The 52,518-nt window shown below is 51.2% G+C and overlaps 2 protein-coding genes across 3 annotated transcripts in view; both read right to left on the reverse strand.

The window, feature by feature from the left end:
• The window catches only part of LOC308519421 (cytochrome P450 4F6-like), a 16,008-nt gene extending 3,069 nt beyond the window's left edge, over positions 1-12,939 (reverse strand). Inside the window, exons 1-9 of one of the 2 annotated variants that reach the window (XM_081091407.1) lie at positions 12,898-12,918; positions 12,271-12,502; positions 7,302-7,446; positions 5,630-5,683; positions 5,410-5,537; positions 3,734-3,855; positions 2,777-3,047; positions 2,374-2,440; positions 2,050-2,179 (exon numbers count right to left, since the gene is read on the reverse strand). In XM_081091407.1, the coding sequence (XP_080947533.1) occupies positions 2,050-2,179; positions 2,374-2,440; positions 2,777-3,047; positions 3,734-3,855; positions 5,410-5,537; positions 5,630-5,683; positions 7,302-7,446; positions 12,271-12,468 (1,115 nt within the window). In that variant the 5' untranslated portion in view covers positions 12,469-12,502; positions 12,898-12,918. Of the gene's footprint in view, positions 1-2,049; positions 2,180-2,373; positions 2,441-2,776; positions 3,048-3,733; positions 3,856-5,409; positions 5,538-5,629; positions 5,684-7,301; positions 7,447-12,270; positions 12,503-12,897 lie in introns of both variants that reach the window. The other variant, XM_081091406.1, reaches the window with a different exon arrangement.
• Positions 12,940-20,397: 7,458 nt separating this feature from the next.
• On the reverse strand, positions 20,398-39,849 carry CYP4F22 (cytochrome P450 family 4 subfamily F member 22; the record flags this gene model as incomplete). Its single annotated transcript, XM_081091409.1, has 12 exons — positions 20,398-20,575; positions 20,918-21,000; positions 21,660-21,724; positions 22,525-22,658; positions 24,954-25,083; positions 25,194-25,260; positions 26,290-26,557; positions 31,457-31,578; positions 31,779-31,906; positions 32,023-32,076; positions 35,874-36,018; positions 39,628-39,849. The coding sequence occupies 12 exons, from the start codon at positions 39,847-39,849 to the stop codon at positions 20,398-20,400; spliced, it is 1,596 nt and encodes a 531-aa protein (XP_080947535.1).
• Between the last annotated feature and the right edge of the window lie 12,669 nt (positions 39,850-52,518).

Genomic DNA, 52,518 nt, shown 5'->3' on the forward strand with positions numbered 1-52,518 from the left:
TGAAGTTGGGGGAAAAAAACACTTCTCCATCTCACAGGACTGCTGTGCTGAGCAAAGCCTTGAAGTTGAGGATACTGCCTCAAAAATGTTTATCCCATCTAATATCTCCTTTCTATCCTTCAGCTCTTGGCCTAGAATCTGACCCCGGGCCCCCAGGGCCCAGCTCGTCCCCTCCAGTATGCCCTGTAGTTGCAGAGAGATATTTCTAAGGCCCACATCTGACCTGTCCCTCCACTGCTCAAACATCTCCCATGGTTCCCCATTGCCCTCCGTTAGTCATGGCTCTCCCTTCAAGAAAGAGTCTACTTTACAACTGCAAGGAGAACAGCTAGCTGACAGCCTCAAGCTATAGAGTCTCTAGGCCCTGCTGCAGCATTCACACCAAGGCCACATGTACCTGGGCAGCCCCTAGCCAATGACTGAGCAGGTGGCTACTGCTGCCTGACCAATGTGAGACTCTAATGGCAGCATCCCTGCCCACTTTTACCTTTTATCCAATACTAGAGGCCCAATGCACGAAGATTTGTGTAAGAATGGGCCTTCTTTCCCCTGGCTGCCGGCACCACCTTTGCTCCAACCGGAGCCACCTTTCCACTTTGCTCCAGATGGGAGCCACCTTTCCACCTTCCCACACTGCCCAGTGGCCTGGAGCAGCTGGGGCGGTGTGGAACACCTGCATCATTGTCATGGCGACAACACAAGCGTCCCGCCCGACCCCCGGCTGCTCAGGGCCTGCGTATGCAAATTAGCCTGCCATCTTTGTTGGGTTAATTTGAATACTTACTCCTGATTGGCTGGTGGGCATCGTGAAGGTGAGGTCAATTTGCATCTTTCTCTTTTTTAATATATATATTTTAAAATATATTTTATTGATTTTTTTACAGAGAGAAAGGGAGAGGGATAGAGAGAGAGAAACATCAATGGGAGAGAAACATCGATTAGCTGCCTCCTGCACACCCCCCACTGGGGATGTGCCCGCAACCAAGGCACATGCCCCTGACCAGAATTGAACCCAGGACCCTTCAGTCTGCAGGCCGACGCTCTATCCACTGAGCCAAACTGGCTAGGGCATCTTTCTCTTTTATTAGTTTAGATTGACTTCCCAAAGAATTGAAGTAACGCCCTTGGACACCCTTAACATAGTTTCCAAAGCACTCCAAGGGGGTTCCATCACCAGTTCAGCCTCATCAGGAGTCCCTCTATGTCACAAGGATCCAGCCACCTCCCCGCCCAACTACCCCCCCCCACCCCCCCCCACCCCCCCGCCAATATGACAGGCTCACTCCTGCATGCTTCTGCTTCTGACCTGGCTTTTGCACAAGCTGCCCCCCTGGCCAGGAGCCCTAGTCACTCAAGGTGGTGAGTTCATCTTTGTTGTTGCAAACCCAGTTTCAACTCCTTTTTCTCCAGCCCCAGCCTTGTCCAGGGAGGACTCAGATGAGACTAGACACTGAGTTGGGAAAGGACAGGCAGTGTGGACCTGTTTACTGAATGAAAACATGGGTGATGTTTACCCCTAAAGATTTCTTGGGAATCCCTGGGATAGACGATTAGGTGGGGATTCAAGAAAAGAGCAAAAATTAAGGGGAGTTGAGGTCTTGCAACTTCAGGCAGAAATGCAAGGGAAGGGAGGAGAAGTTCATTTACTGATCACCTGCTGGGTGGCATCTGTTTTACACACTGTTGCAATTCTCCAAGCAGCCCTGCGGGGGCGACATTCACACACACACACACACACACACACACACACACACACACTACAGAGGCGGGAAAGTAGCATTCAGAAAAGGAAACTGATTTTATTAAAGTCACAAAGCAAGTTAGTGGGGCAAGAAATGTGGACACTCAGATCTTTCTGTCCCCAAAGCCTGTAACCTTTGTCCTGCTATCCAGGCTGGGTACCAGACCCTGCCTCTGGATTCTGCTTCCATTCCCACTAAATGGGAGGACGCAATGACTGAAATAACCAAAAGATCTTCCCTCTTCCCCACTTTGGGGGCAGAGCCAATGAGAGGGGCTCAGGAAGAGGCCAGGAGGACCTGCACTCACCATTCAATCTCTTGAGGCTCACGGTCCCCCAGGAGTTGCTGCACCTCCTGCCGGCAGCGCTCCTGGTATTCTGGGTGCCTTGCGAGGTTGTACAGGACCCAGGAGAGGCCGCTGGCTGTGGTGTCATGGCCTGGGAGGCAGTCAGACAGGCTTGGGTCTTTGGGCTACTGCAGCACCAGAGGGTGGGCCGTGCCCTCCTATTAAGGCCCTCAGGGAGGGGGGGGGGCGAGGATCGGGCAGGATGGGGTGAACTAGAGCCCACCTGCCAAGTCCCTGGGATGGAGAGACCCCACCCCCTCTGGAATCCCACACTAGGACCCTTACCCTCAAACATGAAGGTATCAGCCTCAGCTCGGATGTCCTCATCTGACAGTCCCTTCCCATTTTCATCCTTGAGAAAGGGCAAGATGCTTCAAATCACACCGGCTCTGAGGATGCATGTCTGACCTGAAATAGTCCCTGAAGCTCCATCATCTACGCAGGATCCTTCCCTCTTCATCTCCAGAGCACACCCCATGCGTTTTCTCTCTGGTCTCCTGCCTCCTGTTTACTCCTTCCAGACAGCCTTCTACAGTAATGTTTACAACTTATCTCTAACCCATTCCTCCCTCCCTCAAGCACCTTCTATGGCTCCCCAGTGCCCTCTGCTTCAAGTCCAGGTTCTTCCATCTGACACTTGAAATCAATGTCCATTCTACCTCTTGAATCAGATCCCAGAGAAGCCCACCTTGGCCAGCAGGAGCACATCAATGAAGTCCAAAGTCTTGGTCTTAGCCTTGGCTTTGAGAAAGGCATGAGAACCCTGACTAACGAGGATGCGCCGCCGCTCCTGGATGACGGCGTCTGTGAACTTGTGCACCAGTTCACAAGCCCTGCGGAAGCGCCACCCGTCGGGGGTGAGGTAGTACAGGAAATCCAGGTGCAAGAATATCTGCTGGGCCCGCTTTGTCACCAGGGCACTGAGCTCCAAGATGGCAGCAATATATTCGCTGGGATACCTGCAGGACCAGGACAGACAAACCAGCTCCTTAACACACATGAAACCCTGGGAGGCCCTCCCAGCCAGACCCCAACACCACGTTCAATCTAGAAAAGGACACCCCCCCAAACATGCTTCTATCTCTATGAGCTGCCTCATGTCCTAGACCCCAAGACAAAACTTAGGAATCATGCTCATCTCCTCTCTCCCTGTGCAATATCTGGCCCTGCCCATTCTGGTTTCTCTCAAATATGCCCCATTTTCTCCACCAAGCTCAGTTCTCCTGTTCATGGTCTCCTTGCATCCTGTGTCTACAGAGCAGTCCATCATCTCTAGACTCAGATGTCTAAGCTCAGCTTTGACCACAACTTTCATCTGTTCAAACACCTCCCATGGCTCTCTGGCTATCTCAGGATAAAGTTCTATCTATTTGCCTAGCTTTTGAATGTCATTAAGATCCAGCCCCTGCCACGCTCTCCAACCTCATTTCCAAGATGTCTCCTCACTGCTTCACACACTCCTGGCCTTTATCAAATGGTTCTACCTACCTGAAGGGATTGCTCTTTTTCTTTCCCCAACCTTATCCTTCAATGTCCAGCCCTGACCCACCTCCTCCAGGAAGGCCCTTATGATTGCCCTGGTCAGTATCTCCTCTCCATCTACTCCCTTGGGGCCATGGCTCATGCTCCCAGGGAAGAGACTCACTCTTGGCAGTTGCTGTCAAAACTGAAGACACATTTCTGCAGACTGTCCAGGGTCATGAGGCTGATGTGCTCAAACATGTCCAGACGGGTGCTGCCCTCTGAGGCCAGGCGCTTCCACTTGGCCTGGACAGAGAAGGGCATAGAGCTGAGGCTTCCCCGAGCCCTTCCCCAACCCAACCACCTGGATGGAGTCCCCGGACCCTGCCTCTTGGTCCTCTGCCCCAGGCACCCATCCCCAGAGAGGACCAGGCTTGAATAGGAGTGACCCCATGGCTGGGAGTCAGGATACTTGGGTTCAAGATCATTGTCCTTTTCTAGGCTCCACCTGTCAAATCTTCAGTCAACTTAAGATAAGCTGTTTTTGTGTCGGACAAACCAGCTTAAAATTCTTTTTTTAATATATGTTTTTTACTGATTTCAGAGAGGAAGGGAGAGGGGGAGAGAGAAACATCAATGATGAGAGAGAATTATTGATCGGCTGCCTCCTGCACGCCCCACACTGGGGATTAAGCCCACCACCCAGGCATGTGCCCTGACCGGGAATGGAACCAGGACCTCCTGGTTCATAGGTCGACGCTCAACCACTGAGCCCAGTTGGGCTAGCTTAAAATTCTTGACCCACCACTCATAGCTCACTTACTAGCTTTGTGAATTTGGGCAACTCCCTAATCTCTCTGACCTTCTGTTTTATCACCTGTAAAGCGGTCATAATTATCATCTCTACCTCGTATGGTTGTTGAAAATTAAATTATACAACATATGCAATGGAATTGGCTCGTCCTTTTTGGTATTCAGTAAGTGTGAAGTAACTGTTAGCTATCACTTTCATTTTCAACATTATCATAGTGGTAATGACTACCAAAATGACTACTCCCATTTGATAATGACCATCATTATCAAATAATCAAATGGGAAATGACTGCAAAAAAAGTTTCCATTTCTTTGCCCGTCCCTACATCCTCATCCTTTGCAATGAGACACTGCAGTGCTTCCATTAGGAGGGAGCACCTCTTGAATCTGAGCTGGATGTGGGACTTGCTTCAGCCAATAGAAGATGATGGAAATGATGGTGTGCTGATCCTGAAACTAGCTTCAAGAAGCACTACATGTTTCTGCTTGTTCTCTTGGAATGTAGTCTCCACCATGCAAGCGAGCTGGCCTACTAGAAAATGAAAGGCAAATGCCATCCTAGACCAGCCAACAGCAAGTTAAGCCGCAAACATGTGACAGGGCGGAGCCTGGATCAGCAGAGCTGTCTACTGAACCCAGCCATGACCACAGACAGTGTGTGATTCCCGCTGGGACAAGAAGAACTACTCAACTGACCCAGCATCTCATGAGCAATAACAAATATTGTTTTTCAGATCCATGAGTTTTAAGGGGGTGTGTTGTGCAAAAAAAGCTACTATTCAATCTTTATCATTGCCGTCTTGAACTTAGAGGGCTTCAGTGAGCAGACTGGATACTAAAGCCTCTCTGAGCACTAGTGCCATCCTCTTGACCACCATTAAAAAGGGGTTGTTATCTCGAGTGTACAAATGAGGAAACTGAGGCTTAGAGAGGAAATGCAATGGCCCCCTAGCCATCCAGTAGAGCAGGGACTCCAGACCACATGTGCCTGAGGCCACTCCTCCTTTCCCAAGGTTCCAGCTGGGTCCCTGGGTTTAAGGAACTCACGTGCATGATGTCTGCGCTCTTGTTGAAAATCTTCATGTAGGGCTTCAGGATTTCAAAGTGGAAGGCGGGAGTCAGCAGGCGGCGGTGGTGGCTCCACTTGTCACCGGCACTCAGCAGAAGCCCGTCCCCTAGTAGAGGCAGCCCCGGGGAGTGGGCAAGGCGGGACCTTCTCCTGGTCCCCCAAGGGTGTCCCCACCCTGCTTCTCCCTCAGTGACTCACCCAGCCAGGGCTTCATGAAGCTGTAGAAGACCATGTCCTTGGGGGCGACGGCAGCTGACGTGAATGAGGACCATCAGGGGCAATGGAGGGGGGAGGAGAGGGACTTTGAGCAAAGGGAGGAGGCTAAGGACCAGGGGTCTGCATTCCCCCTCCAAACCCATCATGGCAGAAATGGGACAAGGGCAGAGGAAATGGGGAGGAGGAGGGAGCCACCGGAGGACCAGACCAGGCTGCAACACAGAGCAGAGCAAAGGCAGGGCCCAAAGACACCGTCCTACATGCTTAGACTCACCCCAACATGGCACCACGTGCTTCAACACACCTTGACATGGATCCTACATGATCCAACATGTTCTACACACCCGAGCACAGTCCAGCACTCTGCAAAATGCCTTTACAGGGACCTAGGACACCCTGTCTGCCCCAGCACTCTCTGACATCTCTTAGGACATCTGACATGGCTCAAACATGTCTTAACATATCCTGACATGACTCCAACATGGGTGGCATGCCATGACATAATACAGCATGCTCTGACATGGATCCAAAGACAGTCTGACATGACCTCAGTATGTCCCGCAAACAGGCCCCAGTGAGGACTTAAATATGGTCCCATTGATGTCTCAGACATGACACAGGTATGACACAGACTTTCTCAGCATTCTCCTCGACCTTATACTCAGCATTAAGTGCTTAAGTCAGGGGCTCCTCTGTCCTTAAAGGGAATAGAGGGTGCTGCCCCTCCCAGACATTGAGCTCCACTCACCATGAAGAACTGCCACTACTCCCTCTAGACCAGGCCCCCAGGGCCAACCAGACACAGGTCACCAACCTGGGGTCTGGGGGATCTTCCCCCACAATAGTCTGGCCATTGGTCTTCCCGTCCCAAATCACCTGCTAGCTTAGGGTTCCTCCCATCAGAGGCAGAGAGGGCATCTGAAAACACACAGGGCTAAGAGGAAAGCTTCAGCATGCTCTGTGGTCTTGAGAAGTTATATGCCTCTCTGAGCCTGATTCCTCACGCAGGAAATGCCCACCTACCAAGGTTGCTGGTGGATGGACACCTGGTATCTGCCTGTCCAGTGTCCATCTCCTTCTCCTGAAACCAGGACCCCATCCCTCCTCCACTCTCAATCCAAGTAATTAGGAGGGTGGCCATGCCAACCCACCCTCTACTCCAGAGCTAAGCATATGACTCTGAGCCTTAGCAATCAAGTCACAGTGATTAGATGAGGGCTTGGTCCCTGGAACCCAAGCCAGGCCAGTTTAGAGAATCCTGCAATCTTTCCTGGGAAGGAGCTCACTTTTCCAGGGCAGCTGAGCTCTGGCACAGAAGAACACAGACCTATGAGACGAAGACAGATTTCCAATGGCATTGTTTGAAGACCTGGATCCAGCCTGAAGCCAACTCTAGCTGAGCTTTCCAGTCAATAGCTCCCCTTTCTTCACTCACACCTACAAGGTGGAGTTTCTGCCACTCAAAACCAAGAGAGACTTTGTCAACTAGAGAGAACCAGGGACCTTCCCAGAGTTACCCAACAGGTTAGTGTCACAGTCACGGACTCTGTCGACATTGCCCATTCTCCGGCTCAGCCTGGTCTGTCCAGGGGTGGGAAGGGCTGGGAGCAGAGGCAAGGGAGGGGCTAGGGTTGGGGGCTCCTGGGAGAGGTACCTGGGGCCTGGAGCACGGGGGCAACAAACTTGGGGTGAACGAGCCGCAGGACGGGGTAGAGCGGCCCAATCCACCAGAGGTGGACGTCACGGAAGTAGTGGCCCAGTTCCTCTATCATCCGTAAGCCCTCCTCATTGCTCTTCACCTGGGAATGGAGGGGGGTGAGGCCGGGCCTGACCGGGGGCCTCAGCTGCAACAACTGCCCACTGTACCCTCTACTCACCATACCCTACTCACCCCTTAACTCCTCTGCCTGGGTTATTGGTCTGCACCCGTCTCCACCTCACTAAGTCAGCTTCTCTTCGGGTCTTTTGTGTGTCTAGTACCTATATGTCTCTCCTTGTCCCCACATTCTCTTTATCTCTCTGTTTCTTTAGGAGATAAATAAGTAGATAGATATATGAGACAAATAGAGGATGATAGGTAGATAGATAGATAGATAGATAGATAGATAGATAGATAGACAGATAGACAGATAGATAGGTGATGGAAAGGAATAGCCCACTCAAAGGCCTGGAGATGAGAGAGCCAGCACCTGGCTATGAGCAGCAAGAAGTTCCATGCAGCTAAAGTGAAATGGGTGGGACACAGAGAAAAAGTGGAAAGGAGAGCAGATCAAGCAGGGCTTCAAGAGATCACGAGTGGGTAGAGGCAGGGGATTGATTCTGAGGGCACTGGGGGGCCATGCAGGATATGGAGATGAGGAGAAGCAGATGGGGAATTGGAGAGATGGACAGAGAAATAAGAGCAAAGAAACAGAGAAAGATGTTCTAGCCAGTTTGGCTCAGTGGATAGAGCATCAGCCTGCGGACTGAAGGGTCCCAAGTTCGATTCTGGTCAAGGGCACATGCCCAGGCTGCGCGCTCGGTCCCCAGTGGGGGGCGTGCAGGAGGCAGACGATCAGTGATTCTCTCTCATCATTGATGTTTCTATCTCTCTTTCCCTCTCCGTTCCTCTCTGAAATCAATGATAATATATATTTTTAAAAAAAAAGAAAAAAGAAACAGAGAAAGAGTGAAGGAGAGACAGAGAGAAGAACACATAGAGATACAGGTAAACAGAGGGAGTAAACGAAGTAAGTACATACACAGATGCACATACATCTATCTTCTGTTTGTATGTACGTATGCATGTATTTATGTATGTACTTATCTATCTATATCCATCCAACCATCTACCTATCCATCATCTATCATCTATCTCTATATATCTATCAATCTATATCTATATATAATCTATATATCTATCAATCTATCTATCAATTTATCCATCATCTATCATCTTTCTATCCATAATCTATCTATATATTCATCTATCTATTCATCCATCTGTCATTTATCCATACATCATCTAGTCACCTATATATCTATCTATCCATCCATGCATCATCTAGTCATCTATCCATCCATCATCTTTTGTCTATCTATTACCTATCTATATTTATCTATCCACCCATCATCTCTCATAGTATGTCCTGTTAATCTATCTCTCCTGAAGCTATGGACACGCCCATTAATTGTACCGTTTACAAATGAGAAACTGAAGCCATGTCCCCAGAAGGGGAAGGAGGGTGGATCACCTCCTGGTGAGGTGTCCTCTCCAGTCCCTCCGAATGGAATGCCCCATCAGAGCTGACAAATTCCCTGGTGCTCCAGGCAGGTGAGATGAGTTGTTTTCACTGTGTGACCTGTCCCTGCCCTCCAAGGACTCGATAAGATAAGATCGCTCCAGAGAGGAAGAGCGACTCCACTCACCAGTTGAGGGGCTGGAAGAGGGAAGAGTGCCCAAGGCCATCCTCCACATCCAAGCCCGTGGAGGGGGAGTCAGAACTAAGATCATTCTAAGACCCAGAATCTCAACCAACCTTCATGATGAGCTTGGGACCTTCTGTTCTGTGATGAGCTTAGGACATCCTGTTCTGTGATAAGCTGGGGGTTGGGGAGAGGAGAGGAGTTGGTCGCTCATCCCTTCGGCCTTGGATAACCAAGAAAGGTGATTGCAAGTTCATCCAGGCCTAGAACATGGCCTCCGCCATGACATCATCAAATATTTATGAAGTGCCTACTGTATATAAGTTCCTGGCATGGGCACTACAGATATTGTGTCTACCCCCAGTTACACTGTCTAATGGGAGAGATGAATAAGGAACAAATAATTGGGCAATTAACTGTTTAAGTGTGAGCAAGGCCTAGTCAGAAGTCAAGGTCTGGGGATCAAGGACCGTTTCTAGAAGGAAGTTACATTTGAGCTGAAAATGGGAGGAATCGACCAGGCAAAAGAAGTGCTTCCAGTCAAAAGAGAAGTATGAGCAAAGGCCCTGGAATGGCTTGGCTCATTGAGGAGCTAAAGCAGGAGCTGAGCGTCCTGAGTGTGGGTGGGGCTGGCGAGGGCAGGCAACATTTATTCTTTATCTTCAGAGGGATAGGCAGTCATCAGTTTTTAGCCAAGAAGAGGCATGATCTAAACTCAATTTCAGAAAAATCTCTTCAAGGTTAAAGAGAGAGAGGATGACAGTAAACAAAAGCTAAATGAGGAGATCGGAGAGGGAGCTGGGTGAGGCTTCCAGAGAAAGATGATGGTGGATGGAGCCAGGGGTGTGGCAGGATGATTCAGAGGGGACAGACTGAGGAAAGGTGGTGGAGGCACCACAGCCAGATGTGATGAAGGACCAGATGTGTAGGTGAGAGAAGAGAGGGGCCAGGAAACCCTAAATTATGGGATGTGGATAACTGAATGATGAACTAGACCCAGGGTGGGGTTGAGGATTGGGGATGGAGCCGTGATTTCAGATTCCAACTCAGAGACATGAGGTATTTATGAGGCATCCCCACCATATGAGGAGGGGAGAAAGGGGCTGGACATAGAGCCTCAGACTCAGGAGAAATGTGAACTTGAAATTCACTTATGCAGGGAACTGATGGTCTCCTCAAGATTGGAAGCCCTTGGTAAGGAGGTGGCCTTGGGAGAGAGAAGAGGGGTTAGGACTCGGGGTGAGTCCCTACATGGAAAGGTAGGATGAAGGAGGAGCCGGGGCTGGAGATAGAGGAGCCACATGGAGGTAACAACGAGGGCAGGGACTTGTCCTAGAATCAAGAGAAAAGGGAGCTTGCAAGATGACAGAGCAGTCAGCAAGGTCAGAGTTGCTTGGAGGTGAATGGGATGGGATTTAGGGGCCTGAGTTCACATTCATCTCAGAGGAGCCTGATAAGAGTGGAGCAGACTAGAGCAGGTGAGGATCGAGTGGGGAGATGGAGGGAAGGAGGGAAGACAAGTCTTTGTCCATGAGGAGGCAGAAGAGCATGCAGACGGGAGGTTTTGTGCAGGTTGGACTGCACTGGAGGTGAGTGGGGATTTAGCTGACACCCTTTCGTCCGGTTTCATGACCTCCTCTAGCATCATCGTGGAGACAGATTGGAGGATGTGGTGATTGAGCTCAAACAGGCAGAGGCTGTCCAAGGAGTCATGATGGAAACTTCAGCTGGCGAGAGACCCATGTGCAAAGGATAGAACCAAAGCTAAATGTGTCCAAGGAAGTGGGGTCAGAAGGAAGCTGTCGGACTGAGACATGGAAGGGACTAGACATCCTGGAGGCCTCAAAGATGGAGAAGAAAGAAGCTGGGAGGAAGAGGGGGTTCTGGCCAGAGGATGCAACACTCAGATCAGTGGCTCTGGAGGCAGCGCCTTTACAGGTGATGACAAAGTCCAAAGTGTGACTGTGGCAATAGGGGGTGGATGCAGCATGGACAGAGGGCCTCTGGGGAGAAGGCTAGGAATGGGGAAGGGGACAGGAGCCCTGCCCCAGGAAGTCGGCCAGAAGGGCAAAGGCCGGAGGGATCCTTTCTGAAAGGTGAAGTGATCAACTTTGATCTAAGTTGGGCAACGGGGCCCATTGATACACCTGGGGAGTGGGAGGCAAGATAAGAAAATTGCCTGAGGAAGGGAGGAGGAGAGACTGCCCACACCTCTTCTCAGGCCCAGCTGTGCCCTGGGGGGAGGTGGGGAGGGAGGAGATGGCAGAGGTCATAGTTCATTTCTTTGGGGAAGCAGAGGTCAAGAGGGGAGCAGACACTGGCCTGAGCCCAACAGAGATGAGCCGGGCAGTGAGCGGGCCTTGAGGAGGCCTCAGGTCCGGCATTGGAGACTGCAGTCCACCCTGAGAAACCCTCAGAGGAGCACGGATGGGGACAGACAAGCCGAAGGGGGCTGGGGGTGAGGAAGGGTAAGAAAAAGACAGCTTTGGGGACATGGAGTGCACAGGGGAGAGGAACGAGCCTGGGGGGGACGTGAGGAAAGAGGGCTCCTTCACTGCTCTGCTGTCCTCGACCCCCCAGCCCAACCTCTAAGCCCCATCCCCAACCCTTCGGGAGACCATCTGAAACGGTAGAATAAAATGTTCCCAAAAATTTCTCCATGGGGCAAGTCCTGCCAGAACTACGGCCATTACCAATAGGTAATTATAAAACAACGGCCGTTATCAATAGGTAATTATCAAACAACGGCCGTTATCAATAGGTAATTATAAAACAACGGTCCAGGAACTTCCCTGACTTCTTTTCCATTTGTTTTTCAGATCTAAAGTCAAGCTGCCAGCCACAGGGACCAACTCCATCCCCGGTTGGAAAGTCCCTTCCTCCATCCCATAATAAGTGCTGCACAATCCCAGAATGCTTCGCTTCACGGACGTATACCTGGATATCAGTGTTTCAGAAAGGAAAAGCCTGCTAACCTACTCCCTGATTGGTCGGCCCAGAAATGTCTGTGTTCTCAAGCCCTGACGCCACTGAGCCCCACATCTGGGGTGCAGAACCTGGGACCTTCTCTCTGAGTTCTCTTCCTCCCCAGTAAACCTGCCGCTGCTTTTATCAGTGTCCCTGGTCTAAATTCTTTAAATATCTGAAGACAAGAACCCACACTCGTCGGTAACACATCTACCCTGATACCCCAGACTTGTCCTGATGCCCACACTCACCAAGCCCAGGTGACCCCAAAACCAGTTCCGCTTTGGGGGCTGCGGGAAACATCGGAGGCGGCGAGAGTTGTCATACATGGTATAGATCTTTGCCAGGACGCGGGCCAGGAACCAGGAGGCTCCCAGCAGCAGCAGGAGTAGCCACGGGGAGGCTGCCAGCGGCCCCAGTCCCAGCCAGGACAGGCTCAGCTGCAGCATCCTGCAGGGCAGGCAGAGGGTGAGCTCCTGGGGCCTAGGACGGGGCGGTAAGGGGCAGCTCAGAGGCAGAGACCAGCTGGCGGAGGGAGAGGGCCAAGGGCGTAAGGGATATGGGCAGGTGACAGGGCATGGGGGCTCTGGAGGGAAGGGAAGCCCAGGGAAATTCAGAGGGAGAGGGAGAGGGAGAGAGAGGCAGAAAGAGAGAGAGACAGAGAGGGAGAGAGATAAGGAGGGCGGGAGGCAGAGAGAAGGGGAAGGGAGAAAGAGAAAGAGGAATGAAGAAACGCCCCGACAAGAAGCAGCCTGCAGAAGGTTGCCAGGGGCGGCTCCAATTACAAGGAAACCACCGTCCTGGGCCAGCTTGCTCCCAGGGGCGCCCCTCCCTGCCCCAGGCCAAGGGCCCTCAGGCCTGTCAGCCTAGCCTCGTACCTTCTGCCTGGAGCACTTAGTCCTACTGAGATCTCCTGGCCCTCCTCCTGGGAGGACAAAGTCCCTGGCCCACCTCTGAACTCCGGGAGGCTGGGCTTGGCTGAGTCAGCCAATGCCTGCGTGCCTAGCTGTTTCCTCCCTGATGGCAGTCACCCAAAGCTTAAAGCCAGAGCCAGCTGGGTCCAGAGAGAAACCAGCTCAATGTCACAGAGTGTGAGCGCTGGGACCTCAGGACTCAGCACCTCCAGTGGGGTCAGGGGACAGGTTTGGGTGTCGACAAAGGTCACTCTCGGCCCCCCAGGTTTACTTCCTCTTCTACCTTTCCAAGTCTAGGGTTCAGCAGGTAAAACTTGAACTTGATTGTTTAGTTGCCAGGTGAGTCTTGGCCTAAACACCTCCCTGGCTCCTCCAGGGCATGCAGTCCTACCTCCAAGCAGCCCAGGGCCTGGGCTGACACCTGCCTGCTGGGAAGAGGAACAAAGAACCCAGCCTGGCTGGGGCCTCGCCCATCAGATTCAGGGGTGGATCAGGGGTGGAAAGGCCCTTTGGAAAGAGGGCGCCTGGAGGTGAGGGGGGTAGGTGTGTGGGGCCATAAGAAGAGGGTCCAGACAGGAGAGGGCAGAGCTGGGAGACCCTCAGTGACTACTGTCTGGCTCTCGCTCTCGCTCAGACTGCAAGCTGTGCTGGCCCCTTTGGGGCTTAGCTTTCCCATGGGGTGAGAGCCGGAGAGGGGTCTCAGCTTGTCCAGCTCCTTCCCAAATTTCCCCGTGAAGGGGTCTCAGCCCCTAGGAGGTGTCCCCATGGTCAGGCTCCAAAATGAGGGTGAATTTGAAGGATGCAGCTGAGTGAAAAGATTGGGACAGACTTTCCTCCTGCAACTGATAGAATGTTGGGGGAACACACACACACTCACACACACCTCATTCCTTCCAGTCCTACATGATCCAGCTCCAGATGCCTGTTCTGGAGCCCGCAGCAGGTGAGACACACTGCCCTAGATTCCCCTCCTCCTCCTCCTCCTCCTCCTCCTTCTCCTCCCCCTCCTCCTCCTCCGCTGGGTGGGTCCGCCTGCTGACAGGCCCATCTGGAGAAGAGTGAAGGGCAGGGCCAGGGTGGATGAGAGGCAGCAGGGCTGGCCTGACAGGTCTGGGGAGCAGCAGGAGAAGAAGAAACACAGGTCTAGAGAGGTGTGGTAACGTGTACCAGCCACACAACAAAGCCATTCGGCGTGACAGCTTGGGAGAAAGAGAATCCGGGCACATAGTAGGTTTCATTAACTCTGTAGGGAAGAATAGGACGTAGGCATGAGCTCTAAGAACTCAGAAGGCGGTCCTCAGCCCCGCAGCCTGGACATCACCTGCAGCATCTTGGAAATGCAGAATCTCAGACCCGCCAAGGTGCTGACTGCAAACGTTTTGCCATTGTCCCCAGGAAAGGGAGTTTCCTTCCCTTCTCCTTGAGTCGGGACTGGCCTGGGTTGCTTAACCAATAGTATGTGGTGCAGGCGGTGTCATGCCAGGGATGGCCTTGAAGACAGCCGGCAGCTTACACCTATATTTGCTCACAGGACACATTTAATGCCATATAGAGAGATGACTGACAGATGATGTAGATAAGTAACAGATGATGGAGATAGGTAATAGATAGATGATGGATGCATAATGAACAGATGGGTACGTAGATGATTGGTAGACATCTGTGCTAGTAGTTCTGTTTCTCTGGAGAACCTGGACTGATGCAGAGGTGAATCTACTTCCTCTCTCCTTGAACCCGAGCTGTCCTCAGTGACTTCAGGGACAGGTTTGGGTGTAGTTGCAGGTGAGTCTTACAGATCATGAGAAGACTGGAAGCTCCCTTCCAGCCCCCTTGGGATACACCTGTTGTACACAGCTGCCATGTTAAGAGGAAGCCCAAGCCGCCCCACAGAGAGGCCCCAGGCAACAGCCAGCACCAGATGGCCAGCCATGTGAGCGAGTTATTGTGCAAGAGGACCTTCCAGCTGCAGACAAGCTGCTCCAACTGACGCTATATAGAGTACAGCAGCGGTTCTCAACCTGTGGGTCGCGACCCCTTCGGCGGTCGAACGACTCTTTCACAGGGGTCGCCTAAGACCACCCTGCATATCAGATATTTACATGACGATTCATAACAGTAGCAACATTACAGTTATGAAGTAGCCACGAAAATGATTTTAGGGTTGGGTCACCACATGAGGAACTGTATTTAAAGGGCCAGAAGGTTGAGAACCACTGGAGTAGAGAAAGCCATTCCAGCGGAGCCCAGCCAAACTGTAAATTGGTGAGCAAAGTAAAGTTTGTCAATAGAAGCTACTGAACGTCTCGGCAGCTCGTTACGCAATAACAGCTAACTGGAACGGGTATTGCCCAACATGTTTGGAGTCCTCAGAAAAGTGGTTGTGTGATCTTGCTCCCTGGCATAAGTCATCAGTTTGGCTCAAATAAACTCTTATAAAAAAAATCTCTTTAAAAAGTGGTTATATGTGCATAAATGTTTGCATAGATACGGGAAAATGTTCATATATGCAACGTGTAAAAACTGAAGAGAAAAAAAAATCAACCCAAACTGCTGGGTTGGGACTGGAGAGTAGAAATAGAAGAATTTCCCTTTAAAATGTTTACACTTGCAACTTTAAAAAAAATGTTTTTTATTGATTTCAGAGAGAGACATCCATCAGCTGCCGCCTGCACGCACTCTATTGGGATCAAGCCTGAAACTCAGGCATGTGCCCTGACCGGGAATCGAACTATGACTTCCTGACTCATAGGTCGACACTCAACCACTGAGCCACACTAGCTGGGTTATGCTTGCAACTTTTTTTTTTTACAATATGTGGAGAGAGGAGATAAATAAATAAAGTGCTTATAACAACCCTCCTTGATTCATGGTCAGCACCAAGAATGTGTTTGCCATTATTTCTCTTATTTCTATGACAGAATGAAGACATGGAAACCAGCTATAAGTGAGTCTTAGGTCCCTCTGGTACAAACAACATGGACATTACTAGCTGTGAATGACCCCCATTCCCTCAGCCCTTACCAAGGAAGGGGGCTTCCAAGAGGGGTGCCAGCCCTGAGATTGGGGTCAGATGGCCCAGAATCAAAGCCCAGCTTTGCCACTCTCCAGCTGTGTGACTTTGGCAAATGACTTGCCCTCTCTGATCCTCACTATGGAACCCAATATCCATCTCAGGATAACAGTACCTGTGAGAATTAAATGAGAATATTAAATGGGAAGGACACACAAGAAGTACTCAGTCAATTTAAATATCATTATTGTTATATTAACTTCAAAGACATTCCCCCACCCCCTCCACTTGATCCTTAAGCCCCTCCTTTGTAAAAAGGGCATAGTAACAGCCTGTGGGGATTGGGGATTGGGCATAGCACAGGTCTACGTGCATTCCTTAGTCTGAGTTCCCCGAAAGTCGACTGTGACACAAGAATTCAAGTGCAAATCCTTTATTCTGAGGCAAAAATTCAACTGTAAGTTGTTTCTTTGGGAGGTGATCCCAGGAGATGCCAGTAAGGCAGTGGGAAGGGAGGCAGGGAAGGGAGGGCAGCAGGGAAAAGGTGCTTTGAAAAGGAAGTTCCCACTGTTGGAACCTGGGGCTCAGTCCCCCTGGGGACCCCTGGGAGAGAGCACAGAACGCGCACCCAACTGTCATTAGTCAGGGCTGCTCGCAAGCACGTTTTCTCCAGAACGTCCTGCTTGCTGCAAGGCACGGAGGGGCTCTGGACAGGGGCTCCTGCCTTGAGCAGGAGCACAGCCCCATGTGGACAGTTACAGTCGTTCAATGAGTGGGGTTCTCCCCTCCTCTCTTCCCAGCACCCCCCAACCCCCAGTCCCTACACGCACACAGACAAGAGCCTGTGTCCCCAAAGCATCCAGCAGAGGGAGCCTCTGACACACTCAGCAGAGGAACGAGCCTCATGTGATGGCACCAGGTGTACAAAGGCTCACACGCAGGTGGAGGTGAGTCCTGCGCCCCACAGACCTCATGCCTGCCCTCCTCCCTCGTTCATCCACCAAGACCCTTCGTGAAAAGTCAACGTGCATGACAAACCTGACGAACCTATAAAACCCACAGGAGAACCGAGGAGCAGAGGGGCAGTCACGCGCCCGGGCCACCGCTAGTAAGGAGCAGAGCCTGGGTTTGAGCCTATATAAGTCGCATCCCAAGGTCAAGTTATTTCTGCTGGCACATGACGGGGTTGCTCCGAGGCGTGCGTGGTGGGAGTGGGTTGAGGGAGGCTGGTGCAATGCTTGGGGAATAATGAGCGCTTGGAGACCCTCCCTCGGGATGGGGGTGTGAGAGAGGCAGTGGGGGGGCTCCTGCATGTTTCCCGCTCAGTCTACCTCGGAAAGGGCATTCCGGCCGACGATACCAGCACACACCACCAGGGGGCGCTCCAGGATCGACAGCCCAGGTTTGACTCAACTCCAGCTCCCCGACCCCGCGCCATCTCGGCTGATGCCCCGGAGCAGGACAAGGAGGCCCAAGGAATGGGGTGGAAAAGGACTCAGGGCCCCCTCTGAGGTCCCCAAGGATATCGTTGTTGGACCTTAGGTTAGTCATTTCACTCTGGGCAACTCAATATCCATCTCAGGATAACAGTACCTGAGAATTAAATGAGATTATTAAATGGAAAGGACACACTAAGAAGTACTCAGTCAACTTAAATATCATTAGTGTTGCCCTGGCCGGCTTGGCTCAGTGGATAGAGCGTCAGCCTGCGGACTGAAGGGTCCCAGTTCGATTCCGGCCAAGGGCACATGCCTGGGTTTCGGGCTTGATCCCCAGTGGAGGGTGTGCAGGAGGCAGCTGATCAATGATTCTCTCTCATCACTGATGTTTCTATCTCTCTCTCCTTCTCCCTTTCTCTCTGAAATCAATAAAGAAATATATTTAAAAATAAGAATAAATATCATTATTGTTATATTAACTTCGGAGACACCCCCAGGCTTCATCACACACACACACACACACACACACACACACACCCTAGTATCTCAGTCTTTGGACTTTAAATACCATCTGAATTCTGAGGCTTCCCAAATGTCTGTCCTAGCCCAGAACTCTCTCCCAAATTTGAGGCCCATCTGTCCACGTGCCAGCTTGACGGCCCAACTGCTCCTGGTCCAAACAGACATGCTAATCTCACCCCCAAAAACAACTTGCTTCATTCAGCATTCCCCATCTCCGTTGATGGTACTCCAATCTTTCCAGGTGCTCAAACCTGGAAACCTGGGGACCTGCCCTTCTCATGAATCCCATCCATTGGCAAAACTGCCAGGACTACCTTCACGAAACAATCATTCTTCATCAGAGTCCATTGCCCCTCTTCACCTGTACAGCCCCCATGTAGGTTTTAGCTACAGTCATCTCTCACCTGGACTAAGGTAGTCACCCCCTCCTCATCTTCTAGTTCTATCCTTGCCTTCTGTAGTCTCTATTCAACATAGCAGCCAACGACTGTACGACAAATCTTATCCCTCCTCTGCTCAGAACCCCCTCTGGCCCCCTATTTTTCTCACAATAAAGTCAGTGACTTTAAGGGCCTGTGTAAATTTACTTATTTGTTTGCTTTTTTAATCACTTGTTATCTGCTCCCCTTTCTAGAAAGTCAGTTACACGAGAGCTCAAACACTGGTCACAGTAGATGTCAATTTGATGAATTCATGATTATTGTAGACGCTGTCATTGTCCCACCTTCTATATCACCATATCAGGGACTATTCCATCACCTAGTTCCCCCAGCCAAAGACTTGAGAATCACCCTAACCTTCTCCTCCACTTATACCCCACCCTTCCTGTCCCACCTGGACCTCAGCCAGGTTTTCCCCTGGGTTTTCAGCCCCCTGTACTCCCTTTCAAGCCACCTCCCTGCCAGCCCAGGCTTGATCATGATGTGTCCGGTTCCTGCTCACACACCCCCTATAGCTCCCTATTGCCCTCAGCATAAGGGCTGAACTGTGACATAGCCCACAGTTCCTACACGATTGGCCCCTCCCCACCCTTCTTCCTTTCTACCCCACTACCCAGGTCCAGCCACTCTGGCCCCTTGTGAGTTCCTCGAGCACACCATGCTCTCCCTCATCTGCATACATTTGCAGGTGCTATTCCTCTGCCTGGAATGCTCTTCTCTCCCTTGTCACCAAATTCTACTCCCACTTCAGCACCAGAGAAGCTCTCCCTGAGCCACCCCCACCAAATGTTATGCTCACCCAGCACCATGGTGTCTCCCTTGGAGCACTTGTCACAAGTTAAGTAAATATTTATATGTAGAATTATTTGCTCAACATTTGTCAACCCTGTCTTCTTGAGGGCAGGAATCAGGCCAGCTGTGCCCCTGGCCCAGTGCTAGCAGACACTTCGTTAATAATGCAGTCTGTTGATGAAATAAATGAATACAAAAGCTGTCCCAAAAAGTCTCAGTTTATGTCCAAGGACAAATGACTTTCCAGCCTCCTAGCTCACAGCTTCCCTCGGCTGCTTCCCAACTGTCCAAGGTCCCTCATTTCCGTGCTGGGCTCTGGATGTCAGGGTCGGGCCCAGCGGTTCTCAACCTGTGGGTCGCAACCCCTTTGGGGGTCGAACGACCCTTTTACAGGGGTCACCTAAATACATCCTGCATATCACATATTTACATTACGATTCATAACAGTAGCAAAATTACAGTTATGAAGTAGCAACGAACATAATTTTATGGTTGGGGGTCACCACAACATGAGGAACTGTATTAAAGGGTCGCGGCATTAGGAAGGTTGAGAACCACTGCTCTAGCCGCTAGACTAGCCGCTAGAGGGTGGATGATGGTGGATGTCTGTATCCCTTGCTTTTATTCTACAAAAATCAACACCCTTAGCAAAGGGCCTTTGAGTAAGGGAGGAAGGAAGGGGTTAGGAAGGAGGGTTCGAGTTTACAAAACAAGAAAAGCAAACAGCAGGGCCACAGGAGGTAGCCTGATGCCTGAGAAGTGCGCCCGTCCGAGCTGGGGGCTTCAGGAAGGCGATATCCAGGTTCAAGGCTCTGACCTCGGGCTCCAGCTCCCAAGTCCTCCGTTTAGAAGCCCGTCAGATCCGCGTGGGGCAGGGCTTGAATTCAGGACGCTGTAGATGTCTGGCCTTAGAGTCTTAGCAGGCTCCGTGGGAGAGGCCTGAAGACTTGAAGCCGCAGGATGCTGGGGGCGGGGTCTGGGCCCAAGGGGTGTGGCCTAGCCTGGCCCTCAAACCAGAGGACAGCACTCGGTGGGTGGGTCCTGGAACTCAAGGGGCGTGGCCTTGCCTTGAGGGGCGTGGCCTGCACCTGCCCGCTGCTCAGTGGAGGACCCTGATCCCCCTGAGCGGAGCCTGGACTTCGAGGGGCGTGGCCTATGTCCACAGGACTTAGGGGCGTGGTCTGGTCCCTCGAGGGCGGGGCTTCGGCCTCTAGGCGGGGCTTAGGCCCCGGGCTCCGCAGGGGCGCACCGGCGCTCAGGCTCAGGCCCGCGGAGGGAGGGGCTCTACGTTGAGCCAGATGCCATTCTCCGTGCGCAATATGAGCTCCGGCTTCCGCCGAACTTTGCGCGTTCGGTCCACGCTCAGGCGGAAGCGCAGCAGAGTCAGCGCCACGGCCACGCGCATCTCGGCCATGGCGAAGCTCTGTCCGATGCAGTTCCTGGAGGAAGAACGACCGTGAGTGGGGTCCCAGGAACTGGGTAAATGACCACCCACCCCTCCGAGCCTGTTTTCTCATTTGTGAAACAGAACAATGCATCAGAGAGCCTTGGGAGCCTAAGAGCCCAGAACGCAGGGCCTGGCGCACAGTAGTTGCACTGAATACTGAGAGTCGCTATCACAGATGTGATCTGGGGGCGTAGGGGTGCACTGAGACAGGAAGAGCATGCCAGGTTGGCAGGTAGGACACCTGGGTGGGATGCGGGCTCTGTCCCAGATAGGCACATCCCTGGCTTTCCACTGGCCTGGGTGTCCCTCCTACACTTGGGCAAACAGTAGTTACCTGGGTCCTGCCGAGAAGGGCACGAAGGCCAGCGGCGAGCGCTGCTGTGGCTTGTCCGGGTCAAAGCGATAGGGATTGTACACCTAAGCAGAAGCAGCCCGGGTGAGTCTGGGGACTTGCCCACCCATATCAGCTTGGCCCCCTCCCTCAGCCTCTGGGGAGCAGCCCAGCTGGACACTGCATTCCAGCCTCACTGCCTCCTTTTGCTATCCAGGCATGCCAGGCTCATTCCCACCCCAGGGCCTTTGCACTTGCTGTTAACTCTGCCTGAAACACACTTGCCCATGCTCTTCACACTTCTCAGGTCTCAGCTCAAACAACTTTCCTCCACAGATCTTTCCTCACCATGTGAGCAAAAGTACTCCTCTACCCCCACCACCACCCCCTCCGTTTTTTATTTCCTGTGTACATTTACCAATATCCCAAATCATCTTATTTTTGCTCTTTTTTCTTTACACTTCACTGTGAGTTCCATGAGGGTAATGACAATATCTTTCTCTGTCCTCAGCACCCAGCACAGGGTCTGGCACACAGTAGGAGCTCAATAATATTTGTGGACTTAATGAATTCGTAGTGAGTGGGGGATCTCGGGGGGAGGGGGGGACCGGGGGAGGGGGTGTGTGAGGCGCTCAAGTCCTGCATCCAGCCCTGATGTCTGGTTCCCTGGGAAGCAGGGCAGGGGAGGCCTCACTGCCCCAGGACTGCCCCTTCTGAAGAGGACAGAGGGAGAAGAGGAGCTCACCTTGGAGTCAGGCCACACTGTGGGGTTGTAGTGGGTCCCATAGATGCTGACCAGGCAGATGATTCCTGTAGGGAGGGGTGAGGTCAGTGGGGCAGAGGGGAGTCAGGGAGACCTGCTTTCCTTGGAGCCATGGTGTTCCATGAGCCATCTGCAACCTTCCCTGCCCATCCTTCCCTGGAAAATGCTTCTGCATGCCTCCCTAAGAGGTCTCCATCCCCTTTCTGGCTGCTCTGCTGTCCACACAGGGCTCTTTCTCACTCACACATCTGGCATTTCTTCTCCTAGGCTCAAACCCCTCCCGTGGCTACCTCCTACCCTGAGGATCAAGTTCAAGTGCCTTAATCTGGCATTGAAGGCCTTTCACTATCTTCACTCCAAGGCTCACCTCCCACATTTACTCTTCCAAGCAGCCCTCCCTGCATTCTTCCCCAGATAGAGCCATCCATCCTTCTTCTGGGCTGCTCCAGCCCCTCTCCCTCCCTTTAGCCCACCCCCGACCTCATGTGGCTGGGAATGTCTGTGCCCTGCTGTATTCCCCAGCCTGGTCCTGGAGATGAGGCCTCTGTAGATCCCCAGCATCACCCAGGACAGGGCTGGGTCTCCAGGGAATATCTGGCAACCGAACGAAACCAATCCTCCCCTACCTGTACCTAGAGAGGGCCCGCCGTGCTCCACCCACTGCTTCCTGTGCATCCATACTCACCCACCTCTATCTCCCCCCTGTACACGGGGTCTCCAGCATCACCCCAGAAGCAACGGCCACACAGAGAGCCATCCCATCTGTGGGGATGGTGAACCTGGGGTGAGCATGATGAGCCCCGTGAGCAACAGAGCAGCCAGGCAGCAGGGAGCACACAGTAGGCACCTTTGGGGATGATGCGCCCATCCGGGAGCTTGATGTCCTCCGTGCAGCGGCGGGAGACCAGGGTCACGGGTGGGAACTGGCGTAGGCTCTCTTTGATGCACATAGTGGTGAAGGGCAGCAGCGTCAGGTCATCCCTGGGGAGCATGGAATGGGGGTGTGGGTGCTCGAGGCCAGGATCTCAGACTTGCCCCAACGGCTAGCATTTGCAGTTGTGCCCTGCACACACCGTTAACCCTGTGGCTGACTCTGAGCAAATCAGAGCAGTGCTAGCGGGCTTCTGCGGGCCCAGCGTTCACCCAGTAACGGATGGATTATGGGGAGTCAGGGCCACTGGAGGAGGTGCCCGGAAAGCCAGCAGCAGCAATTTACCAGCTTGTGTGGATCAACTTCAGTATTAAGAACCCATACCTCCGCTTCCTTTACTGTTATTCACTTAATTTTTTTCCTTTGGAATCCAGAGCCCAACATTGGATTAATTCTAACTCTTCGTTCATGATTTAGTGCAGTGGTCGGCAAACTCATTAGTCAACAGAGCCAAAGATCAACAGCACAACGATTGAAATTTCTTTTGAGAGTCAGATGTTTTAAACTTAAACTATATAGGGAGGTACACTGTTATTAACTTAAATAGGGTGCCCCTAAGGCTTAGGAAGAGCCACACTCAAGGGGCCAAAGAGCCGCATGTGGCTCACGAGCCGCAGTTTGCCGACTCGGATCTAGTGGTTTTCTTTACACCAACAGGTTCTCCTTCAAAGAAACTGTATGTTGCTACTTTAAAGGGCAAATGGCATGCCAGGCATAAAAGTGTCATAAACATAAGCACCACTGGGAAACCAGCAGAGAGTTATTTAGTTCTGGCGAGGCACCATCCCCTGCCCAGTCCTTGGGACCTGGGGCATCGTCTCCCGTTGTTAAAAAGGCAGTTAGTGCCGGCCAGTGTGGCTCGGTGGTTGAGGGTTGACCTATGAACCAGGAGATCACGGTTCAACTCCCAGTCGGGGCACCTGCCCTGGTTTAGGGCTCCATTCCCAGAAGGCCACGGTGCAGGAGGCAGACGACCCATGATTCTCTCATCCATTGATGTTTTTATCTCTCTCTCCCTCTCCCTTCCTCTCTCAATGAAATCAATAAAAACATATATTTTTTAAAAAGGCAGTTAGCACCTGGCCAGAGTGGCTCAGGTGGTTGAGGGTTGTCCCGTGTGCCAAAAGGGTTACCTGTTCAATTCCTGTTCAGGACACATACCTGGGTTTCAGGTTTCATGCCCAGTCAGGAAGCATGACTAAGGCAACCGATCAATGTTTCTCTTTTACATTGATGTTTCTCTCTTCTCTCTCTCTCTCTCTCTCTCTCTCTCTCTCTCTCTCTCCCTCCCTCCCTCCGTCCCTCCCTCCCTCCCTCCCTCTTTCTCTCTAGGCATATTCTCAGGTGAAGATTAAAAAAAAAAAAGAAAAAAAAGCAGTTACCAAGGTGTTAAAGATCCAATAGCACCCACCCGAGAGTTTCTCCCTGAGTTCAGAATCTGAAAGGCTGCCACTGAGCCAGTTTCTCTCTGTCCAATGCTATTTAATGCTGTGTTTTCTTTGCTTCGCCCAGAAGCAGCGCTACACAGCGCACATATGAAGTCAGTTGGATTATTGTTCCTGATTCTTCACTTTTTCTTGTATTCAAATTATACACCTGCACCCTGTGCCCTGTGATTCTGCAGTGCCCTCCACTTCGATGAGTGGAATGTGGTCCCAGCCCATTCGTGTTGCGCCCGGCCATGGGACTTGCTTTAGGTGATGGGATGTTGAGATGCAAGCAGAGGTTTAAGTTGTCCGGCTCTCAGTGATGATGGGACGAGACTTGACTTAGGGTGGTGAGCACACAATAAAATATACAGAAGCTGTCTTCTAGAAGTGTACACCTGAGAGCTGCATCATTTTAATAATCAGTGTCACCCCAATCACATGTTTATCGTCGTGTGCCTCTTTGTGCTTCTGAAGTCTACCTTGAGATGGACATGCCCAGAGTAGTTGCTGGTACGAGGAGCAGGAAGAGCTATGTGGAACAGACCTTAGCCCAAACCTCAGTTTGGAAGCAACCCCATTCAACTCAGCATCGCCCAGCAGTGCAAACGTCACATGCAGACAAGAGCAAGAAATAAAACGAATGCTTGCTGTAAACCCCAAAGATTAGAGGCTGCTTGTTATGCAGCATTACTGCAACCATTGCTAGCTAAGACACTCCTAAGTAAGAACTCCTACTATGAGCTAGGCAGAGACATTGTTGGCATCCTGTTTTACAGTTGAAGAAATTGAAATTAAATTGAATCTTAAGTGATTTTTCACTTAAGATTGAGGTCAGAACATCAATAAGTGGTAGAGCAGAGCAATTCACACCCAAGGCTCAACCTGTCCCCACCATCCCCATGACCCCAGACTGACCATTCTAGCTCCTCCAGCTCCCGGCCTTTCATGACTTCCTGGATCTCTTCCCGGCACTTCTCCTGGTACTCTGGGTGCTTAGCTAGGTTAAACAGCACCCACGAGAGCCCACTGGACGTTGTGTCGTGACCTGCAGGCAAATGGGGAGCTAGCATGGAGGCTTCCTGGAGATAGCAGAGATGCTATCTTCAGGAAATGGGGACCCCCCCACTTCCCCCCAGCCTTGCACCATGTCTTCACCCTCAAACATGAATGTGTCCGCCTCAGCTCGGATGTCCTCATCTGTCAGTTCCTTTCCATCTTCATCCTGGAATGGGCAGCAGACAAGGGTCAGCCCACTTCATCCCACCTTCTGCATGCTAGGGGCTCCTCCAAAGTCATACATGCTCGCCTCTCTCTCTTAAGCCAAGCTTCAGGAGAAAGGATTCCCAGAAGATGGAAGTATGCAACTTGTCTAAGAAAGATGAAAAGAGCCTAACCGGTTTGGCTCAGTGGATAGAGCGTCAGCCTGCGGACTGAAGGGTCCCAGGTTCGATTCTGGTCAAGGGCATGTACCTTGGTTGCGGGCACATCCCCAGTAGGGAGTGTGCAGGAAGCAGCTGAATCGATGTTTCTCTTTCATCGATGTTTCTAACTCTCTCTCCTTCTCCCTTCCTCTCTGTAAAAAATCAATAAAATATATATATTTTTAAAAAAAGGTGAAAAGAGTGGAGGCAAGTCAAAGGTGAGGAGAAGAAAGGAGTTTGTGTTTCTTGAGCAGCTCTAGCACCAACAATCTTGTGATCGGGTCATGTGATCATCCTATATAATAGAGCTAATATGCTAATTAGACCAGACGGCAGAACAACCTTCTGGAATGACCTCCCGGAACAACCTTCCAGAACAACCAGTGGGCAGGGGGTGGGGCCACGGGGCCATCAGCAGCCGGGGCTGCAAAGGCCTACCCTTGCACGAATTTCGTGCATCAGGCCTCTAGTTATGTCATAAATGAGGAAACAGAGGCTCCAAGGGAAGAGTCAGATGACTTAGGTCAAGTATCCATGAGGCATCAGAGTCGGGAGTGGAGTCTAGGGCTGTCTGAGTCCAGAACCCAGGTGCTGCTCAGAAATTCCGCAGAAGCACCACACATGGGTGGCCACCTGTCTCTGAAAGTGTCACATGTCTTCAAGGTCATGTAAGTGTTGCCCTAGCCAACGAACATAGTAAGTCTTACACGTTTTGCATCTGCCTGCATCCTATGCCTCAGTTAGTTTGGGCGTTTATTATTTTAGGCAGTGCCTGCAACTCCTGAGGAGGCCATCCTGGGCAGCGCCCACCCTCCAGGGCCCCGCCGCACCTTGGCCAGGAGCAGCACATCGATGAAATCCAAGGTCTTGCCCTGCTTGGACTTGAGCCAGGCCTCGGCCCCCTGCTGGCGCAGCGCCAGCCGCCGCTCCTGGATGACCTCGGTGGTGAAGCTGTGCACGGTGTCGCAGGCCTGGCGGAATCGCCGCCCGTCGGCTGTGCGGTAGTAGATGAAGTCGATGTAGTGGTGCAGGCGATACTGGCGTCGGACGGACAGCGCGCTCAGCTCAATGATGGCTGAGATGTAATCGCTCATCTTCCTGCCGGGGAGAAGGGCCATCAGTGCAGAGCCACGCTTCCTCTCCCAGTGGGTAAGTGACAAAGAGGCCCTGGCCCTAGCCGATTTGGCTCAGTGGGTAGAGCGTCGGCCTGCGGACTGAAGGGTCCCGGGTTCAATTCCGGTCAAGGGCACATGACTGGGCTTGATCCCCAATATGGGGTGTGCAGAAGGCAGCCAATCAATGATTCTCTCTTATCATTGATGTTTCTATCGCTCTCTCCCTCTTCCTTCCTCTCTGAAATCAATAAAAATATTTTTTTTTAAAAGAGAGAGGCCCTGGATTAGCTATATTTTCTTGTATTCCCGATGCTCTACCATCTGGGACCTCCCTGACTAGAGAGACACTGCCCCCCCCCCCCGCCCCCCGTCCCCACTAGCCTATTCTTAGAGACTCACCCAAAAGCATGCCTTTCTTTGGGAAACCAACCAATCCATAGCCCCTACTCCAAACCTTATCAGGCTGAGCCCCTACCCCCCTGCCTTAATCACCAAGTACTGGACAGCCAGGGGCACCCTTTTGCTCCAGAGCCTGATGAAATATTCCAAACGAGCCAATCCTAAGCCTGCATGCCCTGCATTTCCCACTTATTCCTAGAAACGCCCCCAAAAGGCTTTTGCCATGCTTTCTCCTAGTGCTTCTCCCTGTGGCCCGGTGTCGTGTGGCATTTCCCCTCCTCTTGGGAGCCTCATGGTGATCATTTTCTGAACTGCTGGGCCTCACCATACCTGGATAAAACTACAATCTGGGTGCATTTTAGAACAGGCCCAAAGAGGGATGAGGAATTCCAAACTGATGTGACAGCACTGAAATTAAACTGCCACAACCCATAGAGTGGGAGAAAATATTTGCAAATCATGTATCTGATGAGGACCTTGTATCTACACTACTTAAAGAACTCTTAACACTCAATAATAAAAAAAAGACATACCCCAATTTAAAAATGGGCAAAGGATATGAATAGACATTTCTCCAGAGAAGATACGAAAATGCCCAACAAGCACATGATAAGATATTCAACATAAGTAGCCAAATGTAAATCAAAATCGCAATGAGATACCACTTTACCCTGACTAGGATGGCTATAACCAAAAAAAAAAAAAAAAAAAAAGAAAACAACACAGATAATCACAAGTATTGGTGATAATATGGAGAAATTAGAGCCCTCACATACTACTGGTGGGATCCTAAAGTGATCGTAAAAACCACGTTAGGAAAAAGTCCAACAGTTCCTCAAAAAAGTTAAACATAGAATTATCATATAACCCAGCAATTCCACTCGTAGGTATATATGCAAGAAAATTAAAGACATACATGTACTCGAAAACTTGTGCACAAATGCTTATAGCAGCATTATTCATAATAGCCCCAAAGTGGAAACAACCCAAATGTCCATCAACAAATAACCAAGTAAACAAAATGTGGTTTTACGCAGTAAGTGGAATGTTATTCAGCAATTTTTGAAAAATGAATTACTGATGCACACGACAACATGGATAAATCTGAAAACATTGTGGTGAGTAAAAGAAAGCAGGAACAAAAGTCTGTATGATTCCACCCATGAAATTTCCATAGTAGATGACTGTAGACACAGAAGGAAGATGAGTGATTGCCTAGATCTGGAGGAGAAGTGGGTTCTGGGAGGTGAGTGCTCACACGTAGGGGTAGTTTGAATCACAGTGTGATGCTGTAGGCCAGTGGTCGGCAAACTGCGGCTCGCGAGCCACATGCGGCTCTTTGGCCCCTTGGGTGTGGCTCTTCCACAAAATATCGACTTCTGCGCACGGGCCCCGAAGTTTCAATCACACTGTACGTGCACACCCACACGTGGTATTTTGTGGAAGAGCCACACTCAAGGGGCCAAAGAGCCACATGTGGCTCGCGAGCCGCAGTCTGCCAACCACTGGTGTAGGCGGTGGTATCTCTCCAGGTGGCTGACTAGTCCTTTCTCTGCCTTGCTTGTTTCCACGTCAGCAGAATTTGAAATGGCTGGCAGTGGGCGGGAAAGGACCCCGGGAAGGCCAGGGTGAAGGCAGATTCTTGCTCACAGAGGGTGGCTTACAGTTTCCACTGAACTGTATTCATTGACACCTAAAATCTAGGACGACCAGCCACGGACATGTGGGCACGACCGCTGCTGTGTACAACGCAGTCATCTGGACTACCTCACCACAGAGTCCATTAAATTGGCAAGAAATGCATCAAAAGACTTAAAGGTAAAACATAATTACCCCTCCTCGTTTGAAACTTGCTATTCATGGAGATGAAGAATGGGACTCTCTCATCAAGGCTATGATTGCTAGTGGCAGTGTCATTCCACACACCCACAAATCTCTGACTGGGAAGAAAGGACAGCAGAAGTCTGTCTAAAGCAGCAGTTCTCAACCTGTGGGTCGCGACCCCTTTGGCGGTCGAACAACCCTTTCACAGGGGTCGCCTAAGACCATCCTGCAGATCAGATATTTACATTACGATTCATAACAGTAGCAACATTACAGTTATGAAGTAGCAACAAAAATAATTTTATGGTTGGGTCACAACATGAGGAACTGTATTTAAAGGGCCAGCCCTAACCGGTTTGGCTCAGTGGACAGAGCGTTGGCCTGCGGACTGAAGGGTCTCAGGTTCGATTCTGGTCAAGGGCATGTACCTTGGTTGCAGGCACATCCCCAGTAGGAGGTGTGCAGGAGGCAGCTGGTCGATGTTTCTCTCTCATCGATGTTTCTAACTCTCTATCCCTCTCCCTTCTTCTCTGTAAAAAAATCAATAAAATATATTTAAAAAAATTAAAAAATAAAGGCCAGAAGGTTGAGAACCACTGGACTCAAAGGGATGCTTGGATTTCTTATGATCTCAGGACTCTAAGTACTCTAACAGCTGTCCAGTATTGGCGAATCCAGGGGACTGTATCTCTGTGGAAAACACAATTTTGCCTTTTTGTAATTCTATTTGAGCAAGTTGGAAATTTAATTAGCTTTCCTAGCAAACAAATGTCTGCATTTGAGTCTTAACCTTATTTAAGTGTTACCTGTGGCTTCAAAGAAGCTATTGATTCTAACATAATGAGTTTTGATTGAGATGACGGTTTTTTTTAAAACTGTTTGGATTTTAACTGTGATACGAAAGTTACATTAACAAATGTATGGTTTTGTACAGACATTATTTCCACTCTGATGGATAAACTAAAGTCATATCATCCCCCAAAATAAAATATACAGGGTTTCTTTTTGGTGAAAATATTCTAAAATTTATTATGGTTGGATTGTATACTTTCAATGAGTGAATTGTATGGTATGTGAATTACATCTCAGTAAAGCTGTTATTAAAACAATAACAACAGCCCTGGCCAGGTGGCTCAGTTGGTTGTACCGTCATCCCATACACCAAAAGGTTTTGGATGCTATTCCCGGTCAGGGCACATACCTAGGTTGTGGGTTCGACCCCTGGTCTGGGTGCAAACAGGAGGCAACAGATTCATATTTCTCTCTCACATTCTCTCATTCTCTCATTCTCTCCCTCCCACCCCCCATTCCTCTCTCTCTCTAAAAATCAACAAAAACATATCCCCAGGTGAGGACTTAAAAAACAAAACAACAATCATAACAAAATCACTGCGGGGGAGGGGGTCAAGGAGCTGTCCTTGGTCCTGAAGTGTGCTTGTTTTCGTACACTTTCATAGTCGGTCATTTTTTTGTTTATTTATTTGTTCATGGTTACTGCTTTTTCCCCCACCAACATATAAGTTCCAGAAGAGCAAGACCTTGTCTGTTTTATTGACCATTGTATTTACAGCCTAGTCCAGGGCTAGCAAATAGTAGACACTCGGTAAATATTTCTTAGATTGATTAATTAATTGATTAATTGCTAAGGTCATCTCCACCTTACCCAATTGAAACATATCCCTGCAAAGCCCTGAGTAACAAAGTCAGAAGCTTGTTATTGAGGACCTACTATGTGCTGCAAACTTGACATTCATTGTGCCCCTTATTTCTTATATCCCCGCCTAGATTATAAGCTCCAAAGAAATGGGTTTTTGTCTGTTTCCCTACCATATTCCCAGTAGCTAGCATAGTGCCAGGCACATAGTAGGTACACAGTGAATATCTGATGAATGAATGAATGAACCAGGGCAATGGTTATTTTACTAATTCATTCAACAAATACTCACAGGGCTCTACTGTGTTCCTGGGCAGTGCTATATCATTTTATTCTTAAAGCATCTCTCGGACAGTCAGGGATGGTCATCAAACAAAAAAACAGAGGCTCAGAAAGTGGGGGGATACTTTCCAAAGACCATATAGTCTTCATAGACTAAGGGAAACTAGCATTTACTGAGCACCTATTATGTGCAAAGCCATCCTATCTAATAATAGACAAACATGGTAATTGACCATACCTTCGCTACGCCTCCCATTGGCTAATCAGCATGATATGCAAATTAACCGCCAACAAAGATGGCGACTAATTTGCATACTGCAGGCAGGGGGAGCCAGCGCGAGCTGCCATCCAGGCGCCTGTGTGCCACCTAAGCCCTGCCACCAGCTGGGACTCCGGTGTGCGTCCCTGGGCAGCGGGGCTTGGTGGCGCAATCGACCTGAGGAAGCCCTATTCTTGCAGGAAATTTCCTGCAACAGACTTCTAGTTGATTCATATTATCTCATTTAATTCCCACACCATGACTATGGGGAAGGAATTGGAATTCTAATGGGGGTGGGGGGAGATAAGGAAACAGGCTCAGAGAGGTGATGTCAGTTTCCTGGAACCACACAGCCTGTCTGGCAGAGCACCAGCAGCCCATAGGTGCCTAACACCACCTTTCTCCTCCCACCACCTTGCCCTGAAAGCAGCTAGTCCTGTCTTCCCCAGGTAGGCCACACTCACTCCTGGCAGTTGCTATTGTAGCTGAAGACACATTTCTGGAGACTGTCCAGGGTCATGAGGCTGACATGCTCAAACATATCAAGGGAGACCACTGGACCCTCCGCCAGGCGCCGCCATTTAGCCTGGAAGAGAGAGACAGCAAATGGGCACAAAGAATGCAGACTTAAAGCCTGGCTGACAAGGACCTAGCTGCACGCTCACTACAAGCCAAATACAGATAAAGGAAGTGAGGCTTTGTGACGTCACATGGCTCACCGGTGAGTTGGAGCCTGACCAGTCTCACTTCCAGGACATCCTCTGCCCATGAAACCTTGGGACTCACATGCATGATGTTGGTGCACTGGTTGAATATCTTCATGTAGGGCTTCAGGATGTCAAAGTGGAAGGCAGGTGTCAGCAGGCGGCGGTGCCGGCTCCACTTCTCACCTTTGCTGAGCAGCAGCCCATCCCCTGGGCCCAGAAGACGGAGGTGAGGGGTCTCTCTTATTACTCTAAGACACCCCAAGAAACCTCATGCTCCACCCCCCTCTTCCCTGAAGCCCCAACCTATCCAGTCCCACACTCACCTAGCCAAGGCTTCAGGAAGCCATAGAAAAGGTCATCCTTGGGGGCAATGGCGGCTGTGGAGACAGAGGAGCAACGATGACTCAATACAGAATTCTGACCTTTGACCTCTGCTTCTGACCTCCTTGGGACTCCTCTCTGGGCTCCAACCTCCCACCTCACCCCTCCAATCCATCCTAACACCTACCCCAGAAAGATCCTTATAACATGCTGACCTGAACATGAGGCTCCCCTGCTCAAACACCTCCCATGGCTCCCTATCGCCCTGGTAAAAAAAGTTCAAGCTCAGGTTAGCATTGAAATCCCTGTCCCATCTTGCCCCTGTGTGCGTCTCCCACCTCATCCTTCAACACCCACTAAGTAACCCCAAAAGCTGTCTCTCACTTCCAAACCTTTGCCCAGGCTGTGCTCCCCATCCTGAATGGCCTTCTCCAACTTCATCCATCCCCACTTTTCTGCCAGCTCAGGCCACCGGAATTGTATCTTCTATGCTTGCCTCCATCCTTGCCCTCTCCAGCCTGTCCTGAACCCTGGCCCCATGGGGATCTTAACTGACTCTACATCGGACCATGTCCCTTCCTGCACCAGTTTCTCAGCCCATTTTCAAAGCCCTAAGTGAACTACCCCAGTCCAGACAGCTCTCAAAACATCTCTATCCCCACCCCACCCCACCCCACCCCCAACACATACTTAATGTTCTAACATCATAAAACTTTTCTCAGCTCCTTGGGAAAAGCTGTGTTCTCTCTCTGCTCTGCTTCTTTCCACCAGATGCCTCTCTGCCTCAAACACTCTTTTCTCATCTTTCTAGTCTCCACGTGAATACCATACCCTCCCCGACCAATCACTCTGGATTGCATCCCTCCCGTAACAATCACCTTAAGGGGAGGGACCACGTTCATCTCTGATACATGGGTGCTAAATAAATTTTTGTTGTATGAATGAATCAGTCAAAGAATGAATGGATGGATGGATGGATGGATGGATGGATGAATGAATGAATGAATGAATGAATGAATGAATGAAAAAGCGAATGAATTAGTGAATGGATGAATGAATGGATGGGTAAGTGAGTGGGTGGGTGAATTCCTTTTCTATATGCTAAACAAATTTGGGACAGAATGGGTAGGGGCCTAGGAAGGAAGTACCTGAAACTCAAGTGATGTCACTTTATCTGAGCTGTGACTCAGCTGGCTACACACACACTCCCCAGGAATTGGCCAATCACTCACACAGTCATCTGTCCACTCATTCATTCCCCCATTGAACACAGGCCTCTTCTGCCACCTTTCCGTGCCCAACCCATGCTGGATGATGCTGGAAACCCAGAGATGGCTCAGCTCCACACCCTGCCTGGAGGAGCTCGGGGCGGGGTGGGTGGGAAAGGGAAGCAGAAGCACGCCATGCAGTTATCAAGATGGTAGGAAGTGTGTCATGAGAGAAGGGAGGCACAGAGAAAAGGCTGTTGGAAGTCACGGCGAACTCCCTGGAAGAGGAAATATTGGAGAGGAAAGTGGGAGTCTAGCTGTTCTCCTCTCTGGACTCTGGACTCCGAGCTAGGACTCCCAGAAGGCCTTCTGACTCACCGACCTGTCCAATGGTTGTCCTTTCCAAATACCTCGCCCCCAGAGTAAAACACAAGCTCACTCGCTTTGCACAAAGGCACTCTGTGTCCAACTCCTGTCTAACTTTTTACTTTTCCACACACATCATCTTCACTCCAGACACCCCAAATCGCCTGAATCCCCCCAGCACTGATCATTGCTACAATGTGAATGAACTTCAAAAACATTATGCTGAGTGAAAGAATTCCGTCACAAAAGACCACATTCTGTATCATTCCTTTCCTATGATATATCCAGAATAGGAAAATCCATAGAGACAGAAAGCAGATCAATATTCACCAGGAGATGAGGAGGGGGAAATGGTAAGTGATTACTTAATGGGCACAGCGTGTTTTACGGAGTCATGAAAAATTTTGAAACTAGAGAGAGCCGATGGATGGTTGCACAACGTTGTGAACACACTAATTATCTTACACTCTAAAACTGTGCACTTTACAATAGTTAATTACATGTTATGTGAATTCCATCTCAATAAAAAATGAGTGTATCAAACCAAGCTATAATTATATGCCTATCTATCTATCACGCCTTGTCCTCTGTAAAGCATTTTCACCTTCTTCCTCGCATTAATGTTCTCTGTCCCAAATGCCCATTAGGAGATAAAAACAAAACAAAACAAAACAAAACACAGAGGGTCCAAGAGGACTCACGCCTTCCTCAGGGCCCATCGGCTGTGCTGGTTTAAGCTCAGAGCAGCAAGACCCCCAAGGAGGCCCCAGAGGGAGATGGAGTCTGAGTTTTGGGCCAGACCTGTCCCATCCCAGGGGGGTAGGCATGGACGGGCAGGGGCACCCTGAGGCCAGGCCCCACGCTCCCCAACCTGAAGTCCCCATCCTGCTCCTCTGGTGGGGGAGGCCGTGGTATCCTGCCTGTCCTGAAGGAGGGGTGGGGGGAGAAAGAGGCGTCAGCATTTACTTAGTGCCAAGCTCATGTGGGGGCTCTACTTCCTGATCTACTTGGAGTCTCAAACCGTGCAGGATGACATTTAGGAAACTAATGCTCTGGGGGTTGGGGGGAGAAGGAAGGGGGTGGGTGAGAAGGAGAAAAGGAAGAGGCAGGGAGAGAAAGAAAAACATGTATATTAAAAAGACAGAAGAGAAGAAACCCTTATTAGCACCTACCTACATTATATATTTTTAGTCTTCACAACAGTCCCATTTTACAGATCAGAAACTGAGGCCCAGAGAGCCTGAATGAATTTCTGGGTCACACAGCAAGTATGTGCTCCCGTCAGGATTGGAACCAGCCCACCCAAGACCTGGCCCCAAGGCTCTTCCCAAACGCAGTGCCCATCCCTTGAAAGAGTCACCTCTCCCAGGGCCTCAGTTCCTCGTGTGTGCAACGGGGATGGTCACCCCTCACAAATGCAACAATGGGGGATGTAAAGGCATGGGGAGGGCATCGCGGGGGAGGGAAGGATGACAGCCCCTTACTCTTTTCATGGCTCCTGGTGGCAGCCTTGAAGGCAGTCTCCAGACGTATGTTTGTAGAGGCCCAAGCTGAGGCAAGAGATCCTAAAGCTCCTGGGACTCTTTCTTTCTCATCCCTGTTCTCTCAAATGCCCCCTGATGCTTTTGAAGGTGCCCAGCTACCTACATGTGAGACCACACTGAAGACAGAGACAGACACACTCAACCCCAAACAGTGTGGACTGAGAATGGGAAAGTCCCGGAGAGAGGGGGATGGTCTGCTGGGGAGTCGGGAAAACCTTCCAGGAGGAGGGGAGGGGGGTCATTGGAACTGGGTGTTGAAGGCTGAGCAAGAGCTTACCACGCACACTTGGGAGCCCTACACAATGGGGTGGGTGTGGATTGCAGAAGAAAGAAACAATCCTTCTAGATCTCTCTCTCCGCCAGTCAGAGTCAGCCCAAGTGAAGAAAGCAGGCTATAGGTTGGGATAGTCAGAACCCAAATGATGGGAGTGCCATTAGAATTAAGCAATAACCAGTTAACAAAATCTTGGGCAAACAACTACTTATCCAAACCTGTTTGCGTCTGACTTCCCAGTGGATGGGCATTCTCTTAAAGTTCCTGGGACTCTATTAACCATACCTTTTCCCATGCTATTCCCACTCTCTGTGTTGCCATTTCTGCTTTGGCGAGCTCCTATTCATTCTTCAAAGCCCTACTCAAATGACCCTTATTCTGGATAGCCCACCTGCCTAGAAGCCCTGGTGGACTCTGGGAGTTGAGGGTTTACCCATCACTCAGAGGCCCAGCCCACCTACCTGAGGCGCTCACCACGGGTTTGATGTAATCAGGGTGCACCAGAACCACCAGTGGCAAGACAGGTCCCATCCACACCAAGATCACATGGTGCATGTTGTCCAGCACCTTCTTCTCATCCTGGAGACCCATCTCATTTGGGAGGTACTGTGGGGGTGGTAGGAAAGGAGAGTGAGGAGGTGTCCAGCCCCAGCTTTTGCCAGTCCTTCCCCCCTGCCGCCTCCCTGCACCCCAAACAAGCCGAGAAGGACTATACGACTGCAGACAGTGGCTGCACCTCACTGAGCCTCCACTTCCACATCTGAAAAGTGGGGAAGAATCAACTCTCTGTCTGAGGACAGCTGAGAGAATTCATGGGATACCAAAGCATCAGAACCCCAACGCGGGGCCTGACACACAGCTGATGCTCAAGAAATAAAAACAGGCACAGTAAACACATTCATGATAATGGTTGGTATTTATCAAGTTTTTGCTCTGTTAGTAATAAACTATTCCTAGTATTATCATATTTAACACACACGTGTTCTTGCAATGTTGGGCACTGTTTGGGGCATTTTTCACAGATTTATATGTTCAACCCACCCAAGAACCCAGTGACAGAATTGCTACTATTTCCCCTTTTTACTTTATCTGAAGTTACAGGTAAGTGGCTGTCCTGGTTTGGCCTCCCCAGAAACAGGTCCTGAGACAAGAGTTCTAGGGCAGGTAGTTTATTTGGGTGATCCCAAAAAACATGGGGAAGGGGGGAAGCGACAGAGGCAAGGAAGGTAGCCAGAAAAGAATAAGTTGTCAAGAAAGTGACCACCATGGGCAACCAGGGCTCGGTGCCCCGAGGGACCCCTGCGGGGACACGTATCTCAGCGTCAACCCACCAGCTCACACGGTCCCGTAGTCACTGGCTGAGAGCCCTCCTGGGGCTTTAACGCTCAGGCTCGCCGTCCACACGGCAGAGTGGGCCCCTGCTGCTGGAAAAAGCCCTGGAACACAGGTGCTGGCAGCCGGAAGTCAGGCCATTGCACCCAGAAATGGGCCCAGAGGATATGGACAGGCACTGGGCACCACCGGCCGTTATGGCGGAGCCAGGATTTGAACACAGGCCACCCGGCTACAACACGCCCGCTCTGAACCAACATGCTCTATGAAACAGAAACACTTCAGGCTCAATGTCAGATGCATCTGAACTCAAATCCACCCTCAGCCACTGTGTGACCTTGGGCAAGTCACTTAACCTCCCTGAGCCCCAAAGACGGCATCCATAATATAGGGCAGATCCATCCTTATTTCACAGGCTGTGAGAATTAGGGGAGAGCTCAGATCCGAAGGGGCCTAACCCAGTGCCTGGCCAGTGGTGAGGCCCAGCAATTATAGAATGAACAAATGAACACATGACTCCTCTGTAGCTCCGATGACTCCTTCTCTATCAGGATCGGCCTACCTATAGGACCACCATCCAAACCAGAGGAGTAAGGGCATTGGAGATGCAGCATGAAAGATGAGTAGAAGTTCTTCTAACAGGAAATTATATTCTGGGCAGAGGGCACAGTTTCCGCAAAGGCCATGAATGGGGGGGACGTGGGCGTCTTGTGACAGGAATAGGAAGTCATTCCATGGAATGGGAAGGGGTTGGTGGGACAGGGGAGGAGGGGAGGAGCTGGAGCAGAAAGGGCCCTGAACACCTTCAGACAGCAGTGGGAAGTCATGGAGTGTGTGTGAGCAGGGGAGGGACATGGTGGATTCAAGAATCCCTCTAGAGACAGGAGGAGGGACGGACTGAAGAAGTGAGACTGGAGGCAGGGGTCCGGGGGGGGGGGGGGGCATGAGGCCTGAGCAGAGGTGAGGATGGAAGAGAGGGATGGGATTCAGGCACAAACAGGCAAAACCTGACAAGTGCTGGCCCCAGGGGGATAATTCCAAAAAGTAAGCTAAATAAATGTTCTTTGTACTATTGAGTGGAAATGCATCTCCCACTTCCTTCTTCAGAGACACTCCCTCTAAGCAGTATCTAAAATGTTTCTCGATGTTTCTGTCCCTGCAGGACCCAGACGCTGAGCTGCACCATTGTGTAGCCGGTTCCGTGCCAAGCCCGCCCCAGAGGTGACTGCAGGAATCATCAAAACAATCCCATGAGGCTATGAGGCATGAGCACAGTCCTTGCAATACAGATGGGAAGTCTGAGGCCTGGAGGGGAAGGAGCTTGCCCAAGGCCACACGGGCAGCAGATGGTCGATAGGGCATCAGGTCCATGCTCCCTCTCCCAAGTCCTCTTCCACACTCAGCATGGGGCCTCAGAGCCTTCAGGACTCTGGACTTCTCTCCCCTGGCCTGTGAAGTCCTTCTAGAAAAACCCAGCCTTTCTTATCCAGAAAATAGAGGTAGGCCCTAACCGGTTTGGCTCAGTGGATAGAGCGTCAGCCTGCAGACTCAAGGGTCCCAGGTTCGATTCCGGTCAAGGGCATGTACCTTGGTTGCGGGCACATTCCCAGTAGGGGGTGTGCAGGAGGCAGCTGGTCGATGTTTCTCTCTCATCGATGTTTCTAACTCTCTATCCCTCTCCCTTCCTCTCTGTAAAAAATCAATAAAATATATATTTTTTAAAAAAAAGAAAATAGAGGTAGCAGAGGGAAGAGAGCTAAGAGCAGGTGTGTTGGAGCCAGAGAGCTGGGTGTGGACTCCGGCTCTGCCGTTCACAAGCTGTGTGACCTAGAGCCAGTCACTGCAGCTCTCTGAGCCCCAGTGTTTTCGGGTGCAGAGTAAGGAGAGTAAAGGGACCTACCTCCTAGGATTGTCAAGAAGACTAAAGGAGTAAACATTTATAAATCATCTGGCATAATACTGGCATAATACTTGGCCATGTGAAATAAGAAATAAAATGTGCCCTGGCTGGGTGGCTGAGTTCATTGGAGTGTCGTCTCAAGCACCGAAAGGTTGTGGGTTCGATCAAGTACAGAAGGCAGCCGATAGATCTTTCTCTCTCACATCCATGTTTCTTTCTCTCTCTCTCTCTCTCTCTCCCTCTCTCCCTCAAATCAAATTTTTAAAGAATCTTTTTGTTCAATTTATTGATTTTTAGAGAGAGAGGAAGGGAGAGGAAGAATGAGAAACATCAATATGAGAGCAAAATACCAGAGTGAAACAGTGATCAGATGCCTCCTGTACACCATGTACCAAGGATCCAGCCTGCAACCTGGTATGTGTCCCAACCAGGAGTCAAACTGGCAACCTTTTGGTGCGCTGGACGATGCCCAACCAACTTTTCACAGAATATATGTCTTCAGGTGAGGATTAAGGAAGAAAGAAATGAAATGAAATGCAAGGAAAGGGTTGGCGCCGTGACCTGGGACTACAGCATTAAAGAGGGAGATAAAGTATGGAACCAAGTTGGGGTTGGGGATGGAGCAACAAAATCTACAGGACCATGCCCCCCTCATCCCCACCTGGGCCCTAGAATCTGATGAACTTCACAGGCATTGGTGCTTGTATTCTGAATATGAAATCTTATTATATCACAGGATATAACCTATATCATATGAAAGGTACAGCCATAGCCTGGAATTACAGAGAAAGCTTTGCCGGAAGCTCTGCCTCATCCCAGCCACGTGACCTTGGGCAAACTGCTTGCCCTTTTCTGAGCCTCAGTCTTACATCCTGGCTCCAACCAGTTTCTTGGGGGGAGGGGGGGGGGGAGAAGCCAACAGTCCATCAGGCTCCCTGAATGCATGGGATCCGCCCAGCCCTGCCCGCCCGGCCCACACGCACCATGCCCAGGTGGCCCAGCAGCCAGTTGCGCCGGGGCGGCTGGGGGAAGCAGCGCAGCCGGCGGCAGGTGACGTAGAAGTGCCAGCAGAGCCGCAGCAACCGCAGCAGCAGGTGGAAGAGGAAGACGAGCAGGGAGAGGAGGAGCGCGGACACGGCATACAAGCGGAAGGTGGTCTTCTCCAGGCCCAGCAGGCGCAGCAGGTGTTCCGTGATGGGCAGCATCCTGGGGGGACACACGGGGTAGGGGTCAGTGCCGATGGAAACCGCCCTCCGGCCACCCGTGTGCCATATGCACATGCACAGTGGCCTGTGGAGTCAAGCCTGGTGTGCCTGGCACACAGTAGGTGCTCAATACGTGTGAGTCCCAGAGGCCAAGAGCACATCTCTCCCCTGCCCTCAGCAGTGGTCTCCGCCAGCTGGCCAGACGGATGCCCCAGAGCCCCCCCACAGGCCCTCAGCCTTGACTTTGCAGGACATCCCTCCTGACTTCTCTGCCCCCGCGGCTGGTCACGGTGCTGGAAAATGAAGACACGCCCTGCCCCCAAAGCAGCTCTCATTAATGACGGGGGAGCATTGCTAGATAAAGACGCCAGCGCCTTCTCCCCTTGGGTGCAATGACCCTGAGGTGTGGGTTCCACGTGCACTACCAACGGGGTTAAACTTCAGCTGGCCACAATAGAAAGTTTCTCTGTGAAATGCTCTACTGCTTTCTCCTCCTCCTCGGCCTCCTCCACCTTCACCTCCTCCTTCTTTAAATGGAGATAAGGGTCACACGACATAGAAGGAACCATTTTAAAGTTCACAGTCCAGTGGCACCTAGTGCATTCACACTGTTGTGCAACCATCACCTCTACCTAGTCCCAAAATGTTGTCATCACCCCAAAAGGAAACCCCGTCCCCCTGAGCTCCCCATTCCCCCCATACCTACAGCCCCTGGCAGCCACTGATCAACTTGCTGTCTTTGTGTAATTACCTGCTCTGGACATTTCATATCAATGGAATCATACCACATGTGACCTGTGTTTGGCTCCTTGGACTCGGCATGATGTTCTCGAGGCTCGTCCACATTGTGACATGCGTCAGCGCTTTATTTCTTCCATGGTAAGTAGTGACTTTCCATGGTAAGGATATATCACAATGTGTTTACTCATTCATCTGTTGATGGACATCTTAGATGTCTCCACCTTTTGCCTATTGGGACATGTGCTGCTATGCATCTGTGCGGACATGTATTTGTTTGAGTCCCTGTTTTCACTCCTTTCAGGTTCACATCCTCCTTGCCTACCGGCTTATTCTGGGATCACTTCCCAGATAAACTGCTTGCCCTCAAATCCCTGATCTAGGGTCAGCTCCTAAAGCAGCCAACCAAAACAAGGTGGGCGGGTAACAATAATAATAACTCAGTGACCAGAACCGGTGCCCTGACTACACGCTGTCTCATGGAATCTTAAATCAATCCTTAGAGGGAGGTCCCATCATTCTCTCTATTTTCTTTTCTTTAAAAAAAAAAAAACATGTTTTATTGATTTCAGAGATAGGGAGAGGGAGAAAGAGATAGAAACATGAATGATGAGAAAATCATTGATCAGCTGCCTCCTGCACTCCCCACACTGGGGATTGAGCCTGAAACCCAAGCATGTGCCCTGACTGGGATTGAACTGTGACCTCCTGGATCATGGGTCAGTGCTCAACCACTGAGCCACACCAGCCGGGCTCATTCTCTCTATTTTCCAGACAACTAAACGTCCGTTCCCCTAGCTCAAGGGAGACAAGAGCTGGCCCCAGAAGACCCCATCAGAGATCAACCTCAATCGCCCTCACAGGGGGAGCCCATTGATCTCAGGCAATGCCAAGGGGATTCCTGAAAGGGTAGGTCCTGTCCTCACCTCTTCTTTCTACCCAGTCCTACCAGACAGGGTTCCCTCTACGCTCCTACTTCCCCCAGCAACACAGATGAAGAAACCCTGCACTTCAGGTCCCCACCTGAGCCTCAGTCCCCACCCACTCCAGCTGGTGGTGCCCCTGGGGCTCAGACTCCCAGGCTCTTCCATCTGCTGACGTCCAGCCACATCAACCGTGCAGGAAACATGAAGTTTCTATTGGTCACTGCATCCTGGGAAAAGATCTGGGTAGATCATCACCAAATTTGGAGAGGCCCACTGGGATGGTCTGACTTAAAACGAAGATGACACGAACTCTTGTTAGGATGGCTACTATCCAAAACAGGAAATAACAAGTGCTGGCCAGGATGCAGAGGAACCGAGATGCACATGTATTGCCGCTGGGAGTGTAACATGGTACAGTCAGGTTGTGGAAAACAGTATGGAAGTTCCTCAAAAGAAATGATACAGAATTGCCGTACGTTCCAGCAATCCCATTTCTGGATGGATCTCTAAAAGCAGCAAAAGTAGGGGCTCAGATATTTGTGCGTTCATGTCCACAGCAGCCTTATTCATAATGGCCAATAGGTGGGAGCAACCCAAGTGTCCATAGCAGGATGAATGGATAAACGAAATGGGGTATATCTATACAACAGACTATCACTCAGCCCTGGAAAGTAAATTCTGACACATAACACAACATGAATGAACCTCGAGGACATTGTGTTCAGTGAAATAAGCCAGTCACACCAGAAACAAATACTGTGAGGTCCACTTCCATGAGGTCCTGAGAGTAGTCCCATTCCTAGAGACAGAGAGAAGAAGGGGGGGTGGGGGGGAAGTGTGGGGGGAGGAGGGGGGAGGGATGGGGAGTTAGTGCTTCATGGGAACAGAGTTTTAGTCTCGGAAGATGAATAGGCTCTGCCGATGGATGGTGGTGATGGTTGCACAGTCATATGATTGTACTCAATGGCACTGAACTGTACCCTTAAAATGGTTAAGATCCTAAATGTTATGTGTATTTGACCACAATTTAAACTCCTTTAAAAAAAAAAAAACAGACTGCCTGGTATAGGGGATCTGTCCCCTAAAAGGTCCAGGTAGGGTGGGGGTGGGGTGTGGGCAACCCCCCAAAATGAAGCACAGCCACAAGCCCCAGGCAGATGCTCCGACTTGTGGACAATGACGTGCCACTGGGCTGCCTCTCGCTCGGGCAGCTCGAGGCGACACGCTCGACAGGAAGCAGCCGTGGGTATTTCTTTCTTTACCGATTTCACGGTGGATAACAATTCCCCCGGCGATGCCAAGAAGCCAGCGAGTGATTGCTACTGGGCATCCTGCTCTCCCTCTGAATGCGTCCACATGCCAGCCCTTCGCCAGGGGCTCTGCATGCATTTCTCCAGCACTCAGGTGGCAAATCATGTGGGAGCCCCTGCTATGTGTGTGACTCTGTTCTGGACACTGAGGAGACAAAGGTGAGGCAAAAATAATAATAATAATAATAATAATAATAATAATAATACAAAATGTGTTTCGAGGACCCATGTGAAATTCCTCACGGTGGCTGCCTCCGGAAGGGCCTGGAAGAGCTGGGGGCAGGAGTGAAAGGGAGACTGAACTTTCCCTCTTCATTTCTAGGGGCTTTTTGACTTTCTAAACGGTAAGCACATATTGCCCATTCAAAAACGTTACTAAACAGGAAATCGTAGGGAGTTGCAAGGGTGTGCTGGAACTCAATACTTCTTACGTATTTTTCTGTAAGTCTAAAACATCTCTTAAAAAAATCAGGTCTAGCCCTGACCGGTTTGGCTCAGTGGATAGAGTGTCGTCGGCCTGCGGACTGAAGGGTCCCAGGTTCAATTCCGGCCAAGGGCATGTACCTTGGTTGCGGGCACATCCCCAGTAGGGGGTGTGCAGGAGGCAGCTGATCGATGTTTCTCTCTCATCGATGTTTCTAACTCTCTATTCCTCTCCCTTCCTCTCTGTAAAAAAAATCATAAAATATATTTTAAAAAATTCAGGTCTAATTTAAAATTAAGTAGTTGAAATCCATGAAAAGATGAGTTAAGATGCTTTCATTGGTGGGGAGGAGCATGGTGTGGGGCGCCGGCAGGTTTCCCTCTCCTGACCTGGGTCTGATGACATGTGTGGTTTCAACTTGAGAAAACTCCTGAACCGTCCAGTCCTGGAATGTGCACTCTCCTGCATGGACATTACACTTCAACTCCAAAGAAAAGAGAATGTTGGTTGGGCATGGCATCACCCTGTAAAATGTAAGGTGTAGGCTCAAACAAGCCTCGGTTCAAAATCATGACTCTGCTCATCCCCAGTAAAGCAGCAGCCTGGAATGAGCCGAGTCCCCACTCTCAGCTTCCACTCACCGATCTGGAAAATGGGTTACAAATAGCAGGACCTCCCTGTTAAGGTTGTTTGGCACACTTTGGTGAGGTGAGGCTTAGCGGGTAGCATGCAAAATTTTAGCCATCGTCCCTAATTCTGCTGTTACTCTTCTATGGAAGTGACACACAGGATGCTGTGGGAGGCCGGCATACCCACGCCCCCCTGCACCAGCCCTCAAGCTCATCCCAGACCCAGGCAGGGCACGCAGCAGCCCTGCCCTGGCAGAGGTAGCCCCGCCTGTCCTGCGACGGCCCCACGTTATCTGGAGATGGAGGTGCCAGTGGCTCCAAGGCCCACGCCCATGGAGCTCTGGTTTGTCAGGTTAGCCCGGCCGCCAGTGGAGGACTTGTCATACAAGGTGTGTGGGCTCCTAGGAAGGAATTCAGGACAGAGACCCTGACCTGCCGGAAACCGTCTATCTGCCTCTCCTTGAAGCACAGGTGCTGGGGCGCACCGGCAGCCTGACAGCCCAGCACATGACACTGGCCCCACTGCCACACACCCCGCCTCTGTTCTCCACTCCCCCATTCTGACGCATGGCACCTCTTTGACCCCCTCTTTGCCAAAGGGCTGCCCCACCCAAGACTCATACTCTCCCAAAGTGCCAGGCCCCAGAAGTCCCGACGGAGAGAGAGCTTACCCCAGATTTCCACGGTTCTGAGAAAGAACTTCAGGGGCAGTTCGGAGGGCAGGGTTAAGTGGACAAGTTGGCATGGGGAGGGGGGAGTCTCGCTGCAGCGTTGGGCACACGGTGGGAGATCTTGGCAGAGGAGGACGTGTTAAAGCCACCAGTCGTAACCTAGATCATCCCAGGGCTGCAATGGCCTGTGAGCACCATCCGGGGCAAGTGTGGCCACGCTGACATGTGAGACTCAGAAAGAATTCTATAAACCTCTGCTGTGTGACCTCGGGCGAGTGTCTATGCCACGCTGAGCCTGATCTCCTCCTCAGGAAGCAGGAGCCATAGCACCCGCTTCGTGACGCTGTTAGGACAGCCCGGCATTTTTAACGTGCTCAGCTTGGTGCTTGGCACACAGTAAGCCCTTGATCGAACCTCTCATTGCTGTTAGTGCCACCGTCAGACTCAGGGTTGTTACCCGGCCGCCTGGTATTTGTAGAACAGGGCCCAAGGCTTGCCGGAGAGGAGAGTGAGGGTCGCATTTTCTGAATGGCTCCTGTGTCATGCAAGCCCCATCTGCAGATACCTACTCAGGTCACCAGCGGCTGCCAGGCCAGAGCTAATGTTACCACTTAGAAACCCAAGCCGGGCCATACAGACAGAGAGGCCAGGGCCATTGGAAAGTGCCGAGGATGTTGGGGTCACACAAGGCTGGTTTGTTCAAATCCCAGCTCACCCACTGTTGCTCTGTCTCCCCCCCACCTTCCGCGCCTGATACTCCCCAGCTGGTGGGCCTCGGCCGCCTGGCATGGTCCCGGAACAGCTAGCTACCGCCTGGTCCAAGGGGTGAGTGAGAGGCTGGCCCCTGGGACACCAGAGAGCATCGCGTCACCAGCATCCAACAAACGCCAGCCAGGATCCACTGCAGGACCTCACACAACCCTCACAGCTACCTCTGGGGGCCCAGGAGGGCGCCCTGCCTTCATGCAGGGCCACTCAGGGCCTGTGCCTGCTATGGGTGGGCAGGCGGAGCGGAGCATAAAGTCGGCGGGATGCACAGCCTCCCTTTTAAGACAATGAAATCCCACTGATGTCAATCAGCCCTCAGGAGGCGGCACAGGGCAGAGCCTGTTGGGGGGGCGTGGGGGCGAGCAGAATGGGGTGGGTCTTCTTGAGGCCCCTGCCCACCTCGGACACCCAGAAAGGATGCACCCAAGGACTCCTCGACGGGCACAGAAAAGTCTGCGCTCAAAAGTAGCGACCGTCTGGGACACACCATAACCCCACCCCCCGGCCCCGCGAACCTGAGTGTCCCGGACGCGCAGCTCTGTCCTGAGTCCCGGGATCCACGAGGCCGCGGCGCATTCCCTCGCACCAGCCCCGACAGCCCGGGAGCCGGCGCGCCTCGGGTTCCAGCGCCGGGCGCGATCGGGTTACGCACCGCCCCCCGCCCCCCTTCCGTCTGCACTTACCCCTCGGGTCTCGGCCTCAGGCCCTCAATCCGGAATCACCGGCGTCGCCACTTCGGTTCTGAACGCACCGGCCCGCGGCCCAGCCCTTTAACTCCGCCCGGCCGCCCCGCCAGGCCCGCCCCGGCCCGCCCCCGGCCTCGCCGGCTTCTGGGCGGGGACCAGGCGCGGCCCCCGGGAACTGAGCGAACAGGAGAGACCGAGTCCGGGAGATGTGGAGAGTGGCGGGAAGGGAAAGACGCAGGGACCGAGTTGGAGAGATGAGAGATGGAGAGAAAGACGCAGAGAGACAGCGAAAGAGACGTGCGGACACCCAGAAACCGCAAACGCTCAGGCCCCTCGCCCCCTGCTCCTGCCGGGGTCCTCCTCCTCCATCCTCCCTCAACACCCTCCACCCACCCCAGCACTCCTCAAGGCCCCCACTTCAGGGCCTGCTCCCCAGCTTGGACAGGGGTCCCTAAGTCAGCACCCCTGATCCCCAGAAGCCCCCAGGAGCCTCCTCTGTGGCCACCAGGAACCCAGACTCCACCAACCTCTGGGAGCCCGGCCCTCGGCTGCCTCTGCATCCTGGGTCCAGCCCAGGCCCCTGGGGCTCTGCGGCTCTCCCTCCAGGAAAACCTCCGGCCTCAGCAAGAAGCACCAGACTCTGGCTCTGCTCCTCCCACCCCACCCTCCCATGCCAGCCACCTTGACCCTCCCTTGATCCTATCTTTGTCTTTGGCCAGCCCCTCTGCTCCAGGTGTGTCCAGACAGGGTCAGCCCCACCTCCGGATGTGACAGAGATACCATTCTTGGGTCGGTGGGTGGGTGGCTGGCTGACCTGGGCAAGTGGGCAGGCAGTTGGGAGGACTCACAGTTGACCTCTGACTCCCCTCGGTCTCCTCAGGGCCCAGCAAACCAGATGCCCAGGAAATATCTGTCAAAGGCCGGGAGTGAGGGGGGTGGGGGGTGAGGGGGTGAGGGAGACAGCCACAGGAGGCTAGAAGGAACAAAGGCTCCAACTATTATTGCCAGCCCATCTGGGGAAACTGAGGCACGGGCTGCAGGCTCAAGGGGAGGTGTGACTGTCTGGGTTCAGGCAGGGGCCAGGTCAAACACGGAGGAGCCTGAAGCTATGAGGAAACAATGAGTTCAAAAGTTAAAACCCTAAAAAGCTGAAGAAAGGAAGTGCAGATGTTTTCCCCAGGGCGGCTATTCCAAAGTCTTTTGATTTATCAAAAATAAATTCTGGATGCAGTTACAGACTTAGTGCCCGGCAGGTGAGCCAGCCAGGTGGGAGGTCTGACCTTGGGGCTGGTTAGCCTGGTGGATGGGGCCGAGAGGTGAAGCAGGTCCCCAGCAGCGCTGAACTCTCAGAGGACAGAGCCCGGGACCAAGGCCACATGGAAGGCCCTGTCACACAGTGGTTAGAGCGTGGACTCTGGAAGCAGAGGGTCCAAATAGCTCCATCACATACTCCCTGTGAACCACAGAAGGTTGTTGTAGCGCTTTAGTACAGTGGTTCTCACCTAAAGCAATTCTGCTCCCCCCCAGGGGACATTGGGCAATGTCTGGAGACAGGTTAGGCCATCACACCTGGGGGTGGAAGTGCTGTGGGCATCTAGTGGGTAGAGGTCAGGGATACTGCTAAACACCCCACAGTGCCCAGGACAGTCTCTCACAACAGACTGTAATCACAGATGTCAACATGCTGGCTGGGCAAGACTAGGAATTTTAGATAACACATGGAGGCACATTTTCTATTTTATATATTTATGTTGCATGAGAGACTTGGTTTAATGAGTAAAAAACACAGCCTTGTGGGTATAACAGTGACGTAAGTTTTTTAAAAATAAGTAAGGTTTAAAAGGAAAACCAGTAAAAGAAAACCATTAATTCCATAATGGAAACATATTACCTAGGTGGGGCAACATGGTGACAGAGGATTGTGAACAGTTGAAATTTCAGAATCAGACACCATCTGTCTGATTTAACAAAGATGGAAGAAGAAGCTCAAGGTCTCTTTGGGAAATAGTAGGGCACCAATCTTTTCACAAATTCCAGAAAACAAGAAGCAGATAGCCCAAAACTTAAAAGAGAGAATTTAAAAACAAGTGTAAGCCCAGCTGGCGTGGCTCAGTGATTGAACCAGGAGGTCACAGTTCGATTCCCGGTCAGAGCACATGCCCAGGTTGTGGGCTCTATCCCTGGTGTGGGGTGTACAGGAGGCAGCCCATCAGATGAGAGTGATTCGCTCTCATCATTGGTCTCTTTCTCTCTCTCTCTCTCTCTCTCTCTCTCTCTCTCTCTCTCTCTCCCCCGCCCCCTTTCCTCTCTGAAAAAATAAAATAAAATAAAATAAGAACAAGTGTAAGATGCCCCCTTGCCCTAGCAGGTGGTACACTTGGACTCTTCATTTCAATAATGCTCCTTCACTCGGTGCTGGGCCCTTGGCCAGGGTGGGAGGGGCAGCGTTTTCAGGTGAAGACGGGGTATTACAAATAATTGAAGCTTTGCTGCTTGGAGGAGGCAGAAGGGAGGCCAGGGAGGCTACGTGAAGGGTGTGACATCTGAGCTGGTACTTCAGGGAGAGGTTGGATTTCAACAGGTGCGGTAGAGGGGGTGGGGCTCAAACAGAGAGAAGCCAAGGGTGTGGCTGGGCAGATGGCTTTCCCTGGCCTGGGGATGTGGGAGTGGAGGAGGCTGGAGGGGTCAGGGGTGGGTGTGAAGGGCCTTGAAGGCCAATACCAGTGGCTGAGGGTTGATCTGGGAAATAAGGAATCACAGATGGTGCTTGAGCATGGGGAAAGCCCCATTCTGATTGGTTGTTTTAAAACACTTTACAGCCCGCCTGGCGTGGCTCAGTGGTTGAGTGTCGACCTATGAACCAGGAGGTCATGGTTCAATTCCCGGTCAGGACACATGCCCAGGTTGCGTGCTTGATCCCTAGTGGAGGGTGTGCAGGAGGCAGCCAATCAATTATTCTCTCTCATCATTGATATTTCTCTCTCTCTCTCTCTCTCTCTCTCTCTCTCTCTCTCTCTCTTTTCCTCTGTGAACTCAATAAAGATATATTTAAAATTTAAAAAATAAACATTATTGATTTTTGAAGGGTGTGGATTGTTTTAAGGATGTGGGAGACATCCGCATTGCTGACTGGCTGAATGTGGGGTTCCAGGGAGCAGAGGAGTGGAGAAGAGGGTGTCAGCCCAGCTTCTCTGCCCTCAGAGATGGAAGGAGAAACAAGTGAAAGGTCCTGGGGATGAGGAGTCACTGAGAGTAGGGCTCCTGGCCATGTGACCTGAGGCAAGACATGTGATCACTGTGAACCGCCATCCCACATAGAAATAATAGAAGAGATGATCACAAGATGAGGTGGTGGTTACGGGTGCTCACAGCTTGGTCTGGACAAACTTCAGCTCGTCAAGTTTGCTGTTTGATTTGCACTGTCTTAGAGGTTCTCAACCAGGGCCAATTGTCCCCTCGGGGGACACCGGGCAATGTCCGGAGAGGCTGGTTGTCACACTGTGGAGGGGGAGGTGCCACTGGCATCTGCAGGGAGAGGCTCAGGATGCTGTTAAACACTGGACAGTGCATAAGACGCCCCCACCCCCGCGAATGATCTGGCCCCAGCTGTCATCCATGCTGAGGCTGGGGCACTCGGGGCTACCTTGAGTCTAAAAGGCCGGTGGGCCCTGACCAGTTAGGCTCAGTGGATAGAGTGTCAGCCTGTGGACTGAAGGGTCCTGGTTCGACTCCAGTCGGGGGCATGTACCTTGGTTGCAGGCACATCACCAGTAGGAGGTGTGCAGGAGGCAGCCCCAGTGGGACATGTGCAGGAGGCAGCTGATCGACGTTTCTCTCTCATCTATGTTTCTGGCTCTCTATCCCTCTCCCCTCCTCTCTGTAAAAAATCAATAAAATATATATTTTTAAATAAATAAAAGGCCGGTGGGCTGGCTGTTCAGGGAGATGCCCTCGGGAGTGTGTCTGTGAGTCACCCGACTGGGAAGACAGCGGATGCCCTGGAGTGGGTCAGTGAGGCCACTCCGGGGAGGAGGAGGACAAGAAGTGGGGGAGGAAACAGAAGCTGCATTTAGGGCGAGCACGGGCAGAGGCACGGCACTGGAAGTGGAGACAGCTATGTCTGAAAGGTTGAGAAAGAGTGGTAATAGGTGCCCTCACCTGTGCCCAGAGGTCAAGGAGCCATGGCCGCAGGAGGCAACAGGACTATGTAGTTAGCAGGTCACCAGAGGCCTTGGCCTGGCAGCAGACAAGGTCCCAATGATTATGATCAGAGTGGGAGGATGAAAGTAGAGGCAGCGGCTAGATTAGGAAGATGGTAGCAGAAAGACATCGGGAAGTGGGTAAAGGTGGAGTATGGCTGGGGTGAGGGAAGGGCTTTTTCTTGGGCTCCAGAAGCTCATGACAGACTTTTAGGGGCAAAGATTTGAAAAGAGAGAGAGAGAGAGATCCCATCATGCACTGTTGATGGGGATGTAAAATGGTGCGGCCGCTAAGAAAAACAGTTTGACAGTTCCTCAAAAATCGAAGCATACAATTACCCTACGCCCCAGCAACTCCACTCCTAGTGTATATCCAAAAGAATTGAAACCAGATACATGTCCACCTGGGTGCATGGGACTCAGACAGATACATGTACACCTGTGTTCACAGCAGTCCTGTTCGCTCCTGTCAGAAAGTGGAAACAGCCCAAGTGTCCATCAGTGGGTAAATGGATGAATACATGTGGTCCATCCACACAATGAATGTTATTCAACCATAAAAAAGAAATGAAGCTCCTACAACGTGGATGAATCTCAAAAGCATGCTGCATGAGAGAGGCCAGACCAAAAAACCCCCATAGTGTGTGATTCCATTGCTATGAAATGTGCAGAACAAGCAAATCCACAGAGACAGAAGGTAGATTGGCGATTGCGAGGGGCTCACTGGAGGGAGAAATGAGGAGTGAAGCCCAAACCCAAGGAAAATGGGTGCGAGTTCTCCTTCTGAGGTGATGAAAAAAAAATTGGAGCAAGATAAGAGGTGATGGCTGCCCAACATCATGAATATCCTAAAAGCCACTGAATTGTACACTTCAAAATGGTTAACTTTATATGATGAGAAGTTCACTTTAATAAAAAAAAAATAGTTGCGGCAGGAAACAGAGCACTCAAATGGGGTAATTTGACTAGAGTTTGGTGAAAGCGCTATTCTCAAAGAGACAGCAGCACCCTAGGGGCTAGGAGCAGCCAGGAGCCTTCACCACCTCTGGATGCCGGGGGCCTGGGACCGAGAGGCCACAGTAGTCACTGGGACCTGCACCAGATAGGGCTGCGTGGGCAAGACTGCCTGGAGGGAGCTCTGAGCCTTCAGTCCAGGGACAGCCAGCCTGCGTGGACCACAGAGGAAAGAAGATGAGATATTAACCCGCTGACCTTACTCTCCTCCCTCCCTCCAATGCCTGCTGTGGCTCCCCATTGGTTGAACCCAATCAGAAGCCACAAAGTTGTCAAAACCGGTTTGGCTCAGTGGATAGAGCGTCGGCCTGCAGACTGAAAGGTCCCAGGTTCGATTCTGGTCAAGGGCATGTACCTGGGTTGCGGGCACATCCCCAGTAGGAGATGTGCAGGAGGCAGCTGATCGATGTTTCTCTCTCATCGATGTTTCTAACTATCTCTCTCTCTTCCTCTCTGTAAAAAATCAATAAAATATATTAAAAAAAAAAAAAAAGAAGCCACAAAGCAAAGGAATGTGTTGAGTGGTTTATACAAGTCAGCCTCCCAGAGCACAAAATCTGGGGCGGAAGGGTAGACACAAGACAGGAGATAAAGGAGATTTTGGAGCGTAAAGACAACAGCCATTCAGGAGTGTGGGGTGAATGGGGGGGCAAACAGCCCCTTTCAACTCATCACTCGCCACCCTCTTCCTCAAGGTCCACACACCAGCCACTGGTGGCCATTTCCCCCAAACCCACATAGGCCACCTCTGCCACCTGCAAGCCTTTGTACCTGCTCTTCACCATGCTTACAATCCTTGTCCCTTTCACCTACCCAGCTAACTCCTACTGATCCTCGGGTCTTACAAGTAGCTCAAAAGCCATATCTTCTGAAGGCTTCCCCAGCCCTGGGCTGAGGCCAAGCCACGCAGCCACGTCTGCTATGCATCCTCAGTCCCAGCAAAGTTGCTCTTGGAATGATTTGGTTAGCAACTGTCTGCCTGGATGGGGCTGTGAGCTCCACATGGGTGACAGGGTCTTTCTCAGACCCTGTTTTGCCCAACCTCAGCTGGCAGAAAGCACATATTCATTCAACAAACATCAAGTTCATAGAGAGTCCCAGATTTTGTTCTATACTGAACAAACGGGGTCCTATTCCTGCTCTCTAGCAAGATTACATAAAGCATAGCTAGAAACACATCATGGAAAAGAAACATAATGAAAAGGGGTAATCTATGGGCTATGTCCGATGGGGGGAAATCCAGCAAGGTAAGATGAGGAAGGGCTCTCTGAGAAGGTGCTATTTGAGCAGAGACCAAAAGTGAG

The sequence above is a fragment of the Myotis nattereri genome, assembly GCF_964212035.1.
Source record: "Myotis nattereri genome assembly, chromosome: 5".
NCBI classification, from domain to species: domain Eukaryota; kingdom Metazoa; phylum Chordata; class Mammalia; order Chiroptera; family Vespertilionidae; genus Myotis; species Myotis nattereri.